This window comes from Ursus arctos, chromosome X (assembly GCF_023065955.2).
Source record: "Ursus arctos isolate Adak ecotype North America chromosome X, UrsArc2.0, whole genome shotgun sequence".
Taxonomy (NCBI): Eukaryota; Metazoa; Chordata; class Mammalia; order Carnivora; family Ursidae; genus Ursus; species Ursus arctos.
In genome coordinates this window covers 9660506-9732594 of record NC_079873.1, presented here as the reverse complement: position 1 = coordinate 9732594, position 72089 = coordinate 9660506, and the positions used below count along the sequence as shown (strand labels likewise).

The following is a 72089-nucleotide window of genomic DNA, read 5'->3' as shown; positions in this document are numbered from 1 at the left end:
TCCAGTAAGTAGATGAGACTAGAAATCATTGACCTGTAGGCTTTGTGGGGCAGCATTTCAAGACTAACTTCCTGGGCCTCATGGAAAAATAGTCTAAAGAGAAGCATTATCTTTGTACTACAAAAATCAATAAAGAGATAAGAGTAATGAGATCTTTAGGATTCCGGTACAGCTGAGGAGCTAGGCCATGGTGGCTACTTTCTCAGATCATAGCGGGGTTCTAGCTCAGCACATTAATACCTTGGACCAGATCATTTTTTGTGGATAATTCTTTGTTGTAGGAAACCTTCCTGTGTGTTGTAAATGTTTAGCAGCGTCTTTGGCCTCTATCCACAAGAGATCAGTAGCACCCACCCCCCACCCCAATCCAGTTATGTCAACTAGAAACGTATCCAGACATTACCAAGTGGCCCCCAGTTGAGAACCAACGGGTTAGAGGAAGAAGAAGAAAAATAAAAAACATGGTGTTTTTTTTACTTTCTCTAAATCATCTGATCAATAAGACTGCGAATGGAAATCTAGAGACAGGTCATAATAGAACAGACTTAATTTAGAAAGATATAGTTATGGATTTAGCCACTTGAATACAAGTTATAATTCTTATCTTTAGTCCACTGCTTAGTCATCCTCAGAAGAGTGTCTTATCAAACAGATCTCTTGGGCTGTTTCAGATTTAAGGGAAAAGAGCTGGAAACTCATAAGGTGGAGTAGAGGTCTGCTTAGAAGCCAGAGAAAGCCTATTCTGCAGCAACTTGAGAGTTAACGGCCATGCACAGAATTTGTAAGAAACCCCTTCTGTCACTGAAAAGGTCACTGGGATTTGATACCGTGGAAATGAAGTCTGGTTCAAACCATAAAACCAAATAGCATTAAAAGATCCTTCTTTTGAAAATCACATTTAGTTTGATTTTAACATTGTATTTGTAGAGTGTAATTTTAGCTGAAAATGTGGTTTTGTGAAGGGGTTGGTGGCTGCTAGTAGCAATCAATACGCCAGGTCCCCCAGGGACCAGAGGCTACTCACACCTGCATTTCAACAGGCCTGCCTCTGGTTGTATACTCATCATGCCTCCCCGTTAGCTCTGACATGAAAAGAGCTGGGAAGTATCACTCCTACCGCCACAACAAGAAAAAAGCTGAACAAACTGAGAATCGATAATTTTCCTTGGATCTAGCAGAGAACTGAGATCACAAGGAAAACGACCATCCTGAAAACTAGAGAGATACGTAAATACAAAGAATCACAGCTCACCAAGAGCCCTCTGGAGCCAGACTAGCTGGAACATTAAAATGGTAGTTGGTGGGGCACCTGGGTGGCTCAGTCGGTTACGCGTCTGCCTTTGGCTCATGTCATGATCCCAGAGTCCCAGGATCGGGCCCCACATCGGGATCCCTGCTCAACGGGAAGTCTGTTTCTTCCTCTCACCCCTGCCACTTGTGCTCTCTCTCCCTCTGCTCTCTCTTTCAAATAAGTAAATAATCTTTTTTAAAAATGGTGAATTACTAAAGGCTGAGTGTAGACTAATTTGAGAGCTAAAAGCTGCTGCTGCCCCAGCCGTAGAGGCCCTCCCATAGTTTTGTGAGTTTTATCTCCAGGAGCACTACCAGGAATGAATATCATGGGGGAGAAAAATGCCCTTTCCTTTAGGCACCAAGAATCAACTGGGTCTAAGTAACGTTTATAGAATACTTCTTCCAACAAAGCAGAATACGAATTCTTCTCAAGCTCACGTGGACCATTCACCAAGTTAGGTTACAATATGGGCCATAAAACACACCTTAATTTAAAAGGATAGAAACCATACAATGTGTGTTCTCAGGTCACAGTGGACTTTAACTAGAATTCAACAACGGAAAGACAGCTGGAAAATCCCCAAATGTTTGGAGATTAAACAACACACTTCTAAATAATACATGTGTTAAAGAATTATCAAGAGAAATTTAATTTTTTTTTGAAGATTTTTTTATTTTAGAGAGAGTGTGTGTGCTTGATGGGGGGAGGAAGGGCAGAGAGAGAGGGAGAGGGACAAGCAGACGCCACACTGAGCAGGGAGCCAGACACAGAGCTTGATCCCAGGACCCCAAGATCATGACCTGAGCCAAAACCAAGAGTCTGATGCTCAACCAACCGAGCCATCCAGGTGTCCCAAAATTTTAAAATATTTTGAACTAAATGAAAATGAAAATACAACTTATCAAAATATGGAAGATGCAGCAAAAGCAGTGCTTAGAGAGAAATATATAGTATTGAATGCATATATTAGAAAGAAAAGATCTAAAATCTGTATTCTAAGTTTCCACTTTAGGAAACTCGAGAAAGAAGAGCAATATAAACCTAAAGCAAGCACGAGAAAAGAAATAGTAAAAATTGTAACAGAAATCAATGAACTTGGAAACAGGAAAACAATTTAAAAATACCCACAAAACCAGAAGTTGTTTCTTTGAAAAAAATCAATAAAATTGATAAACCCTTAGCCAGGCTAATTGAGATGAGAGAAGAAACAAATTAGTAATAAAAGAAAAGAGGGGCCATCACTACTGATCCCATGGACATTAAAAAAGATAATGAAGGAATATTATTTTTTTTTAAGATTTTATTTATTTATGTGACAGAGAGACAGCCAGCAAGAGAGGGAACACAGCAGGGGAGTGGGAGAGGAAGAAGCAGGCTCCCAGCGGAGGAGCCCGATGTGGGGCTCGATCCTGGAACACCGGGATCACGCCCTGAGCCGAAGGCAGACGCCTAACGACTGCGCAACCCAGGCGCCCCATGAAGGAATATTATGAACAATGCTACACCCACAAATTTGATAACTGAGATGAAATGGACCGATTCCTTGAAAGACACAATCTATCAAAATTTGCCCAAGAAGAAATAAGTCATTGAATTGCTAAAAATGGGAGCAACCAAGATATCTTCCAAGAGATGAATGGATAAATAAAATTTAGCACATCCAGACAATGGAATATTACTCACTGATTATAAAATGAGCTGTCAAGCCATGAAAAGACATGGAGGAGCCTTAAACGCATATTGCTAAGTGAAAAGATCCAGTCTGAAAAACGCTACAATACCGTATGACTCCAACTATGACATTTCAGAAAAGGCAACCCTACAGTCAGTCGAAAGATCGGTGATTGTCAGGGGATCCACATGGGGGGAGGGGTCGAAGGGGAAGTGTAAACAGGCGAAATATGGAAATTGCAGGGCAATGAAACTATTTTATATGACACTGTAAGAGTGGATACATGACATTATGCATTTGTCAAAACCCATAGAATGTACAACATGAAGAGTGAACCCTAATGTAAATTAGGGACTTTAGTTTATAATAATGTGTCAATATTGGTTCACTAATTGTTAACAAATGTACCACACCAACACAAGATGTTAATAACAGGGGAACTGTGTATGGGGGGGGGATATGTGGGAACTCTCTGTACTATTGGTTCAATTTTCCTGTAAACCTAAAACTAAATTCTAAAAAATAAAGGCTATAAACTAAAAGAAAAGAAAACAAAAAGCCTGCCAATTTCAGACTCCTTCCAAGCCTACCACCAGTCATAGGAGTCAAAGCCATCAGCTCCATTTTTCCCGCTTGGTGTATATCTCTCTTTCATCTGCCTTCCTTATCTCCCTGGAATCACAGGAAGGGGAGCATGCTGTGACTATTCTAGAGTCCCCTTGCCTCTTGTTCTTTCCTCCCTCCATCCCATGACAGGTGGCTCTGCCTAATTTTTGCATTCAATATTGGCCACCACTGTCCCTCTGTCTGTCCACTGTAGACATTGTTCAACAATTACGGCCCTCTTTTTCACTAAGCTGGAACACAGTTTTGCGTCATCAGCAGCACCACTTTAAATGAGTTGGGGTTTGGCACAATAGACGATTACAATTTTCTCTGTCTGAACTAGGTGTTTGCAATTTACTCCATAGATGAGATGAAGCTGCCTCATGGTTCTCCTTGGATCTTGATATATTTTGGGGGGCAAATGACCAATAGTTGCTCTTACGAAAAAGGTGTTTAAAAATACTGTTTTGCTCCTAACCCACGTCATAAAAATGGGATTTTAATAAATAATAGTTAATATTTCCTTCTTACAAACTTCTTTGTACTGGCAGCTCTCAAAACTCTTGAAAATATGAATTTTTCTCCTAGTTTTATGGTATAGAGCGGGGGTTGACAAACTTTTCTTGTAAAAAGCCAGATCCTAAATACATCTGGCTTTGCAGACCTCTGTTGCAACTGTGTGATTCTGCCATTCTTGCAGCAGGAATGCTGTGTAGACAATGTGCAAACAAATGGGTGTGTTGGTGTTCTAATAAAACTTTATTGAAAAAACAGGTGACAGGAGACCATAGTTTGCTAATCCCTGATATCAGGAGACACCAGCCATGCAATTCAAAAAGCATTGGAGGGGAGCCTGGGTGGCTCAGTTGGTTAAGATTCTGCCTTTGTCTCAGGTCATGATCCCAGGGTCCTGGGATCAAGACTCATATTGGGCTTCCTGCTCAGCAGGGAATCTGTTTCTCCCTCTGCCCCTGGCCCCACTCATGCTCTCTCTCTCAAAAATAAATAAATAAAATCTTCAAAAAAAAAAAAAAGAGTATTGGATTTGGAGTCAAAAGACATACTTTCAAGCCTCTGGTAAGTAGGTCAATTCAGCTGAGTTTTCTAATTATAAATCAGAATATGCCCTTCCTCATAGGATTTAATGGGATATTTGTGAAAATACCATGTAAGCTGCAGTGCAAGACATCCACGGAAACACAGGACACACTTGTAGAAAGGTGTTGTAGCCAAGGTGTTGAGGGCTCTGCCCATATCCTCCCAGCACTCAGAGTTCTAGTACATACCAGTGGTATCCACTGGCCATGGCTTCTACAGCTGAGGACTTCCGCTTGAGCCCAGAGCGGTTCCGGTCGGAAGTGAAGGAAAGCTAGCATCTCTGGAAGCAGCCCTCAGTCAGTAACAGATGGGAGCTGGAGGAAGAGTCACCCCGTATAACTTGCTTCTCAGTAGGCAGCGCTCTGAGACACGTTCTGCAGTGTTTCCCAAAGCTCGCCCACAGAGCCAGCCTCAGTTTTCCTCAACCATGACCAGCGTCCTTCCCCGCCCTGCCTCGCTCCCTTTAGGGGTGCTTGCTGGGCTCACCTCTTGACAGGATCCCTGGCTCAGAGCCGGCTCTCCTGGGATAAGCCAAACTAAAGTAGTCGCTGAAGAGAAAGCTTTCATCAAAGCCACATGTCCATGGTGAATAGAGTTCAGACTAAGATGGATGGTGATAGAAGATGTGAATATAAAATGAGAAGATGGATGGAAGCGGGCTGGGAGAAGATAAAGCACTCCACAAATACAAGGGGAGAGCATTAGTATTACGGGTGTCATGAACATCAGAGCTGGAAAATTGCTCTCTAAACCCTGCCAGCTCACAGCTACCTATAATGATGGAGGCAAGCAGTGGTATGAATAATGTAAAACAGTAGGTGATTGAAAACCTAATAACACATGGCTTCGAAGAACAGTATGTGAAATTTAAACTGTATTTTTTAGTATTTTCTTATAAATTTATAAAAGTACAGTCATGAAGAGAGTAACATAATATCCATATATGCACTAGCTGGAACGAAAAAGTGGCAACATTTTGCGGTTGTCTTAGATCTTTTTTTAAAAATAAGCAAAGCATTGCAGATACGGTTGACTTTTCTTTTGTACTCCTTTCCTGTCCTAATTCCCTCCCTCTTTTCCCAGTGGCGGCCATACTTATTAAACTGGTGTGTATTCTTCATATTCATGGTTTTGTACTTTTACTCCATATGCATATTTCTATGAGCAATACACATTATAAAGCTTTATTTTAAGATTTACATAAATAGTATCATGCCGCGCAAAGCATTCTGCAACTTTCTGTGTTCACTCAGCACCATTACTGAGACTAATTCAGGCTGATACATATCAGTTGGGTTCACTCACTTATCTTTGAAGAGATCCTTTCTTTATTCTGAAAGGAACCATTTGAGAGACTTTTAATAAAATAAACTGGTGGTTCTCAACTAGGGGCGATTGTGCACCCCTAAGTGAAATTTGGCCCTGTCTGGAGATATTTTGGGTTGTCACAATTGGAGGTGGGGTGCTGCTGGCCTCTAGTGAGTAGTAGCCACGGTGTGGCAAAACTTCCTTCAATACATGGGCTAGCCCCACGACAAAGAATTATCCAGTCCAAAATATCAACAGTGCTGAGGTTGACAAACCCTGATATAGATGAAAGCTAAGTACTAAACATTCTTGAAGAATTTCTAGATATGCGGAAATAACCCAAAAGAAGGACCCTTCAAGTTGAGACAGCACATGCTCTGCTTGGTGGAGCACATTAGAAAGTGTATTACATTAGAAAGTATTTTCTTCTTGAATGTGGATTTTAGACTGTTTTGTGGCTAAAAATTATTGCTTATTTTTGGGGAGTTTTGTGTACATTCATGTGTATTGTGTATGTGCAAATATTATGCCAAAGGTGGGGGAGGGGCATCCACAGACTCAATCTCTATTCCTCGTTTTTTTTTAAAGATTGTATTTATTTATTTAAGAGAGAGAGCAAGAGAGATCAGAGGCAGAGGGAGAAGCAGACTCCCCACTGAGCAGGGAGCCCAATGCGGGGCTCTATCCCAGGACCCTGAGATCATGACCTGAGCTGAAGGCAGACGCTTAACCGACTGAGCCACCCAGGCGCCCTCTATTCCTCATTTTGATAGAAAAATATAACAAGGAACTAAACTAGATATGAGTTAGCAAAAACTAACTGTGCTTCAAGGTCCTTATTCATGGTGTTAGAAGATATTTTTTTAAATCATGACTCTCATACAGATATAAAAATGAACATGTATTAAAGATCTTACTTAACTCATTAATGAGGAAAATGCTACGGTATTACAGCCAGTTCAAAGGAGAATCGAAAGAACAGACACAGTCATTGTGATAGTGTGATTTATAATAAACATATATTTGGTCTTCTTCTGTTTCTGGCACAGAGCTCCAAAAACCCTGGGAACGTCCTAAGTGATCAGAGCTATAAAGGTGTCTTGATATTCATCAACGACCCCTTTCAAGCACACCTAAGTTTATGTTAACAAGATGACTCTTGGACAGCATCTACCAGTGGAGAGGGGTGGTTGCCAGGGGAACCAACTAAGTGATTGGAGTGTTGGAACTTTTGGTCCCACCTGCCTGACCTCCCAGCTGGCGGAGGGGCTGGAGGTTGACTCAATCACCAATGGTTGATGAACCACCAGTTTATTTTATTAAAAGTCTCTCAAATGGTTCCTTTCAGAATAAAGAAAGGATCCCTTCAATCATGCCTATGTAATAACGCCTCCATAAAAGAACAAAAAAGGCTGGGATTCAGAGAGCTTCTGAATTGGTGAACACATGGAGATTGCGTAGAGCGGCACCCGGAGGGGACATGGAAGCTCTGTGCCCTTTCCCTACGCCTTGCCCTCCGCATCTCTCCCACCTGGCTGTGCCTTTTATAATCAACCAGTGATCTAGTAAGTAAAATATTGCTGTGAGCTGGTTTCTGCAACCTGCTCTAGCAAATTAATCGAATCCAAGGACGAGGTCTTTGGAACCACCAATCTATGCTTGGTCAGAAGCATAGGTAACAACCTGGACTTGCCATTGGGTCTGAGGTTGGGAAGGGGGGCAGTCATGTACAACGGAGCTCTGAACCTGTGGGATCTGATGCTGTCTCTCCGTAGATAGGGTCAAAATTATGTTGAATTGTAGGACACCAGTTGGTGTTAGAGAATTGCTTAGGGGTGTAAAGAACCTCCCCCAACTTACACAGATCAGAATTGGAATCAAAATCATTAGTTGGTGATTCGAAGTGGAATCAGTGCAGAATATTGGTTATAGATGAGGAATAGTGAAATGAATATGCCCATTGGGGCGCAACTGGTTTCATCCACAGAAGAGAGAAGTCTGTTGAGCCTCTACCCCTCTACCAAACAGGACATAATTTGATGTCTATAAACAACAAGTATCTTGCACTGCTGTCAGTTATCAACAATTTGCAGAGTTGTAAAATAGCTCCCATGAATTGGATAACCCCGAGAGGTGCCCTACACTCAAAAATCCAGTTCCCCACTGAAGAACAAATTTACCCCCCCCAAATGTGGTAATTTTAAGACTGCATAAGCCAGTCTTCAGAAAATACACTGCCTACTATGACACTTATCTTGCTTAAGCTATGAAGCCCAGATCCAACCCTAGAGTGGGTATAGGCTTTCCACCACCTCCCTGCCCCCTCACCCCTGCCAAAGAAAATGGGTATTCTACTTGTCAGTCATTCTGAGAGAAGATATTTCCAGGGCAGGAAAATAAAGCTAGACTAGGGCTTGAGAAATTCTAGAGGATTTCTTCTTTCTCTAAGTTGGCTGGCAATGGGACCTGAACTCCAAGCTAGGGCAACACCCGGAGTTGCTGATTTCTCTTTGAGCCATCTCCCTACCACGTGAGGACTGCTGAGAATTAGGCAAGTGTTTAGGGTGTGAGTTTGGACTTGTTATCTCTAAAGATAGCTACTTCTCCTGGATGTTGTAAGTTATTCTGTTTTACACTTCCTTTTCCCGGAGCCTTCAAGACGTGGCTTTTTATTTTTTAATTTTTAAAATTTATTTATATTGTTAAAGGTTTATTGATTTATTTTTAGAGAGAGAGAATGGAGGGGCAGAGGGAGAGGGAGAGAAGCAGACTCCCCGCTGAGTGCGGAGCCCTACATGGGGCTCGATCTCACTACCCTGACATCCTGCCATGAGCCGAAATCAAGAGTCGGATGCTTAATCTCCTGAGCCCCCCAAGTGTCCCTGATGTGGCTTTTTAAAAGTACAGTTTCATCACAGTTAGATATGAGGAATTTGGAGAAGAACTAACCTTGCTTTGAGACCACAATAGGGGTAGATCAATTGTGGTCACCAAGCGAGGACAGCAGTGTCCAGCAGCATTACTGTCCAGAAGAAAGACAAAGAGGCAGGAATAAAAGATGGTGACCACTCCTGGGTACTTATGAGGCATTATGCTGGGGACTTCAGAAATAGCAGAAAAAACAATTTGAGGAGGGCCAGTTTCCAGCAGTTTTGCTGACTTGAGCCCATGACATACTTTGGGTGTGAGACAGAAATGTGACTTAATATGGTTGCTGCAGACTGATAAAGCCTGAGACGTGGGTTAACAATTGTTGGCACATTTTATCAAATCATGAAATATCGAAAATAACAATGATAAAGTTGCTGGGCTAAAAATATGCCATTCTTCAGATGTAAAGTTTGAGCGCTGATTTGGTTTGGAAAAGTAAGCATAGCATCAGTATTTAATAACAATGAGACTGAATTTACAGCGAGAAAAATTCAAGAGCGTGGTGATTCAGTTCCTCAGACGGCTTTATCACTGACAAATGTGAATTACTGGACTTACGCCGTCTAACTCAGACTTTATTACATAAGCCAGTTCCAGGGAGTGCATGACAGGTGTCTTATAGTTTGCTGCAACGTATTCAGTCATAGCCAATTTTCTTTCACGTTTGGATCTATAATCTTAAATCTAAGGTTCTGAGAATTCACTTTGTTGGCTAATTTATTAAGAATTAGTAATATTTGGGCGCCTGGGTGGCGCAGTCGTTAAGCGTCTGCCTTTGGCTCAGGGCGTGATCCCGGCGCTCTGGGTTCGGGCCCCGCATCAGGCTCATCGGTTGGTAGCCTGCTTCTTCCTCTCCCACTCCCCCTGCTTGTGTTCCCTCTCTCGCTGGCTGTCTCTGTCTCTGTCAAATAAATAAATAAAATCTTAAAAAAAAAAAGAATTAGTAATATTTTAAGCCTAAGTTTTATACTGCCCAGCCTAAATGTCAAGGACTGATAGATTTGTCATTAGCATTCAAATAGAATTTGCACCAGAGAGGCAGTGTGCCTGGTGGAAAGGTCCAGAATTTTGGTCTCAAATTTTAGCCCTGTCACTTCCTAGCTGCAAAGTCTTGAGCAATTTGAATCTCACTGGGTTTTTATCTAATCATATGATAAATTGAGGGGTCTGACCAGATGATCCCTAAGGATTCTAGCTTAAAAACTCTATGATTCTATAAAGAAATCATTGCCTTCTTCCAATTTTGCATATGGCAGCAAAACTGATATAATAACACGGAAAGGGAAGAGCCAAAGAAGCAAGATGGTACCTCTTACTACTAAAAGAGCTAAATATGTTAAAATTAAAATAATAATGAGAAAAAAATTTGCATCTATTTAGACTACAAAAAGTCAACAGAATAGTCAAATCTCATGTGCTGGCAAAGCTGTAGGAAAATAGTACCACACATATATTCCAGATGTTACTGGTAAAATCTTTTTAGAGGATATTTTGTGGGTTTTGTTTTTTTGTTTTTTTAAAAGATTTTATTTATTCATTTGGGAGAGAGAGAGACAGAGAGAGGGAACACAAGCAGGGGGAGTGGGAGAGGAAGAAGCGGGCTACCAACCGAGGAGCCCGATGCGGGGCTCCATCCCAGAACACCGGGATCACGCCCTGAGCCCAAGGCAGACGCTTAACAACTGAGCCACCCAGGCGCCCCCTAGAGGACATTTTGATACACATATCAAGTATCATGAATGTGTTTTGACTCAGTCAAACCTCTACTCTGATTTTTATATTACAGAATTATTACATTTCTCCATTTCTAAGACAGTGTCAATTTTAAGATGCAACATCAGTTTAATTGAGGAAATATGAAAATTCAAAAGGAGAAAAATCCATATGTATGAAGATATTTACAGCAGAGTTATTCATAATTTAAAAAAACCAGCATTTGCAGCCAATAATAAGGAAATGGTTAAATAAAGTATACATATTATATATAACTAAAATGATACGGTATATGGTTATTAAAAATTTTATGGTAAAAATGTAAAACCAAGAGAAAGTGTTTCTAAAATAATGTTAAATAATGTATAAAACTTATAAATATATAACATATATACCGCTTGATGGACATTAGAAACCATATGACCATATGGATAAAAGTTTGAAAGAACTCCAAACAAATGAAGATCATTGTACTGTTGGCATATTGGAATTACGTACGTACTCTAAATGCCCCTCATATATTTTAAAAGCACTTTAATCCCAAATAAATTTTCTGCAAACATTCCTATTGTGATAGCCAATTCTCTTCCTTGGGTCCAGTTTTCTACCCCTCTTGGTGGAGTGGGTAATTTAGATATTCAGCTGGGCGGCCAGGAAGTAGGCACGTTGCGATTTTCGGTAATGACATATAATGTGTTTACACAATCCCTTCCTTCATGGGTAAAGGGTATAATTATGCAGCCATCGACGGGCAAAGCCAATAAAGCAATCACTCTCATCTCTACCCAAGAACCCTGCCGAGGCTTGCAGGAACTAAGTATTTTTGAGGGAGGGAACAGGCTGGTAAGAATTCAGCTCCTCGTCATGGGGAACAAACCTCGGCATCTTAGGGATGCTGGGACTTCTCTTTCCTCACGGGGGCTACGGCTCTGCCAGAATCCCAAGTTCAGTATAGCTTAACTGGACTTTCCTGTTTAAAACAGAGACAGCCCTGGGGTGCCCAGCTGGCTCAGTTGGTAGAGCGCCTGGCTCTTGATCTCGGAGTCATGAGTTGGAGCCCCACGTTGGGTACAGAGATCACTTAAAAACAAAGCCTTAAAAAAAAAAAAAAAAAAAAAAAAGGCAGTGACAGCCGTGAAGAATTTACGTTTTGTTACATTATGGCATAGGATAGAAGTGGGCACATTAATCCCTGAGTTTACACATGTGATCTGCCTATGGAAACTCAGACCATTGATTTGTCTTTCAGGATCAGGAGTTACTTACCAGGGAGACTGGGTGACTCAGTCGGTTAAGCGTCTGACTTGGGCTCAGGTCATGATCCCAGGGATCTAGTCCCGCATTGGGCTCCTTGCTCGGCGAAGAGTCTCCTTCTTCCTCTGCTGCTGCTCCCCGTTTGTGCTCTCTCTCTCTGACAAATAAATAAATAAAATCCTTTAAAAAAATAAAAAGTAAATAAACATTTTCTTTTGAGATGATTCCGAATGTACAGATGTGCCAGGAGAGTACAAAGCACTCCCACACAGCATTTACCCGGCTTCACCAAGTTCACTTTCCGCCTCCCCCTGCTCCCTCCGGCTCTCTTCCCCTTCCTCCTTTCCCCACTTTTGTGTATCCCTTCGCCCAGGGACACTAACGTATTTTCTCAGAACAATGCCATTCTCTAATGTAACCGCAGTGCAATTCTCACATTTAGAGAATGTGATAGTGATATACAGACCACTGTCATCTAGTATGCAGTTCTGATTCAAAATTTCCCAAATGTCAATAATTTTTAATTGAACCAAATTATTTTTATTAAAATATTTTTAGAGAAACAAAATGGGTGAAAAGTTGAATTTTGAAAAACATTTTTGTGTTTTTAAACTGTATTTACAATAATTATTCAGACTTTCTAATTTAATTGGTTTTCCCGCTCACCATCAGGACTAATACCACGTACTTCTACTTCACAAGTCTTTCTCTTGATTAAACACTCAGTCATTTATAGAGTACATCTGTGAGTGAATTTTCTTAGGGTGGCATCTTTTTTCCCATGATTTAAAACAGATTTTTTTTTTTAAGATTTATTTATTTATCTGAGAGAGAGAGCGAGCAGAGGGGAGGGGCAGAGGAAGAAGGATAGAGAAACTCAAGCAGACTCTGTGCTGAGTGCAGAGCCCTATGTGCAGCTCAATCTCAGGACCCTGCGATCAGACCTGAGCCGAAACCAAGAGTCAGACACTTAACCGACGGTGCCACCTAAGTGACTCCCCGCAAAAAAAAGTTTTTTAAAGTAATCTCTACATCCAACATGGGTCTTGAACTCACGACCCCGAGATCAAGAGTTGCATGTTCTACTGACTGAATCAGGTGGGCACACCAAGACTGGGATCTTTCGAGACCATATATAAATGAGAATGATTTTGGCAGCTTTTGCACATGCCTTGATATGGAATTAGCGACTCACATACAGCGTTTCCCTTCAAAATATTACATATTCTGTCTTGTGTATCCTGTTCATGCAGGCTGGTTGGGTCCGAGGACCCAAAGGGGGTCCCGCAGGACCAGCCAAGAGGGTCCCTGGCTGCGTGCAGGATTGGAATCCACTGCGAGCCGAGAGGAAGGGAGAGCAGAGTTTACTGAAGACAGAGAGGGAGGGCACATACAGACCGGGTGGCTGGGAGACTCGGAAAGGAAGGGGAGTCTCGTCTTTGCTCAGGGTCTGGGGTTTTTATTGAAGACAATGGTCTGGTGTCCACGTCCTCTAGGGCACCCAGGAACTGGTCAGAACAAGGACGAGTGCTCAGGTGTCCTCCATAAGCCACTTATGCCCTGGGGCCTGGGGTCTTGGCGTCAAGGCGTCTGGAGTCAGGGGTCTTGGAAAAAGTTCACGATGACCCACCCGGTCACTCCATAGGTGTTTTCTACTGCACTGGAAGTCTCCAAAGAAATCATTGACTCCTTGACCTTTACAAGGAGGACATATGTTAAGGCATGTGTAAGGCCTGGGTGCAGATCCTAGCAAGAATAGAAGCAGGAAAAAGAGCAAAAAAGCAGGTTTTTTTCATGGGGCCCCTTCGGTTTCCCTGTCTCACTGTTACTCTGTGACACTCAGGAGAAGCCCGATTTCGTACTTTGGGGATAATCTTTTTTTTTTTTTTCCTGAAAATCTATGCCATTCTTTATCTTTGAAATTTAAAACATTAGCTGCTCACCTTCAGATACTGAACAATTTCAGTCAATTTTGCTTTGACTGTGATCGGATCTTCCCATCTCGAGATGCAACTTTTTTCTTTAGCTCAAGAAAACTGTATTCTCTTCTCCAAACATCGCTTATCTTCCACTTGTTCTGGAATTTTCTCTTAGACATGTCAACAATCTATGTATTGGCTCTCTAGTCTCGTGTCTCATATCTGATTATCTTAGGCTGCTACTACACCAGTCTCAGGATAAATGTGTTCTTACTTTGAATTTTAAGCTTCCAAGTAGTGTTCATTTCCTGGTCAAAGCTGGAGCACTCTATCTGCAGTTAATACTGAGGTCAGCAGCTATCTATCCCTCCCTCTGTGATGCAGATTTGTCTGCGGTTGAGAGAAGTTTCTAGAGATTTGATCATTCCCTGCTTCCTGGTACAGTGAGGGAGACACACAGATGGAGATTTCCCTCATCAGTGTAAATGTCTCTTACAAAAGGGTAAATTCTCTTTTTTCAGAGCTTCTGTGTCTGTTTTTTAAAAACAACCACTTCAAGATGATCCTTATACCAAAAAGGCCCAATTCTACTTCCCTTCACCTGCTAACACTGGATTTCAATAAAATGCGCAAGGCAGACAGGCAAAGTTTTTGAGGCTCTATTTTACAGAATTGGGTGGGGGCTGGGAGTGCCAACCAAATTCCTTTGGCTATGGAACGCTTGTTTGCTTCTGATACATCTGACCACTAGTGGTCCGTCTCTAGCCACATCCGGGCTGGCAGGTGAGTTTCTGCGGGTGCACAGTAAGAAGCCGGTATCCACCCACAATGAGCCCCGAACTCCAGTGGCGCAGGGGCCAGATGCTGTGCATGTAGTCATGGTGTGTGCAGACGCAGGAAGTGGCACGAGGACCCAACCTGAGTCGTCTGGTGAGGCACGACCCGCAGTCGCACCTCTAACATTTTTTAATAGGAATTCTCCCCTCCCCCAATTCAAGACCCTATCTAGGATCACACATTACATTTTATTGTCCTGTCTTTTTTGTCACCTTTACTCTGGGGGAGTTCTTGCCTTATTTGGTCTTTGATGGCATTGACATTGTTGAAGAATACAGGGCGGCTGTGTTGTCCTGCAGGTGGCATGCAGGGGTGCAAGGCCACCTGGCTAAGGAGTCCCAAACAGACCAGATCTGGCCCCTCGCCGCTGACAAAACCCGAAGGCAGAGAGACAATGGTGGTGAAATGAGAAAGGGATTTATTTCAGTGAGGCCAACACCTAGCGTCTCAGAGACTGTCTCCAAAGTGCCAGACGTGCATCCAATCCAGGCTGATATAAGGAAAATGTGGGGCAAAGGTCGGTGGGTACGTGCAGGTGGGCAGCCAAGGGCAAATCCAGCATGGTCTTGGGGTCAATCACAGGCGGGGTCTCACTGGCTCGGGGCGGTCCTTGTTGCTTGAGGGAGTAGTTTCATTTTCCATCAGGGGATGCTTTGTCCTCAGGGTCTTCTGCCTGAGCCAAGAGACAAGCTGGAAAGAACCCAACTAGAAAGTTCGAGGTCAAAACGGAGGCAGCTGAAGTCTTGTTTCAGTAACATGTTGGGGGGTGTTTGATGTTCTCTCACGATTACAATCAGGTTATGAATTTCTGGCAGGAGAATTTCATAAGTGATGTTGTGTCCTTATCAATGTATTCTATCACGAGACATCATTTTGGTGCTGACTAATCATCGGGTTCAGGTGGTGTCTTCTGGACTTCTCCACCGCAAAGGTACCTTTTTCCCGTTTGCAATTAGTTATGAACTATTACATTTTGAGACTGTAAACCACAGTGTATGCTTTGAGATCTTGTTCACCCTGGATACTCCACAGACACTTTTCTTACCACAAGTCAAGAACCAGCCTCTTTGGCTTCACCCTCTGTACTCGGCTTCTCCTTCCCAATTTCCTCTCTCCGCTGGTAATGTCATCACCCACCCAGACTTCCCAGCTAGAAATCTCAGGCATCTTTAACTTCTTTTTCTCCTTTCCACCTGAAGGGAAGGAAGCATTCTTCTCTACTGGCCAAGCTCTTCCAACGGGACTAAGAATTAAATTGACATGAGAGAGATTAACAGAAGAAAAAAAATCCCAGTTTTTTTACATGTGCACAGAGGTCCAATCATGAAATTGAGCCCCAAGAGAATGACCAAGGCAGGCAGTTTTTAGACTTTTTAGACAAAGAGACAATCTATAAGGAATTGACAGGGCAAAGAGAACGGAATTTGGGGTGCTTCATTTAGTAAGGAATTCTAGACAGAATTTGGACTGGGGTAGTAAATTACTAAAAAGTAACAAGGCTTGTGTAGAGGCCGCTTTTAGGCAGCAGGCTTGAGCAATAGGCGGTGGAGCAAGGCCAAAGGGCGCACAGGGACCACCAAGCTGGATATAAACAGGCCCATCAGGTGACCCACCTCGAAATCTCCATAAGTCCTAGTGGACCAGTGGGTTACTTGCAACTGAGCACTGGTACCGAAAAAGGAAAATTCCATACGTTCCCATACCGCCTCGCCCTCCCCCTTTAAATACAGCCCCCACCCACCGCCTCTTAGCAGACAGTGTCTTTCCTCTGCTGTCCCGCCCGCTGCTCCGTTCAATAAATTTCTATGTCCTTTGCTCTGCCTCGGGTAGAATGCTTTCACTGTCTGTGCTAGCAGCTTCTACCCGATCATCGGGTTGCCCCACGTTCAGGGGCCGCCATCTGATCGAGAGAGACACCACAGGTCGTGTATACAGCCTTCTGGGCTCGAAATTTCCCATCTCTGGTGATAAGGCTGTCTCTTTACCCTGCCACCGGAAGGGTACCTTTCACATGGGAGACTTGTTTCCTGCTTTCGGGAGGACAGAGGAGGGTCGGAGAGTCCCTCTTGTGCAGGCTGCCCCTTAAGTCACTTTTATTTACAATAATCAACATGCCAAGGTGGCACACTTGGGGCAGCCTGCCCTGGGCCCCTACACACCCAAACGGCCAAAGAGTCCTCCTGATTCCGTCTCAGAAACATCTCCCAAATCAAGTGCTGCCTCTACTCCAATACTTCAACAGCCTAAGTGGCCGCTGGGCTTCCAGAATACCACCTCTATTCCAGGCCATCCTGCATGCTATGCCAGAATGATTTCCCCTACACTTGACATGATTGGGTTACTCACTGCTCTGCTGAACCTCTCTTTGTATACACAAAGTAAATGTTCAGGATGTATAGAAGATCATCCAAGATTCCATAACTTGACCCCAGTCTAGCTCCCCGGCCCCCCGTTTCTGCACTCCCCACTTTTCCCCTGAACACCAGCCAAAGTGAACTCCTCATTCCCCACAGGTTTCACATCGTTCAAAATCTCACGTCTTGAATCCTGCTATTCTCTCAACTTGCGATGCCTTTCCTTCGGTTATCCTTATACTCTCGCCCATCCTTTAAAGATTTCTATCAGATAGACTCTTGTCTTTGAAGATTTTCTCAGCCCCTTCCTCACAGGAATTAGCTGCCCTCTGCCCAGACCTCTAAGCTCCTCGATTACAAGACTGTTGCTCACCCGGTGTTGTGCCCCAAGCGCTTAGACAGTTGCCGGTCAGTGCTTCATGAATGTTTGCTGAGGGGGAGAAGGCACAGTGCAGCCGACCACACCTCAAGTTGTCTGACAGAGTGTGACACTGGAGAGAAAGCTGGGCATATCATTGTGTGAACATTTCATATATTTGTGTCCTAGAAACAAGAGTTTAATACATCTAGACCCAACGGCACGAGAATTTCCATTTCCACACGCACTGAAGTATGTTGAGAGAATTTCTAGCAGAGCCTAAGTTGTATCTTAGTTGTGAAGTGGAAATGTCACTGAAATATTGCATCATGTCCTGGGGGCCTGAGAAAGTTACTATTCCCCCAGATCGCTTAGTTCACTGTGAGTTAGTTTAGTTATTAGAATAAACTTTGTCCCTCATTGCTAAAACATTAACTAGAATAATGCATCTTAATTGAGGGGGTCTTTTGGGGGGGGTTGTGGGTTTTTTGTTTTTACCTTCGATGTTCAGGAAAAGGAAAGAATGTTATGACTGACTAACAAACTTATTATCAGACATTTATTTCTAAAAGCATCTTTCAGGTAACATAATGTGTCAGTGTGGAGTATTCTCCAATAGTAGACAATGAAAATATATTACCATTATTAGGGGGAAACATAACACTTTATTTTTAAATGCACAGGATACATCTTTACTACTTAAGGTAAAACTATGCTACGACATATACATCCCAAATCTCAGTGGCTTAGAAAAACTAGAAATTTATTTCTTTTTCATGCAAGGTCCAAGATGGGTGTTCCTGATAGGTGGGTGACATTCCTCCAAGTGCCAGTTCTGGTACATAGTTTTCTTCTATCTTGTGGCTCTGCCATTTTCAACATATGGCCTCCAAGATCATGGGTAATAGGAAAAAATTCAAAGGATGGTACCTGAAGGATTGTAATGGGTCAGGCCTGGAATTCATCCGCTTCACTTCTATGCATTTCATTGGTTAGGATATAGTCACATGGCCACACCAAACTTCAAAGGGCAGCTGGGAATTGTGGGTGCTCAAGAGGCAGAAGAGAGGGCTTTGTTCAACCACTAGCCAATCTATGCCAAGAAGGTCCAAATTTCTGTGTCTCCTTTATCAACTCCCGGAGGCCTAGTCCATGAATAGCTGTGATCATAATTATGAACCCCTACTACAAGACTTAATTGTCAAAACAAACACCTTATTGAATGAATGTATGGTGCTTACTAAAGCATGAAACTGAAGATTGAAAACAGAATGGTTTTCTTAAGTTCATCCTGAGTTGGATAAAAATTAAATAAAAATATACTTGTGAAACCGCTTCAAAACATACAGTTGACCAAAAATCAAAATGGCTGCACTAACGCTTCAGTGAAGCTCAGTTTTAAAGTAAACTTTTTCTTCACTTCTGCAAACCTCCCCTCCTCCCTTCTTAGCCTTCTGTTTCAGGAACCCGGTACCACCCTGAAAACAACTAAGGAACCTGGCAACACATACCCAATCCCTGTTGAAACTGGCTAGATCCTGTATTTCCCTGTAAAATACCCCAGCCTCTTCCTCCTGGAAGGCTCCCAGTTTTTGAAGGCCACTGCCTGCTGCAGCCCCCTTTGCCCAGCAAAGCAAAAAAGCTATCGTTCCTCTTTATCCCAGACTCTGTCTTCGCATTATATTTTGGTTCTGAAGCACGGAGGTTGGTTTTCAACAACACTTGTTTATTGAGATTTGCAGTTAATTCAGGTTTTGCTGTTATTATAACACAGAAAGCTGTCGCTTTAATTCATGCCTGAAAAATCAGAAGAGTTGATTTGCACCATGGATACTAAAATGCTATGACATAGATACGTTGCCTACTGCTTGACAAAGGCAGCCTGCCCCAAGAAAGTCAGCCAGGTGGAGGCAATTAATGTGATTGTGGCTGAGTGATTCAGCTGGGGGCGGGGACTCACAGAACCCAGGAGAGAAGGGGCCGCGTAGGAGTGGAGTTGTGTGATTAAACCTGAGAATTAGCTGGCTAGTCCTGGAACAATCTAAAGGCTTTTGGGGGTACATGTAGAACCAGTGCTTTATGGAAAAAAAAGTACAGAAGCAGGCATTGCACAGCAATAGCCAAATGGAGTGAGCAAAGGTGGGACAGAACTATGTCTTTTTTGGTCTGTGTCATGGGTAGTGTAGGGGCTAAGGGCAGCCTGTCCCAGCATGGGCCACTTTAGCATAAAGATTATTTTGACTTAAAAGCAATCAAAACCAAGCAGATTCAGGAAAAGCTCTTTATATTCCTCTCAACTGCCTAAAAAGAGTTGAGATAGGGGACCTGGTCCAGGAAGGCAGCTGTCGCCATAACTACACTATGACATGAACTAGGCATGATAGGGATGAAGCTAGCAAGACCGGTTTGATCAAAGTCCTCTATGTCCCACTGTTTCTGAGTGGCCCAGCAAACATGTGCTTATCAAACGTTTGCTTTTCATCTTCCTGTAAACTGCATTCCTTCCCTTTGAAGTCCCAGATACCTACTTCCTTCTCCTTAATTCGGATGACATACGTACTTCATTATGTCTGTCTTTGGAATTTCATGGCTGTGTGCATTCCTTGTAAGCATAAAATTAAATTTGATTTTTTCCTGTTGATCTGTCTCATGTCAATTTGCTTCTTAGTCTGGTTAGAAGGACCTAGAAGAGCAGAGGAAATTCTTCCTTCCCGACAGTAGCGTAACCGTTGAGTTCCTAAAGCAGCAAACACCTCTTTGTTTATGATGAATGGTCAGGAAATCTCATGGACTGTACTTAAATGAAAGGAAGCGTTTGGCAAGCCATCTTGTTTCCTCTTGTAGTGTCATCTCCAGATGCCTTTCACAAAAGAGGAAGCACATAACAACAGCCGCCATCACTGAGCACACAGCACAGAGCAGGTACCCTACTAGGCACGTACACATGTTGTCCCCATTGTGGGTGGTGACTGTTTTTGAAAGGAAATCGCTTGCTAATTTTCTTTTTAATTTTTTCTGATTGTGCTGAGTGAGATATGTCAAACCACACCAAACAATAGCAATTTTGGAATGATAGCCCCCTTCCTTCTCTAAAAGTCATGGGATGTGGTTTGCAAAAGACAGATATATTCAGAAATACAAAAATTAAACTTGCTCAGGGGCACCTGGATGGCTCAGTCAGTTAAGCATCTGCCTTTGGCTCAGGTCATGATCTCAAGGTCTTGGGATCGAGCCCTGCGGCAGGCTCCCTTCTCAGCAGGGAGTCTGCTTCTCCCTCTCCCTCTGCCCCCCCCACTCATGCTCTCTCTCTCAAATAAATAAAATCTTTTAAAAAATTAAACTTGTTCATAAGAATATTAAAATTGTTCAATTTGGACTAAGCACTAGAGTTATTTTCTAAAGAATTCCTCCATGACTGAAAAACATATTGAGGAAAGTTACTGCTCAGGCTCTCTGTATTTATTCATTTCGGACTAGGCACTAAGTTTATAAAAGAAGAAGAGCATGGTCATTGCTTATTTGGAGTCTTTGAGGAGGAAACAAACAAACAAACAGTGGTCCACAAACATTGGGATCGCTTGGGGAGTTTTAAAAAAATACTGACATCTGGGTCACACTTCCAGAGATTGTGATGTAATGAGCTTAGGGTGTGCAGGCAAGGCTGAGACCCTTTGCAGATAGACATGTAACAAGTGTCTGGAGCATGGGGGAGAGGATTCATTGGCCTGGGACCATAGGATGTGAAGTCTTCAAGCTTAAGATTTAAAGGATGAATAGGAGTTTCCCAGGCACACAAATCTAGAAGTCATTTTGGGAAATGGTATGTGTGAAGGTCCGAAGAAGGAGAAAGCAGCGTGTTTTGAGGGCATGGCTCCCAGTGAGTACTGCCAGCTCGTCACATGTGTGGGACAAGCTAGGGGACATGAATCAGAAGCCAGTACACAGAAGCTGCTAAGTCCAGATGAAAAAGTTAGGTTTTCCATCGTAAGCAGGGGAAAGGTGTTGAAGAATTTTGAGCAAGATGAAGTCTGAAAAAAATGGGGAAACCACTTGTCTAAATAATCAAATCCCCTGCATGCTTTTATACCAGGCTTCACTCTCAAATGAAGGAGAGAAAGTCGTAGAAAAACTCTGTCTTATACAGAAACAAAGGGCAGTAGAGTGGGTTTTTGTCTATGTTAGTGAATTGTGTTGGTTTGAAAATGTGCCAATTATATGGGCACAAATCTCATGAGAGCCCAGAGATTTGTGGGATGTGTGGAGTACAGGCTATAATAGAGAGGGGCATTCACCCACAAAGCCTTAAATACAACAGGTGGGGGAAGCGGTAGTGAGAAAATTTTTGGTCTGTTCATTGACAAAACTGTTAGAATGTCTACCCTTGAGTCATGAACTTCTCCAGGGGACTCTGCAGGTTTCTTAATCCATAAAGCCCATGTGGCATGAGCCAGGCTCCTGCCTGAGTGTGGAGGTGGAAGAATAAAGAGAACAATTAAGGATGGTCCTGCCTCTAAGGAGGGGTCATGTACTGTCACTGTCACTTTCATAGAGGCAGACAAATGGAGAACATATTTAAGGATGGTCTTGCTTCTAAATTGGAGTCATCCATTGTCATGGTCACTCTTAAGCTGAACAGAGAAGAAAATTACGCCCACAGCATTTGCTAAGTAAGGACAAAGAAAATTGTCATGCAATTCATCTATTCTCTCTGGCTGTCATGCAGCCCCTTTCCAACCCAGCAAATAGATTTCTTATCTATCACACAGGCAGTAGTACCTTGAAGTTAGTAAATCAGAATGCTAAGACTTTTTCTTTTGTCACTTTAACATCTTTAAAAATAATGAATATATCACTCTTCTAATTTTTCTCCCTGAGCCTAGAATTTTAAAATTGAAATCAATGCAAGAAGAAAAAAATCACATTTAAATGAGGGTGGAAAGATTAGAACATGAGAGGAAATTACACCACAGCCAGACATGAGCTCTGGTTGACCCTCGGCCTGCCCTTCGATGACAGGACGTGGGCCCACAGTCCTCCAGCATACCCAACGCTATTCTGCGCTGGAATATTTTTTCAAAGGCAACTGGAGACCACACTCTCTCACATAACAACAAATCCACATTCAACTACACTGCAAATTAGTTCGAAATCTTATGGTTTCTATTTACCAAGGTTTTCAAATATTTGGATATATAACATTGACAAAGAGCTTGTGCTGTTTTGTTGTTGTCATTGTTGTTGTTGTTTTTCCTCCAACCTCAACGTAAACTCTTGTTCCTGACCATGACTTCATTTCAAAATGTTCAGATCCTGGAATAATCCAATTTGTGGTATGTATGTGTGTATTTGAAGGAAGTAGATTGGTAGAAGAAAACAAACTGGGATCAAGGATAGAATTACCCACATGAAATTTTTAATCTCAAGAATGTTCCACAGAGAATAGAGAAACTCACTGGTGCTCTCTTGGGTGGCAGTTGGGGGGGGGGGGCGCGTTAGTCTTTTCCTAAACTAGCCACCTTTCTGATGCATCTAAATTGTCGTGAGTTACCTTCAAAGCCTCATGTGATGGACAGATGAAATAAAAAGCCAAGCTACTGTACCCGAAGACCATTTGCCCTTTCTCTGGCAAGGAGAGCAGAAATGAAACTTTCTTTCCACACCTAAGTAATGTGAGGCTTGATGTACGCGTTATCCTTAGCAGATTCTATCCCTTCTGCCTGCCTTTTGCCGTGTGCTTTTAGCTCTGAACCTCCTTCCTGAAAATATGTCATTTTCATTTGTCCCCAGAAATAAAACCTTCTACCCTTGTTTTTCCAGGCTTAAATATCGAATGTGTTGGTTAGTTTTGTCAGCAAACAATGAAGCGATAAGCAGGTAATGGGGGTTAGGAAAGATCACAGGGTCTGAACACCAAGACCCAGATCCTCACAGAGGTTCGACAGCCCTGGGTGTGATGGAACAATGACTCTTATTTTTGTATTTATGCCACACCTCTAAACACACACACACACACACACACGCAATAGCTTCCAATAAAAACACACATAAAGTTGGGTGCGTACAATAGCAGCAGAGAACAAAAACTGTACAAAGGCAGAGAAGCTGAATATGCAAGCCACATAGGTTAATTCTTGTACTATCAATAAACGGAAAATTTAACCTGGGCGAAAACGTAAGCAGGTCAGTTACTCATGAAGCGCCTTAGTTTACAGAGACGGTTGCTTCTACTGCTAAAATCTAAATCCTTTACTCACGAGAACTTGAATTATATGTTACGCAATGATTTAAATAGTTTTACAAAAAATCGAGAATGGTTTGGTCAAATAGCTATTTGGCATAAATATAGGCCAAGAACAGTTTCTAAAACGGAGATTGTTAACCAATATCACAGATATTTTCTTATCAATGATACAGTTATTGCCAGTATCTCAGAAGTTCATGTTCTCATTCCTACTTTGAAAGCACAATTGCTATTAGAACTCAGCTCTTGGATGCCTCAGTTGGTTAAGCATCCAACTCTTGGTTTTTGGCTCAGGTCATGATCTCAGGGTCTCGAGATGGAGCCCTGCGTCATGCTCTGAGCTCTGCTCAGAGTCTGCTTGAGATTTTCTCTCTCCCTTTGCCCCCCCCCCCCCGCTCACATGTGCTCTCCCTCTCTCTCTCTCTAAAATAAATAAATAAAAATCTTTAAAAAAAAAAAAAAAACCCAGGCAGCTCTTGTTTGTAATGCCTTAAGAAGCATATATGTTGCTATATCGAAATATTTTGCTAACTGCATTTTAGTGTATGTGGTTTTCTTTGTAACTCCGTGCATTTTGGCATTTTGTTTATGCATTTAGATGCTTACTGTGGGCAAGGTCCTATGAGTTTCACCAGACCACCAGTGGGCTCCGTAGCACAGAAAAAAATCAGATGCCGGCTCCAAAGAGGTAAAATTCTAATCTAACATGGTGCAGAACTTTCTGATGATCTAACTTGATACAAGTACAGGCTCGGAAAATCTAGAAGGGAGATAAGATAGGATGTCTGTTAAACTACAAACCTCTTTATGCTAAAAAAAAAAAAATCCCATGATCTTGAGTATTTACTGAAGTTCTGAAGAGCAATCAGAGCAGGAGATTCAAGGGGCCCTGTGCCCTGTTTTTTAAATTGCATCCTATTCACTGAGTGACTAAAACTTGAACATTCTCCTTTGCCCGTATGAGTATGGCCTTTGCCGTCTTTCTCTGAAATAATTTCCTTCTGAATTAAGGTATGAAAGGACAACCAATCAGCTGAATAGTGAGGAAATGGCCCCAGAGTGGGCCAGATCCTGATGTTATCGGTTATATTTTAATATCATACAGGACATGCCATCTCGGGCCTCCTACTGTTGCCGTAATCCTCTTGAGTACCCTTCAGCTACATTCAGGCGCCCCTTTGGAAGGCTGGAATGTCCCATCACTCCTGTTTACGTGGCCTCTTCCCACAGAAGCTCCTTAGACTGCTCTCCCCCAACGTCTGCTGGAGCCAGACTTATAGTACTTATAGTACTTCACTCTGTTATCACTGAGCATTTTTCCAGCATCAAACATTATTTGTCTCTCAAAGTATTGTAATTCTGGCTCTATCCTACTTAATATTTTTTTACCCGTGTAAACAGCACCCAGAGGGAGAAACTGAACATCACCGATACCCCAGGAGCTCTCTTGTGACCCCTTCCTGGCCCTGGGCCCCCCCACCCCACCAACAGTAACCACAAGGCTGATCTCTAACAGCACAGATTAGTTTTTCCTGTTTTGTCATACTTTATAGAAATTAAATCGTCAAGTATCACATTTGTGTCTGGCTTCTTTCGCTCAACACTGTTTGTGGGATTCGGGTTACTGGAAAATTTTAAACTCCAAAGTTTGATTCTTGTTTATCCCTTTTGAAGGTTAGTGTATGGTATGGGGAAAAGAACAAAAATATTTCTTTTAGAAAAGTTGACTCTCAGGGGACCTAAGAATCCAACCCTCATAGTTTAGATAGTACTATTTTTTACTTGTTCTGTGCTTTTTCCTAGAAATTGAGCTCTGATTATCATTCTGTTTCCTGTCCAGAGTTAGCGTTGAGTACAACGAAGCTGTGGGTTGGGATATATTGGACGCTTTGCACAGAAATTGTATCTGAACTCTTGAAAGCAATCATACTTAGAAATTAGACCTTACTGGGGTGTCTGGGTGGCTCAGTCTGTTAAGCGTCTGCCTTCGGCTCAGGTCATGATCCCAGGGTCCTGGGATAGAGCCCCACGTTGGGCTCTCTGCTTAGCGGGGAGTCTGCTTCTCCCTCTCACTCTCCATCTGTGCTCTTTTGCTCTCTCTCTCTCAAATAAATAATCTTTAAAAAAAGAAGAAGAAGTTAGACCTCCTGCCATTCAAAGCCACCCAGAACATCATAGCTGCACATTTAAAGCAAACCAGGGTGTACTGCATTATTACATGTTTAGAAGCCTTTCTCCCGCCGCTTCTCTGTGTTACATGCCTTACGACGTACACGAGCAGAATCAACATGGGACGGTGGGGAGAAAGCTGAGCAATCTATAAAAGACTCCTATTTTGTTCCAAATGTGGGCTCATCCAGCTGGGTCACATGGATTCTTTGAGCCTCAGTTGCCCTCATCTCTTGGGCTTGAAGAAAAGAATGAGACAATGGGTAAGAAAGGCTTCACAGACTGTATCTTCCTGCGCACAGTTGCAAGCTCCCCAAATCCCTATGCTTGCTGTTCTTACTCGCAGATTTGGTTCCTTCTGTCTGCTTACCGCTCCTTTTTCATGACCTTCTCTCTGCTCGATTGCTCATTTTGCTCTCCTACCTGTACTTCAAGACCTAGCTCAAAGTCCGACGTGTTCGTGAAGTTTCTGCCATACGTGCACCCACTACTTTCTCTCTCTTCTTTGGACTCCTTTTATCCTTATGGATAATGTTTCCTCTTTGTTTTCTTTTCTTAAATAGGTTATACATTCCATTAAAAATATATATATATACACACATATATATTTCCCTTTGTGTGTATATATATATATATATTGTTTTTTTGTAATATATATATATATTGTTTTTTATAATATATATATATTATATTGGTTTTTTTGGTGGGTCCACCATCTTAAAAAGGACATGGCAGGCATTTCATGCATAGCGTTCATTGTATTTAAAAAGAAGGGACAAAATCAATGGTGTGCTGTCAAAAGCCCTGGTTTATAGCATTTGCTGATTCCCATGATGTAAATACTTCCACTATGGCTGATTTCAAGTTACCAACATGATGTCAATCAACTCACAAAATCCCTGCATTTTTAAGAATTAGATCTTATGGGCCCATGTGAGCTGGCGCCAGTACCCCGCTTGACAAAATACTACACGTAAGAAGTCCCTTCTAAAGAAACATCATAACCTTCTTCCTGATTCATAAGAAAACTGATATTCGATTTTATAAAAGTCATTCTGTTACTTCCTTAATCTCCCAAGAGAAGGTTGGTTATGAGCATTTTTCAAGACTAGATTAACATGGACAGATGCTACAAGCCAATGCCTAATTTTTCAGAAGCATCTTGCTCTGTCTGTCAAGTGTGGCAAGCACCATAAAGTGATTCATCTGTATCATGTGTGTGACTTGGTGTCACCTTAATTAGAAATGCCATTCTTCTAACCATAGATAGCACTGTGCTGCAATTTTAATTTGAAAAATGAAAATGTTCCCACAGTGGAAAAATTTCCAACGTGCTGAAGCTTTGAGTAGAAGGCTTTCAATTGGTGAGGTGCAGGAGAATGGTCTTGCAGCTGTAGGCAAATGCTCAGAGCTCCAGGGTGGCATGGGAAGGGGGTCAGGGCACCAGGGAGATTTCCTAAAGGAAAAGATACCAGAAAGCAACCAAAGACCCTATGTATTCCTTGAGTGTTTTGAGAGATCTTGTACTAAATTTTCAAGAATATGTTTAAAATCTTACAGTAATCATCTGGCTGGCAGAAAAACACAGTTTCATAAAAAAACCATATGAAGTTCATTTTTAACAATCCATGTCTCTGTAGAGGAAAGCAATCTGGTTTGGTGAGGTCAGAAGATTCTCAAAAGCATCAAATAAGATTCATCCAAGATGTGATAAATTTGGACTTCACCTAGCCTGAGCCGGATCTTTGGAAATGTACTATCTCTGGGTCACAGGAAAGAGCGAGGTGAAATGCACATGAGCATATGTACAAAGACCATATGAAGGAATAATTGAATGCTATGCTAGCTGAGCCCTGGTCCTTTGTTTTCTGAGACAGAACTAGGAACTGACCTACATACCAATCATTTATTTTCTTTTTTTCCTGAATTAAAAATGAGTTCACTGTACAAAAGTGGCTGGTTTCCACAGCAGGGGGGGAGGGTGGGGAAATCAAGAGAATGATACAAATGGTTTGCATTCAAAGGGCCTCTGTAAACAATGAAAAGCAATTCTCTGGAACGGCAGAACTCAAAATAAATAAAGCATGTGGGCATTTTGGGTGGAAATCATAGGGGTCTGAGATGTCGAAGTCCCAGCTCACAGTAGTTCAAAATGCGACCTTATTTAGAAATAGGATCATTGTAGATGTAATTAGTTAAGATGATGTCATACTCAAAAATGTTCAACAAAAAACCAGCAAACCCAACTTAAGAGCCCATCAAAAGGATTATACACCATGACTGAGTGGGATTTATTCCTGCAATGTAAGAGTGGTGCAGCATATGAGAATTCATCAGTGTAATATAACACATTGATAGAATATGGGACAAAAAAACCACATGATCATTTCAATTGATGCAGGAAAAGCATTTGACAAGACCCATGATAAAAAACACTGAACATACCAGGAGTAGAAGGAAACCACCTCCACATAACAAAAACCATATATGAAAACCCCATAGCTAAGGTCACACTCAGTAGTAAAACAAAAAATTTCCTCTAAGACCATGAACAAGATAAGAATGCTCTCTCTTGCCACTTTTATTCAACATAGTATTGGAAGTCCCAGCCAGAGCAATTAGGTAAGAAAAAGAAAGAAAAGGCATTCACATTGGACAGGAAGAAGTAAAATTATCTTTGTTTGCAGGTCACAAGCTTATACGGGAAAACGCTGAAGAACCCCACAAAAAAGTGTTAGAACTAATAAATAATTTAGCAAAGTTGCAAGATTCAAAGTGAATGCGCTAAAACCAATTGTGTTTCGATGCACTGACAACGAACAATCTGAAAAGAAAATCTAAAAATCTTTACAATAGCATCGAAAATAACAAAATACTTAGGAATAAACTTACCCAAGGTGAAAGACTTGCACAATGAAAACCATAAAACATTGCTTAAAGAAATTAAAGACATAAGTAAATGGAAAGACATCCATGTTCATGGACTGAAAAACTTAGTATTAAGTTGTCAATACTATCCAAAGCAATCTGCGAATTCAATGCAAGCCCTATCAAAATCCCAACTGCACTTTTTGCAGACCAAAAAAAAAAAAAAAAAAAAAAAAAAAAATCCATCGTAAAATTCATGTGAAATCTCAACGGACCCCAATTAGTCAAAACAATCTTGAAAAAGAAGAGTACAGTTTGCGGTCTCACCTTGTGATTTCAAAACATATTTGAAAGCTATAGTAATCAAAACAGTGCGGTACTGGCATAAAGACAGACCTGTAGGCCAATGAAATAGGATAGAAAGCCTCCAAATAAACCTTCGCATATGTGGTCAAATGGTCTTTAACATAGATGCCAAAACCATTTGATGGGAAAAGGACAGTCTTTTCAACTAATAATGCTGGGAAAACTGTATATCCACATGCAAAAGATTGATGTTGAGCTTTTCTCTTATACCATATACAAAAATTAACTAAAAGTAGATTAAAGACCTGAACTTAAGACTGAAAACTGTAAAACTCCCAGAAGAAAATGAAGGGGTACAGGATGAGATACCCCAAAATGGGCCATTTGGCATAAAGATTATTTCCAACTAAAAGTAATAAAAACCCAGCGGATGCAGGAAAAGCAGTCTGCCTCCCCCATGACTGCCTACACTTACATTGGAAAGAGAGCCTGCAACAGGAGGGAAGTATGAACAGAGGCCCCCTTTACGGAAGGAACTCATCTGCATTATAGAAAAATCTTGTTTTTCCAAACTTCTCCTTTCACCTCTTGCTAATGAGCTTTCTCCTCTTTGTGTCAGCAGACCCCAACCTTTTCCTTTAGCTCATAGAAGCTTCACATCACCTCATGGTCTTTGGAATCTCATGTCTGTGCAAATTCCCTGCATCTATGTTATTAAATTTTATTTTCTCCTATTAATCTGTCTCATGTCAATTTGATTCTAAGTCCAACTCTAGCTGAAGGACCTTGAAGGGCAGAAGACTCGGTCTTCCTCCCTGACAAAAGCATCAAGGAAGAGCTTCACAACTTTGGATTTGACAATAATTTCTTGGAAATGACACCAAAAGTACAGAAAACAAAAGCAATAATAGAAAAATGGGACTCTACCAAACTTAAAAGCATTTGTGTATCACTCTTTTTTTGTGGTGCCTTGGAGGCAGCAGGCAGCTTTAGGATAAAGCTGAACATCTCTTTCCCAGCTACTGGCTGCCAGAAACTCAGTGAAGTGGACGATGAACGCAAACTTCATACCTTTTATGAGAAGCAGATGAGCACTGGGTGGTATGCAACTAATGAATCATCGAACACTACAGCAAAAACTAATGACGTACTATATGTTGGCTAATTGAACTTAAATTTTAAAAAATTAAAAAAAAAACAAAGCAGCAGCATATGGCTACAGAAGTTGCTGCTGATGCCCTGGGTGAAGAATGGAAGGTCATGTGGTCCGAGTCAGTGGTGGCAAGAGGAGCAAGACTTCTCCAGGAAGCAGGATGTCTTGACCCACGGCCGTGTCTGCCTGCGCCTGAGTAGGGCACTCCCACTACAGACCAAGGAGAACTGGAGAAAGAAAGCACAAATCTGCTCAGGGTTGCACTGTGGATAGCAATCTCAATGTTCTCAGCTTGGTCATCGTAAAAAAAGAGGACAAGGATATTCCTGGACTCACCGATACCACTGTGCCTCGTCGCCCAGGGCCCAAAAGAGCCAGCAGAATCCGTAAACTTTTCAGTCTCTCTAGAGGTGATGTCTGCCTGTGTGTTGTGAGAAAGGCCCTAAACAAAGACAGAAGAGACCTAGAACCAAAGCGCCCACGATTCAGCGTCTTGTTACTCCACGTGTCCTCCAACGCAAATGACGGTGTATCACTCTGAAAACACAGCATACTAAGAAAATAAGAAAGAGGCTGCAGAATATATGAAACTTTTGGCCAAGAGAATGAAGGAGGCCAAAGAAAAACGCCAGGAACAGACTGCTAAGAGACAGAGGCTGTCCTCTCCGAGAGCTTCTACCTCTAAGTCTGAGTCCGGTCAGAAAGGATTTTCTAAGAGCACCAAACCGATAAGATCAGACATCAACAAATCAACCGACCAACCAAGCAAAGCAAAACAAAGTTGGTGCGTCCAAGGGCGTAATTCACAAAGTGCAAAGACAACCTATGGGAGAGAATCTTTACAAATCATCTATCCGATAAGGGGTGAATAATTAGAACACAGAACTTGATAAGAATAACAACAAACAAATAACATGGTTTCAAACTGGCCATGAGATGTGAACAGACATTTCTCCAAATGGCCAACAAGCTCCTGAAAAGATGTTCAGCATCACTCATCCATTAGAGAAATGCACCTCAACACCACGGTGGGATACCACCCCACACCCACTACGATGGCTTAAAAAAGAAAAGAAAAACAAATATTAGTGAGGATGTGGAGTAACTGAAACCTTTGTGCCCTGTTGACAAGAGTGTAAAATGGTACAACCAGTATGAAAGGATACGACGATTCCTCAAAAAAATTAAATCTAGAACGACTATATGATCCAGTAATTCCACTTCTGGGTATATAGCCTAAAGAATTGTAAGCAGGGTCTCTGAGATTGCTTGTTCTAAGGGAAACAAGCTGTTCTGTTTCGCTCAGGCCCACGAAGGACCCGAAGCCTCTGGCTAACAGCCCCGGAGCTGAGGCGAGCCCATAACCACATGGGGGAGTCTGCAAGCCGATCCTCCAGCCCCAGCCCCATGTTCCAGGGAAGGCTGCCCTGGTCAACAGCTTGACCGCAACCTCGTGAGGGTCCGAGAGCCATCACCCAGCTAGGGTGCTCTTGACTTCCTGATCCACAGACATGGTGAGATAATGGACGTTTGCTGGTTTAAACTATGATTTGGGGGAGACTGTTATGTAATGATACAAAACGAACAGATAACCATGGCGCTAACATCGTGAATGGAATGAAGACATTTAAACGTTACTGCAGAGACCCATCCCTGTTTTTCAACTTGAGCTGCTCTCGTACATTCATGGGGAAAAGAAAGAGTTCATTGTCTAAAGTGCTTTTTAAATGTACATAAGCGTGGTTGTTTAATAGTGGTGGGAATGTCATAATCAAAGATCAAAACTAGAACACACAGAAGATTACATGGAATCACATCAGAATGTGACCACCGATGTTTGAAGGACCAAAATATTGTCAACTATTTTGAATAACTGAAGAATGCTGGCCTCATATGCCCTCGCAATATTTGCATTTTATATTCAAGATATTCAGATTATATGCTGTATTCCTCGCTAGGATCGCATGCTCCAGATCACAGAACATTGCCTCCCCTCATCACGATTTGAGAACATTCCATTTCTCTGCAATTACAATTTTCAGGAGCGGCAGCTGCTGAATAATCATAGGGAAATTGCTTGAGTGCTCTTCCATAACATGTTCCCGAACCTGACATTTGTTGAGATTGTGACCCCATGGCTTGAAGATGTAGAGGCCCACGTTAAAGATCAAAATGAAATCTAAATGTATTTTATAAGATTTCCTTTGAATACCTTGGCTGCGTTACAGCAGCGGGCAAAGGGAATATTAGTATTCTGTGAATTATCTATTCAACCAATTTTTTGGTTTTATTTGTCCAAAATTGTCATTAAAAGAAAAAAATATATAGAGAGAATGTATAGATCCTCCTTAAAATGGAAGGTTGGAATAGATGACAGATTATTTTTAAGGTCCATTTTATAGACTGTAAGTGTATCTAAGAAGGAACTCATGGGCCTAAATGAGGAGTCTTAGGGCTTGTCTAGAAGCCCTCTGATCACCTAGTATGTGGCCTTCTGGGGAGGGGCCAACTCTCCTAAATAGTCAGAATGGAAAGCAGACTGACCCTGAATAAGATATAGGCCATCCTGCTAAGGATGGAATCAATGATAGGAATGTTCTGGAATCCGGACAATTTGTCGTGGTTCCCTAGCAGACAGGTTGATTTTTTCTGAGTAAAGATGAAAGAGAACCCTTGGGCAGAACCGTTGGCATGTGGCCAATCCGTGCAGTGGGCACAAAGCTGCAACAGGAATGTGTATGTTATGTGGGGGGGGGGGGCGGCATGGGGATCTGAGAGGGAGGAGCCCCCTTTGGGGACCACTTTATATAAGCACCTAGACCCCAGTGAGGGGATAATCAACTCTGGATAAGTTGGAAGGGAAGTTTCCAGGCTCCCTTTTATTGATGTGTGCCATGTTTGAGGAATCTGAACCTTAGAAGCTTACAGAGAAGAGTGTTTGTCAAGAAGCAACAAAAAGGGGTGCCCAGATGGCCCAGTTGGTAGAGCGTGTGACTTTTTTTTTTTTTTAAAGATTTTATTTATTTATTTGACAGAGATAGAGACAGCCAGTGAGAGAGGGAACACAAGCAGGGGCAGTGGGAGAGGAAGAAGCAGGCTCATAGCGGAGGAGCCTGATGTGGGGCTCGATCCCACAACGCCGGGATCACGCCCTGAGCCGAAGGCAGACGCCCAACCGCTGTGCCACCCAGGCGCCCCAGAGTGTGTGACTCTTGATCTCGGGGTCATGAGTTCAAGCCCCACACTGGGTGTAGAGATTACTAAAAAAAATAAACTTTTAAAAAAGAGAAGCGATTAAACAAGGAGGAAACACACCAGTTATTTTAACAGAGAGAATTTAGTGAAACAGGTATTAGAGGACTGAGAAGTCATGGAGGGAAGACTGTAGTGACACAGAAGTAGTCACTGCTGCTGGAAGCAATGGTCACTCCTGGGCCTACAGGAGCAAACAGAAGTTGGGGCTACCAGAACCCCAAATCTATGAGCAGAGGCCTGCAGAGCCAGGCTCCAGACCTCTGAGGAAGCAGCTGCTAGTTGGCTGGTGTTGGTACCTTTAAGGGGATGGAGAATAATACTGGAAAGTGGAACCAACCATTATTGGAAGCAACAGGTACAGGGCAAGGAAGCATGGCTAAGGTGACACTGGCAGGACCAGCAAGCAAATGGGAAGAAGTCACGTCTTCCGTCCCTCATACTTCTCTCTCCAGCTAGCACCCTTCCCTGGCACAGCCAAACAGGGAGACAGATGGCAAAGGGGCCGTGAGGTTTGCAGAGTTCCGGCCCCAGGATCAGAGGGCAGAGTACAGAAGGCAGGGCTTGAGCTGAGAGACTATGGTTTAATAACTAGTCTAAGAAGGAGAAAATGCACAAAAGAGGGGCTATGGCCTGGCGAGATGTCAGAGCAAAGCGCAGTGGGATTGACCTGCTGGGAGAGAGTGGCAGGGAGTCAGGGAATGGATTCTCCTGTGAAGGATACTGAAGCCAGGGATTAGACCCGGCGGGGGGCGGGGGGGAGCAGTGAAAGGCACAGGGGGCCAGGGAGAGTTGGGCCATTTGGCTCCGGCCTCAAAGTTGGATTTGGATGGGGCTCAATGTCAGCCATCGTTCAGTGGAGGAGTTTGTAAGGGAGCAGAGTAAGTCCTCATCTAGTTACATAGGCCATTAAGAAAAAGCAGTTCCTGTATTTAGGTGTATCTCAGAAACCAATCTTGAAACAGTTAACTTGCATTCATCCAGTGGTGCTGGAAATTAGGTATTAAAATGCAATGAAACATGATTAAGAGTTTCCTGCTTGGTCACCAGGTAAAATAGGAAATGGATGTCCACTCGTTTTCCAGAGTTGAGTGAATGGCGGTGGGTGAGTAAGAGAGCCTCTGACCACGTGTCACATTTTGTATTGTAAAATGCACTTACATGCTTTGGCAGAGAGCTGGAGAAGCACACTTTAAAGATTTATTTATTCATTATTATGAGAGGGGGAGAGAGAGTGAGCGAACACAGGGTGGGGTGTGGGCAGAGGGAGAGGGAGAGAATCTCAAGCAGACTCCCCACTGAGTGTAGAGCCACATGAGGGGCTTGACACGGGGCTCAACCCACGACCCTGACATCATGACCTGAGCCGAAATCGAGTCAGACGCTTCACCCACTGAGTCAGCCAGGCACCCCAGTGAAGCTCTACTTTAATACTTCCTTCAAATTCTATCACTCAGACCCCACATGGCCATGCTCAGTGTGCCCGAGTGGCCCCTGGTCTCTTTGTTTGCTTACCCATGATCCCTTGCACCACTCTGAACTTTCCTAGTTTGTGGCCCTAACGCCCCACCCCTCTCCCCTTACAACGAAGCAAAGTTTCCACTCAGGGAAAGACACTTGTTGCTGGGTTTCTTGTAGAATCAAGATATCAAGCCACTACCTAAATGGGTCTTCCCTCTTTCCCCTGGATTTAATACTCTGGAAGGGGTAGGACGATCCATTTACAGAAATGTGTGATTATCTTCCAGCACCACTGATTCTGCTAAAGTAGATTTTAAAGAGAACTACCCATAGCCACAGCTTCAAAAGATGTAAGAGGTTTTGATGCCAAGAAAAAAAGATGCTTTGATGCCCCAAATAGGATGAGTCGTAAAGACACAACCACAGCTCCCAACAGGATCAGAACTGGAACAAATTGATGACAGGGAAACAATATTGCAAAAGATTCTAAATTACCTCCTTGATTTTGTTTTACACAATGACGTCCTCTTTTAAGCTATCAGATCTGTTTTTTAATATTGATGTCTTAACAAGGGTTCCTGTTTTTATGAAGTACAAAAGGAAAGCCATGTGGTCATAACAAAGCTCCCCTGGGGACGGTGTACCTAATTTCAAGGCAAGTTCCTAAGAGAAAAATAGCCTTTTGAGGCTTGAGTTTGCAGTCTTCAAGATTCAAATTAATGACAATAAAGCACGCAATAAAAGCATGTTGATAGTATTGTTCTCTCTTGTACTCCTGGCTGTTCCCAAAGCGGTCCCAACTAGTAATTTTTTGTATTCATCGTTGGGCTCACAGTGAGGTCCATGCCACGTGTCTGCTTCATTCAGACTCACCCAGGAAGTAATTATAAACTCCGTCACCTTTGAGTAATAAGGTTGGGCTGTGTTTCATCCGAACATCTAGCATTTATCATCTCCAGAGGATGTATAAACTTGTTCTCAAAACCACCCGCCACGCCTGTGAATAAGCCTTCTCCTCACCTGCAACCTGTTGGGTTGGGACTTGTAACCGGAAGGCAGATTTAGGCTCAATCAAGCTGAATCCAAAAAAGGACTATGAAATAGTCTCTTGTAATTTTTCCTTTAAAGCCTTCCAGCTGGGGTGTTGGCCTGCTATTTATGTGTCAAACTCCCGAAAGCATTTCCATTTCAAGCTTTTTACCTTTCAATCTGGTCCCAGATTTCCCATGAAAGAAACCTGTCCAAGAGTCTTCCATGGATGGTGACCAACCATGCTGTGTTCCTGGGACTCGGGACTTCGGGGCAAAAACTGGGCAAGTTGGTCACAGCCGGGCAATGGGTGGTTGGCCCCAGTAGGCATTAGGGATCAACTTCAGCAGGTTTCTTTTTTGTCTAAACTCAGTCTCCATGTAACAACATGTAACAAGAACTTCTAGTAGGTTTTGTGGTTGTTGTTATAAAGCAAGCAATTTTGGTTTTACACAAATGTAAATTTTACTGTTTAAAACAAGGGTCGGCAAATCCTGCCCATCACCTGTTCTCCATATGTTTAAATGACTAAAAAGAAAAGATTACACGACAGAAATGTTTTGGAGCCTGCTCCTCAAAGCCTAAGATAGTCACTACCTGCTCCTTTATGGAAAAATTTGCTAATCTCCGGTCTAAGATATAGTAAACTATAGAAACGCCATAGAGCCAAAACACTAGGCCCATTTTTCTGATAGGATGAATATATTTCTGACAGATTGCCCAATTCCTTTATAAATTGTACATTTTGTCATATACTGCTTTATAAATTTATAAAAAATATCAAATGCTAAATTGGTTAATCTTTTTCTAAATTCGGAAATATCACTCAGTTATTTTTCCTTCTAAATTAAATGTGGCAGTAGAAATCACATAACCAAGCCCTCTCATTCTATAGGCAAGTAAACCGAGGCCAGGCAGGATGAAGGGGCTTGACAGAGGTCACCCACGGCTAGTCGGAGAAAGAGCCAGAATTAAGAACCCTGCCTGGATTCTAGCGATTTTTTTTTTTTTTTTGAAGTTTATTTTTAAGCATCTGTACACCGGGTGTGGGGCTGTAACCCACAAACCCAAGATCAAGAATTGCACGCTCTACCAACTGAGCTAGCCAGGCGCCCCTAGCATTCTTTACATTATGCGAAGGTGCTCTTCTCATTCAAGATGGCAATTTAAGGAATGAATCACCGTGGGCGCCTGGGTAGTTCAGTCGGTTAGCATCTGCCTTCGGCTCAGGTCATGATCGTGGGGTCCTGGGATCGAGCCCCACACTGGGCTCCCTGCTCACTGGGGAGTCTGCTTCTCCTTGCTCTGCTGCTCTGCCTGCCTGTGCTCTTTTTCCCAAATGAATAAGTACAATCTTAAAAAAACGAAAAAAAAAAAGAATGACTCATCGCTAAGTCGTTAACATACCAAATGTATTCTCCTGGACGATTCCCACTCCCTGCCCCCACTAGACTAAGACAGAGCAATGTCCTTACCACCTCTATGGGGCAATATTTGCCCAGTTTACCTGCTGGTTCAGTGGTCTCTTGTAGTCTGTGCTTTAGACCTGGGTTTCCAGCCAGCCTTCCTGCTCTGGAGGCATGGTAGAATGGCCTGATGTATGCACTGTGTGTGTGTGTGTGATTTTGTTTTAATGTCATCCTCAGTTATTCTAATCCAATCAGTCTGAGTAGAGCCTAATGAGCCTAAGGCTCAATTGATTCTAATATGAACCACAAAGTTTTACAGAAAGCAAAACTGTTTTTTACAAATGGTGAAATATGAAATATCTTCACCAGAGCACATACTCTGATTTGGGCGGTGTCTCAGGCCTGAGTGATTTTTAAACACTAGAATAATTTTAATTAGGAACTTTTAAGGAAAAAAACATATATTCTGCAGACTATAATTGACAGTGGATTAAGGCAATTCATTTTGGTCTCCATTTTATGTTCCTCTTTATAAAGTTCATTATAATTGTCTATCGTTTTTCCCCCCTGGCATCTAAAATCCACTTGACATACAAAGAAGGCACTTAGCTAACTTGTAAAGCATTGTATATAATAACTAGTGATCGATAGTCCTTAGGGTTTGGGATCTGGAGTGGTTTAGTCAACATGTAGCTACTTGGGTAGAACAATTGGTATCCAAGGAAAACAACACAGTTGGCCCTTGACCAACTCAGGTTCAAACTGCGTGGGTCTACTTATATGCAGATTTTTTTCTCAGTAAACACAGTACACTACTCTAAATGTATTTTCTCATCCTTATGATTTTCTTAATCATGCTTTCTTTCCTCTAGCTTGCTTTCTTTCGGGAATACAGTATACAATATAGACACAAAATACCTGTTAACCAACTGTTTATGATATCAGCAAGGCTTCTGGTCAACAGTAGGCTATTAGTAGTAAGGTTTGGGGAGAGTCAAAAATTATATACAGATTTTTGACTGCACAGGGGTGAGCACCCCTAATAGCCACATTGTTCAAGGGTCAGCTGTGTTTTTCTATGCATCTCTATTTATATAGGTGGATGTATATGTGTATATATGAGATTACTGATACTCTGATTTCTAAATATTGAACTGAAAAAATTTTGATCCGGGAAAACATGATATTAAATACCATAAACCTACTACAACATGTGATTTTAGATATAGATTTAATTATATATACGTGTGTATATATATATATTATATGCATGCATATTCGAACAATGTGTATTTTATCCCAATGTGTCATATTCTAAGAGGTTATAAATATTTCCAAGTGAGGAGGAAGAATTCTTTAATCACATTTCATGCCATTTGGAGTATATTTAAGACTCAGCTGAGCGTGAAGTAAAGACATGCTGTTGGCTGTAAGCAAGCAAAATTACCGCGCGTAGGAAAATTTTCACCCCTCTGTGCTCAATATACAATTTTCTAAAATTTTACACCCACAGCTTAGATCAAATCCTCCAGTGATGCAGCCGAAGATGAGAAATTGTCATGTAGGTCCTGTGTCTTTGTCCAAAACGGTTCCATATTCTCAATTAATATAGCGAACATGGGAACCTAAGTCCCTCGAGGGGCCCGGTCGGCAGCAGCAATCTGTCTTGACAGGAATTTGTATGTTCTATTGACAAAGAAGGCCACAGAGCAGAGCTGCCCAGCCGCAGCACTCCTGACATGTTGAGCCGAAGAAGTCTCTGTCACGCGGGGCGTCTTGTGCGTTGTTGGCCGTGGCGTCCCTTGCCTTGACCCACTACATGCCAGCAGCACACACACCCCTTATTTGTGACAACCAGAAATGTCTCCAGACACTGCCCAGTGTCCACTTCGGGCAGAATCCCCCCACCCCCCGCCCCGGTTGAGAACCACTGCTAGAGAGTACAGATCACGGAAGCGAAATCACTTAACAACAAGAATGGGAAATTACTTTGTCACTAAATGCCTTTCCTCCCTTCCAGTATGAAATGATAAGATGGCAGGTTCCTGACGAGAGTTACGGTGACACAAACAGTGATTCAGTCTCTGTGACGGTATTAGCAACTGGCAACAGATTCCTCTATTTATCATCACATCGTGTTTCCGCTCAGGCTTTCAAGTCTGAAAAAAAGGGCAAGCCCCTTGCAGTCACAATGAAGTTAAAGCTGAAACTCCGTCTTCATTTTAGCTAGAGGGAGGTTTTGTTTGGGACACGGCTCTTCCTCATGTACTGGTCCCAGAACTGTGCTCTTGGAGGGGGATGGGCAACCTTGAGTACAGATCAAGTGGAGGGAGGGGTACTGGGCAGACATTGGTCACCCAAGAAAATATGTCAACATCTGTCCATCAAGGCAGTCCTGGCCCGAAGATCATTTTTTCTGCTTCTGCAAGCACCAATGAGGTAATGCCACCGAGCTGTGTCCTTTGTTGCCCGTGGCATTTCCCACCAGTGCGCCACCTCTGATATGCTAATGAAGAAACCCAGGGTTTTGTGTGGCTGAAAAGGCTTTCAGGCACCATCCGTGGGTCCACAATCCCGTGACTCAGCGGGCTGTGTGAGAGGCTCCCCTTCCCAGGGCCCTTCCTCACACCTTTTCTATGAATGTGCATGTGCTTGAGGAAGGCTGATTAACCATCTGGCTGCTGGAGGAAGGGACAGAACATTAAACAGCAAGAACGTGCACCTTGAAAACTGCCAAGCAGCACGTGATTGTCTAGCCTGCTCTGGGGAGAAGCCGTAAACTGATGGCCTCAATCTGAAAATGACCTGTTGGCACCAGTTCGTAGTGAAACTTGGATGAGAAAAATCCATGCACGCTCTGACTTCAGCATGCCTGGTTCTTCATGTAAATGTACCCCACGTGACTGACAAGGTTTAAAAATACCTTCTGTAGGCGTTCAGAATCATAAGGTCACAGAATTATGAAATGTTAAGTGGCAGAAGTATTTTCTTTTTTCTCTCTTGGCAGAGTTATTTGCTCATCCTAAGTCTTCAATTCATTAGATCGAAATCAACAGGTTTAAAGGGAATCTTGCATGGATTCTTTTTCCAGAATTGTCTCTACTTTCTAGAATTATTTAATGATCGTTGTGTCTTTATCCAGACCAAGTAACACCAAAGGTTTTTTTGTTTTTGTTTTTAACAAATTTATTTATTTTTTTAAGTAGGCTCCATGCCCAGCATGGAGCTCAACAGAGGGCCTGAACGCAAGACCCTGAGATCAAGTGTCAGACTCTTAACCGACTGAGGCACCCAGTTGCCCCCAAAGGTTTTTTAATCCAAATAAATTCATACTCATAAAGTTTCCCCCACTCCTCCTTTCAAATTCTAAAAATTCCTACTAAGACTGTTAACTATTGCAAAGAAATACTGTTGTTCTCCTTTAAAACCTGGATTGTCGGCTGCCAAGGTTTATTCATTTATCAAAGATTTATTGTGGTGTCAGACACTGTAATAAGCCATGAAAACTCAAAGAAGAATAAGATATAGTTTTGACCTGAGGAAAAACATAGTGACATTAAAGAGATAGTATGTAAAACAAGGGGTCAGTACATGATGAAGCAGTGTACTTGGTGTTTCCGGATCATAGAAGAGGGGTAGTCAGGGGAAGTCAAGGAAGGCTTCCTGGAGGAGGTGAAGCTGTGTGCTGGGGGGAAAAGAAAGGAAGTGTAAGATACAACTCTGGGGACTGTAATAGAGACAAACTATCCTTTAGATAGAGTCAAGAATAGGCCAGGGAAGAAACACCGTGCAGCTGTTTAATATTAAGCTAGTCTTCTCTGTTGTTGTTGACTTTGTTTTGGTTTGGTTTTTTACTATTTAAATGTTCTTTCTCTTGAGATATTTCTGTTTCACTGATAGAAGAGTTGAAATCCTCATAGGAGAATGCTAAATTTCCCCTTTATTTTCTTTCTTACTGTTTGCGACTATCAACCCATCAGGTATCAGCTTTAACTGCATTTCTTTAACTGCATTTAACTGCATCTTCTAACCCAGCCAGGAGCCCAGAGTCACTGGATCTGCTCATTTTGCTCAGAAAATAAAAGACAGGTGTTCTTCTCGCAAGGAGGCACCTTGAGTTTCATCGAAGTGTGGGTTGTTGGACTTCCGTGGTGTTCAATGTGTCTATTGTGCCGCCTTCATTCATTAGCTAGTTGAATAATTCTTTCGCTTGAGATGTGGGTGCCCACACAGGGCTAGCCTTCGGTGATGTGAAGAGGACGGGAGCCACTCCTTGACCTTGAGGAGCTCTGCCCTGTGCATTAGGAGACATGTATGCAAACGACTTTGAACTGAATCTGAAGATCAAGAGTGAGTTTTCCCAGTGAAGAAGTTGGAGAAATAGCATTCGTAGCCAAGGAAACAGCACAGAGAAAGCCGTGGAGCTGGAGGAGCTCAGAGGTCTCTGATGTCACGTGGTGGGCTGGACACAGGAGGTGGAGGGGCAGAGGGGGGCTCTGGGAGGGACAGCTGGGGTTACAGCGTGAACTATCCTAAATGCCAAGCTAATCTAGTCTGAGAAGCAGTGGGGCACTAGCAGGGACACGTAAGCATGAGAATGTCACCAGAAGCTCTACGGTTAAACGGGGCTGTCCGACAGAACTCCTCACCATGACAAGAGTATTCTCTAGCCGCATTAAGATATTGTAGCCACTAGCCATGGCTGACTACTGAGCAACTGAAATGTGGCTCATGTGACCGAGAAACTGAATTTTTACTTTTATCTCCTTTATACTAATTGAAGCTGAAATCTACCAGGCCACACGTGACTGGTGGCTGGTAACAGCCATGTTGGAGTCTCCAAAGCGGGAAAGTTATCCCAGGAGCAGCAGGAAATGGAGGGAAGGTGGCCGCCTATGGGAACAAATGACTGGATTAGAGAGGGAATGAGTTGTCTTCTTTTTCTCTCCGAGACAAATATTTAATGTTATATAAACAATTTTGACTATGGATTTGTATATTCAATATATAGACCATAACTTATTACAGGGCCAATGTAGTCTGTATGTCTGTAATCCAGAGGAAAGGTATTTCCGTGTAGAGTTATGGAAGGCACCACTGATCCCACCTCAAGGCTGAGGATGGGACAGTGAACAGTTCTTTCATGCCTTAGATTTTTATTTCAGAGAGCTGAACTTCCACCCCCACTCCCCCAACCATACTATGGGTGTGGTCACCAGTGAACTACGTTCTGCACACAGTGGCCAAGACAGTGATTGTCAATGTGGGGAATGGGGGGTTGCAATTTTGTCCCTCAGGGGACTTTTGACCTTTAGCAATATCTGGAGGCATTTTTGGTTGTCACAACAGGAGGAGGGGATGTCACTGGCCCCCCATCCGCAGAGCCCAGAGACGCTGCTGAACCTCCCGCAGCGCACAGCACAGCTTCCCCAACAGCACAGAATGATCTGGCCCAAAATACCGCCAGCACTGTGGTGGAGAAATCCTGGTCTAGGGTGGTACTTCTCAACCCTCAGTGTCCTCGAGAGTCACTTGGGAAACTTTAAAAGTATCCCAGTGGCCTGGGCCTTCCCCAGGCCAGCTGAATCTGAAACTCTGAGGGTGGGGCCCAGCCTAGGCAGTGGTGCTTTTAAAAAGCTTTCCAGGTGATTCTAACATGCAGCCAGAGTTGAAAACTCCTTCAACATCCTAAACCCCTAACTATCTGATTCCTAAAAGCACCATTTTGTGTCTCTCACGAAGTCCTCCACATCCCCACCTTCCCCCTGGACTGCCGCCATGTTTCTTCATCTATTTATCACTGTGGGGCTCCTGAGACCTGTCAGACAAAGATAGGTTTGGGTTTGCCTATCAAGTGAAAGGGGATTAGAGGGGCTTCTCTGGTAAACCACGCCATAGACTGCTTCCTGCCCAGCGGGGGAAACCCAGAGTTAAAAATGGCTAACAGGAAAGCCAGTGGAGGGAGATCATTAGCAAATATTAGTTCTTTGGTGGCTTTATTCGTACTCCATGGGATCACTCTGCAGCAGGAAAGGCCAGCCTTACCTCAAGTCTGTTTAGCTTAATGAAGTGGAAAAGAACAGCAGTTGTTTTCACATTTTTTTAAGGAGGAAGAAACACACATTTTGATGTTGCCCTTGTTAATTTGTTGAAATGTCATTGGAAAGATGCTTCAATGAAAGGAAAAAAATTTCCTGGTTTTTGTGAGAGTTCAAAACACTTTCCCTACATCATCCTTTAATTGTCAAGAGACACCAAAGGGAAATTTCTTACCCTTGTTTCACTTAAATCTAAGAGCTTAGCGGAAAAAATCAGAGGCCTTCGTTCTCTGCAAATTCTCTGGGCAGCCTGTACAGCCCCGCGGCTCAAGGCCTTCATCGGCCGTCCCCCGGGACCTTTGGAAATACAGCCCTTCCACACACGGGGCTCTGGTTTTCGGTTGTTTTATGCTTTACTAGAGGTTTCATTTGTTCGATGTTATAGCAACTCTAAGCATTCCAGTTATGCTTGCTTACCTGGTGGGAGCTCACCAGGCTCTCAGCATGGTGTCTTTTGCTGCATGTGTCCAGCCAGGAGCTGGTCCCCCTCGGGGCAGCTGCGGGAAGCCAGCGAATGCAGGTGTTTATTAATGCAGCGCTGTGTGTCAGCATAAAACTCTCCTTCACTCTTCCACCCTCAGCGCTGGGATCCCACTCACCTCAAGCTGCTGCTTCTCGGCCTCCCCATGACTGACATTTGGGACCAGACATTATTTGGTATCAGTGGGCTGTCCCAGCAGCATCCTTGGTCTCTACCCACTAGATGCCAATAATGCCCCCAGTGATGACAGCCCAAACTGTCTCCAAACATTGCCCCCAGTGGGGGGGGGGCAAAATCACCCCCAGTTCGGAATCTCTGTTGTGGACTTACCAGCTTCTAGTCAATAATTTCAACTGGGGCTTTGGGTGTGCCAACTGGCAAGGGAGGAGGTAAGGGATCTACCTGATTGTTGCTCTGTGGGGACTGGGAGGAAAGGGGGCAAGAAGAGATTCTAGACCCAATAAGTCCATGTGCTAGTCCAGGCAAGAGGGGGTGATGGCTTAGATAGGGATTTTAGCAGTGGGAATGAGAGGTGGTCAAAGGGAGATAGCAGGCCCAAAATGGAGTCACTTGTACAAAGCCCACATCACCAAACCAAGACGTATTGCTTGGCTTACTTGCAGTTTCAGCCTGTCCCGGGAGCGGAATCTTAAGGCAGTTTATCTGGAATAATGTGGTCAGCACTAAGGAAGTAACTGGCCTGATGGACCCCTGCCATCCCCCACAGGCAGGTGACTGCCTGAAATAATCCATTCGTCCCCAGGAACTTCCTTGTCCTGCCCCCTTCCACCTACAAGAGTCTTTCATATTGTATAGCTCTTGGAGCTCTATTTGCTAGAACGGATGCTGCTTATTCAATGAGTCATGAATATCAGTGAATAAAGTCAATAAGATCTTTAAAATTTACTCAGCTGGATTTCATTTTTTAACAGAGGGACAGATGGATTGGAGAAATGTTCCGGGAGAGCTACCAGGGCCAGTTGATGGCCTGGAAAGGGGGTGTGTGGAAAAGTTCACCCTAAATGGCTCTCAGGTTGCTGGCGCTCAGTGCCACACACGGGGAAGCAGGCTATGGGAGGAGAAACTGGTGGAACCCATGCCGAGCCGGGGAGGGGGTGGGTCAAGAAGTCCTGCTTTGAGCATGTTCATTTTGAAACCCTGCTAGACAGTCTGGCAGAGACTGTGAGGAGGCAATTGGGTGTCAGAGTCTCAGAACTCGGGAGTGAGGAGTTGGGGAAACAGATTTGGTCAGAATAGAGATAGTGCGAGACGCTATGGGGAAGCAAGTGTAGACGGGAAAAAATCGAGGGCTTCTTATACTTGGCAGCTCTCATTTTAAGTTCTGTTTTCTTTTCTCTCTCTCTTTTTTTAAATTATGTTCAGTTAGCCACTGTATAGTACATCATTAGTTCTTGACGTAGTGTTCAGTGATTCATTAGTTACACATAACTCTGTTTTCAACTCCCACTGCCCCAATAGATTAGAGGCAGATTACAAGTGGGAAGAGGCTAGTGGGGTTTAGCGTAGCCAGATTTAGCCAGAAGCCCCGTTATGTTTGAATTTCAGACAAGCGAGGAGTAACTTCCCCTAAGTATGTTTGGGACACGTTTCATCTGGCACCCCTAAACGGAGGCCAGTACACCAGAGAAAGACGGCAATGGGCAATGTTTGACAACCGTAATGTGAGCCTTGAGACGGAGCATGTGGAACAATGCTTGATACCTTCTTTAGAAAGGAGCCTCAGCATCAGAGATGTGGAAAAAACAGAAATGCAGACTCTCAGGCCCCACCCAGAACACTGAGTCAGAATCTACATTTTAAGAGGAGCCCTGGGTGACTGGCATGCACATTAAAGTTTGAGGAATGGTATATCGCGCTATCTGGAAAATGGCCCCAGAAAATCCCAACACGGAGCAATGTTAAGGATCTGTAGGAATATGGTATGCGTGAAAACGTAGGAGACTCACAATAATTCCATCTTCCTTTGTATAATGCTGTGATTATTGAAGTGTCCCTGCATATATATACCTGCTCAGTTATGAGGAAGGTTTTTACTCTGTCATATTACAATTCCATAGGAACCTTCATAAACGGAGGGGTCTGGGCTTCCCTAACGCTCTCGCTTAGTCCAAGTTGCGGGTCCCTCTCCAGCGTCCCGCACAGCCATGCTAGAACGCCCCAGGCAGCGGGGCTTCACACCCTTGCTACCGTTCTGATTCTGCAAGTTTTCGCCACCGACTGCTGCTCCAACAGCGCCCCTACCGGTTCATTAACTACGTCCCTGCAGGACCATGACAAAAATCGTCACTACCGATCCCTGAATGCCCGCCCCATCAAATAGGGACTCTTCTCACTTCCAGGATGATAAAACAAAAGCACAGAGAAGAAGTTAAAACATTAATTCCCCCTTCAAGTGCCAGCAGGGGAAACAAAACAGAGAGGCATGTCACGAAGACCAGACCACAGTTCCCTCTGCGGATCAGAGGGGAAAATCTGGCCCAACACCTAGGTGGCTTACTGGGAAAACAAACTGGTCATTTACTAGATCCAACTCATAAGTGGCAAAACTCCATCCAAGTGGCTGCAAAAGTCCTGCCATCCCTCAGATCAGTGATTCCCCACCCTGGGCTGTGCATGGCAATCATCGGGGGAGATTTTAATCTCATTGCCAGGCCACACCGCAGATCGATTACCAAAATCTTTGCAGGGTGACTCTAGGGTCAAGAAGCACTTCCTCATATTCCACTGTCAGTGGTGTCCTCCAGCCTAAGGCCAAATATACGGCTTTCTTCCTCAAATCGGCACTCAGCGTAAATGAACCAGCCAGGCTGGAGGAGGGCGACTCTACGACTACTTTAAATTTACACCATGGTCTTGTGATTTTACATGAGACGAAGAGACCAGCTTTTCCCTCAACAGCCAAATCCCACCCCCACCCCTTTTCACGAGACAAGACGGTAGCTCGAGTTTCTCTTTCTAGAGGGATCTCCAACCAGAACTCACTGTGCCAGGGTAGCTTTCAGAATCCCATGTGTGTGCTTCTATTTAAAAGTTGTCTGTCTACAAATGCTCGAGGGAACAGACAATCTGGTTTCTCCTTCACTTTTAGTCAGTTTGTGCTGGAAATAAACGTCCAGGTTTTATGTGATAAGCTATGTCCCTGCAGGACAGCGACAAACGGAGAAACTCAGAAAGGAGGCCCGGGCGCAGACTCGCCAGGAGCAAAGTTGCTCTTGGCCCAGCCACGCCGCTACCTCTGATGGGATGCTTAAGTACCAAAGGACGAGACTCAGGACCAGTTAGTATATAAACATACACTCGATCAACAGCGACCTCAGCAACCGCGGGGTCCCCTCCGTCCCCAGTCACTGCGCTAGCCTCCCCGGCATGGCCCAGCAAGGGTCCGCAGGATGGCTCAGCTCAAGGGCCATCTGTTCAGATTGCTCGTACCTTGTGCTGTGCGGTTGTTACAGCTACGGATAGCACCCGTGGGTAAAGGTCACGCTTCGGAATCAAGTGACCTGGGTTTCCGCTGGTTCCACCAGTTACACACCTTGTCGTGAGGGCTTAGTTTCCTCAGCTGCAAAACATGAAGTTTCAAGAAACTGTAAACCGTTTTGAGCCGAGGTCAGTAAATAGCACTATTATTGTCTTTGTTTCTGTCCAGTTACAAAGAATGGACTCTCACATCCCTGACTCTCCTTCCAGCAGCTACAGCTCGCTCTTGTCCGTTGGGCCTATGGAATTGTCCAGAAACCCCAGTACAGTGTAGTCACCTAGAGGGCTGGGAGGCTGAGGCTTCTTCTTTTGTGGGGCTTGTGGTTGTGGGTGTTAGGGATGTTTCATTTCTTATCACGCATCACATTTTAGAAATTTATTTTTAAACATGCTCCACATTTCCCCTGAAACTGCCATCGTCATTTTCTTCCAGGACTCCTTGGTGCTCCTCAAAGCCTGGATCTGCTTCCTTCTGGTGCCCCCTCCCCACTGCACGATGCAGACTTCACCTGGTAGTCACGGCGCTGCTCGCTTTTCTGTTTCCTCCCGCCTCCCTGTGTTGGGCAGATTAGATACACTCGGGTGTGCTTGTCTTATGGCTACAAATGGTGGACTTCCTGTTTTCACATCCCGGGTAGATTCTCTTGCATTTCTCAGCGGCCTCAAACTCTGTGTGTCACGGTCAGTTGCCATCCTCCTACCTCAGGGCCCCCTCTCTACCCGTCAGGAGCTGGAGTTCAAGTTCCATTGTTTTGTCTTCATAGCTGTGTGTTGCCACATTGGATGATACAAGAATAGGCCAGTGATCTAAATGCAGAATGACCTTAGTGTATGTGTTGGTCATCTATTGCTGCGTAACAAATCACCCTAAAAATGTAACAAGTTAAGGTAACAACAGTTCTAATTTTACACTCTCTGCAGGTCAAGAATCTGGGAATGGTTCAGCTGAGTCTCTTGCAGGCTATAGTCAAGGTGCTGGCTGGGAGCTATAGTCATCTCAGGCTCAAGTCCTTGTGGACAGTATTCAGTTCCTTATGTGCTGTGAGACTGAAGGCCTCAATTCCTTGCTGGGTTTTGGCCAGAGGTCTTTCTTTGTTCTTTGTCTCATAGGTCTCTCCATAAGCCAGCTTGCAACATGGCATCTGGCTCCATCAGAGAGAGCAAGCAAGAAGAGCCAGAGAAAAAGAGAAGTTGCGGTGATGATCTTCAGAACTTAATCTTGGACGCCATATCCTATCACTTGCACCATATTCTACTTGCCAACAGCAGGTCACTAGGTCCGGCCCTCACGCAAAGGGAGGGACTACACAAGGTGTGACTACTGATGTAGAAGAGACGTTAGGGTTCAGAGCCCACGGCCAAGAAAGAATTCTTGAGACGTCTTTGGTGCAAAAAGGTGGTTTTATTAAAGCACGGGGACAGGACCTGTGGGCAGAAAAGGGCTGCACTGGGGTCATGAGGAGTGACCCATTATATACTTTCAAGTTGGGAGGGGGTTAGGGAGAGCGTGAACCTCCCAGATATTTTGGAAACAAGGTTTCCAGGATCTTGAGGAGGGTAGCTGTTGTTGGGAAAAGGTCATTTATTACTGTTTAGTTTCCCAAACATCAGTACCACACAAAAAATCAGAGAAATCTAGGCTAGAACTATATATAAGTGGTAACAAATCCACCAAAATGCTTCAGTGACCACTATTTTCTGGGATAAAAAAGTTTTACGCAACCCCTTTATAAGACTCAACTGAAAAAAACTTAAGAGTGCAAAAGGGCATTATTCAGTAAAATATGTCCCACGTTGGGCAAAGGTATTTTAATGCTAGGACGGCTTTCACGGTATGAGAACACAAAGGCAAATTTCATTTCTTCTGGCTTTATGTGTCAGACATTGCTTTCAGCACAACTCAATTTCATTTGACCCATTAAGTCAGTGACTACGTACCCACTTCTACCATATACATCGTGTATACAGAGCAAGGCAATTTATGGGCCTAGACTCCCGCCACCGAAGACCACTATTTTCTAACACCTGCCTGTGCAGTGGCTCCCTGCGAAGGAGCCACTGCCTCCACACTGCCTTACTAGGTGGATCACTTCCCTTAGTGCCCATTCTGGGTTGTAATAACTGGCCTGCTTTTCTTCCCCCAGACATTTTTCTATTACAACTGAGGCCATTTAATGCCTCTTACCGGGTCAGCTTCATTTTAGAGCAGTGGTTCTCAACAGGAGTGATTCTGTCCCCCAGGGATGTTTGGCAATATTTGGAGACATTTTGGATCATCACAGCTTGGCAGGGGCTGGAGGTGCTGTAGGCATCCAGTGTGTCAAGGCTAGGGATGCTGCTAAACATTCTACGAAGTCACAGGACAGCCCCCGCATCAAAGAGCTATCCGGTCCCCAATCTCATTGGCGCCAAGATTGAAACTCTGAGTTGGGGTTAGTGATGACTTTTTTTTCCTATTCACGGGGAATTTAGTATCTTTTGTTTGGTGGGGAAGTTAATACAATCTCAGGTTAATCTGGGTTCTGACCTTGTTCTTACCTTGCCCTAATTCTAATGCTGGGGTTCCTGTGCACACCTCTCTACCTTGGTATCCCAGGTATCTTGCTTCTGGGTAGTCCCTACATGCCCGGACCCTGCCAGACATACCACTCAGAACCGAAGCTCTGAGATCTCAAACCAGGATCCTGCCTCTGATTCACAGGCAGCATGAGCCCAGGCTGATGTCCTTCCTGCTCCTTCTGGCCAACCTCCTGCTCATAGCTGACTGGCCCCTGCACATCACCTAACCCTGTCTGGCACTCACTGCTAGCCCACCTGCCTGCCCACCTTTCCCAACCTCTTGCCCCCACGCTCCTGCTATTTGCTTCAATTTCTGATGCTACCTTTCTGGGGTCTCCCAGATGTTCAGCTCTCTGAACTTCTCCTCATATAGTTAGGCATGGTCTGGTCCAAACTTCTGTCCTTTCCCAGTCCAGAAGTCTAGTTTCTAATAACTTGCTTGCCTAGTCTAGTCCTTCCAATTGCCTGATGACTGCTTGTTCTGATCCGTGAGAAAGATCCAGCTATATGCTGAGTAATGCCACAATAGGCACTAAAATTGTAGAAAAGAAATTCCTTAACTGGATGATGACTGATTTTATGTAGGTACAACGGCAGCCAGGCGAGCCCTTTGGCTGCATTTTTAAATGTTCCCATTTTTTTGATTGGGTTTTTAAACTTGTTTGTCATTTCTGTTTTTGGTTTGTTTTTTGAATTATGGTGCAGGGGATCAGAATATGCCACCTCCAAATAAATTACTTTGGCATAACACTTTGCGCTGAAGAAAATTGAGAAACAGCAGATGCCAAAAAAGTCTCTCTGCCTTCCGCCCATTTGCCTCAAAGCAGAACATAAAATTCCATTTGTAAAGGTGTCTCTCTTGTACCAGGAAGAAGAGGATAATTCTTAGATTCCTAAGCACCAGGGACAACCCTAGCCTCCTATCCACCCAGAGATGAGAGGAATCTATCCATAACAAACTTCACTAACTAACTATTATCTTCCAGTAGTTTTCCCCCATGTATTTACTTTACCATGGCTTGTCACCCCTAAAAGCCTAAGCCTTTTTTCCTTTTGTCTTGTTACCTCTCTGCAAATTTATTGCTCTTGTTAAGATGCCATAACCACCACTTTGAGTTATCACTGAATTTCTTCCACATATATGCACTACAGACTCAGTTTTTATCTTGTTAACTTATCTTTTGTCAGTTTAATTTCCAGGGACCCAACTTCAGAACTTAGAAGGTAGAAGAAAAGTTTTTTTTTTCCTTCCCTTACAATAGACACAATTGAAAAGTTGGCCCTGGTATGTTTAGGACTTTTTAAGAGCCCATTTTGAAGCTTATAGTCTCAAGCAAAAGAAGAGAGGGTCATCAAAAGCCAAGAAGGAAAAGTAGGGGAAATAATGACTAAATGCAATGTAGTGTCCTAGATGGGATCCTGGAACAGAAAGAGAACATTATGGAAAAACTGGTGACATTCAAATAAAGTCTGAGGCTTGGTTAAATTATAATGCACCAATTTCAGCTTCTTCATTTGGACAAATATGCCACAGTTATGAAAGATACTGTGGGGAAACTGTGTAAGGGGTTAAAAAAATAAACACAAAGAGGATATTTGGGGAATTTTTATGCTGTGAAGAAACCCTTCAAAAAAGCACAAGGACATGGTTTTTGTTTTGTTTTTAAAAGGATGTGATTCCAAGGCCACTTCTGTTTCCTCCCCTGTCCAGACACCATCCCTTAGGTCAAGAGGGTGAGGTAAGCGTTTTCCAGGCAAAACATACGGTTGGTCCCCACATTCTTCCTAGTTCAGAATGGTTTGAAACAGATGTTTCCATGCAACCATTTGAGGACAGAATCCGCTTCCCTGCTGAGAAACTCACACCTACCCTCGTGTGTATTTGTTAATTTCTTTCGAATACATCACTTCCTATTGTAGCCATAGTCTTCCAATCACAAACATATGAAGTCCTGGCCTCAGCTGCCTCACAGACGTGTGCACTGTTATTAGAACGGGTTGGCCAGACCCCTAGATGAAGAAAAATGTGAATCTGACTCCCTGGCATTTTCAGTATGAGTGAATTCACTCACATAAGCAAGTGCTCCCTATACTCAAACATGATTTTTCCATTTATTCTCGATGGATGGCCACCTTTGGAAAGTTTACCACTGCAGGGGCAGGTACAGATACATTTGGCAAACCCATTAGAGAGAAACTATAGTGAAGCCCCTCCCCCGTGTGACCTCCAAATTGTCAAACAATGTGTTCAACATGATATCTCCTAGTTGTGACATTTTTTTGGCAGCTAGGGAGAGACCAAGCATAATTTTTCAGAGAGTAAATCTTCCAGCAAGTAAATAATTACTGAAGGTTTTCCCTAAGGTATTTTCTAAAGTAATGTGAGTAAGTGTAGTTAAGGGTGTTTTGAACATGTCGTCTCTCTGCAGAATAATAAGGAGAATATTTAAGAATCTGTTGCTGTTTTGTGCAGTATGGGTTTGCTCCCTTCAAGAAAGACAGTGACGAGGCTTTTAAAATGGAGGATCTGATTTTCATTCAAGATTATGCCTGTTTTAAAAGCATTTGTTTTTGCCAATATTCAAATAATATTAAAGAAATGAAACTAATCCATATAGCCAGTGTTTCCCTTATAAGAAAAAAGGGCCAACCTTCTATAAGTAGATTAATAAATAAATAAATACATAAATAAACCTTGGTTCGGAATGAAATCACTGACGATGCAATTATTAGTGAGAACCGAAATGATAAAGAAAAATAATAATAATATGCTAATTTGCCTCCTTTATAGATCATGTTGTTCTTATGCTGTGAAAAACATTCTTATTCTTTATCCACTCGTCTTCGCCAGGCTGCTAGCATGCAGATACCATGCAGCCAGACATGGAAGGTTAACTTCCATTTTCTAGTTCCATGATGTCCCCAGGACCTTATGGGATATAGCGTTTGTGGGATGTGTAAGTAACAAGGCTGAGGTCTTTGATTTCCCTATAGAGTTCCAGAACCCTCTCCTTGGGGCTATTTCAGCATTTGGCATCACAAGCCCTAGGGACCAAGGGAATGGGAGCTGTCTCCATAAGAACGCCCATAATAAGTAGTTATTGGCATTTTCAATTATACAGTATCAATACTACACTCCTGAGTTTCTCAGCCTTAGCACTATTGACATTTGGCGTCAGAGTATTCTTTGCTATGAGGGCTGTCTGGTGCATTGTAGGATATTTAACATCCCTGGCCTCTACCTACTAGATAGCGTTAGGTCGCGGCAACCAAACTGTCTCCAGACATTGCTCAATGTCCCTTGGGAGTCCCACCAATCCACTCCCCCTTCCCCGCCCCCACCTTTGAGAATCACTGCTGTAGTCAACAAGGCAGGAACTGCTGACCCAGAGCAGCTCAGGAAAGAGGACAAAATGATAAAATACAAAGAACGGTGCTTCGGGTTTAAAGTCTTTAAAAGGCCCATCTATTACTGTCTACTCTGTGGCTTTTGGTACATTTACAATGTTGTGCAACCATCACCTCTATCTAATTCCAGAGCATTTTCATCACCACAAAAACCCTGTACCCATGAAGCAGCCATTCACTTTGCCCCCTCCCCAGTCCCCGACAACCACCATCTTCTTTCTGCCTGTCTATGGATTTACTTATTCCGGACATGTCATATCAATGGAATCATACAATGTGTGGCCTTTTGTATCTGGCTTCTCTCAATATAATCTTTTCAAGGTTCATCCATGTTGTAGCACGCAGCAGGACCTCATTCCCTTTTACTGCCAAATACTTTCATTGTATGACTAGGACCACAATTCGTTTATCCGTTCATCCACTGAAGGACACTTGGGTGGTTTCCACCGTTTGGCTAATGTGAATAGTGCCACTATGAACATGCACGTACAAGTTTCTGTTTAAAAACCTGTTTTCAATTCTTTTGAACACATACCTAGGGGTGGAATTGCTGGGTTACATGGTGATTCTATGAAGACTAACCCATTTTTAATCCGGAAATCTAAAGTGGTTAGTGTTTTCAATGATTATTTAAAAAATCCACCAGCGACCAGACTTAACACCAGTGATAGCTTTGAAAGGCTTTAGACTAAGCCTTGTTAACCTTGGGTTTCAAATGGTCTTGAGCAATCTCTGGCTGGGTTTCAGAAGACCTGAAAACCTCTAGAAATGTATCAATTTTGTGTGTCCAAACATGAATTTTGCTAGGGAGAAGGTTATTAGTTGTCAGTAGAATCCCAGAGGTGTCCATGACCCTCCCAACCTAGAAGCCTCTATATCAGAAAGATCATTCAGTTGCTTGAAGAAAGAAACAGTGTAGTTAAATATATTATGATTTCATTTGTCAATTATACTTCAATGAAGCTGAAAAATAAAAAACAGCATGGAACTCCTAGTTTCAAGATTGGGAGTGGTGTGATTCTTGGCAAACATCAACATTTCTGAGCCTTCCCATCTGAAAAATGGTTCCCTGCATTCATCTGCCCAACCCCCCAACATCATCCATTGATTCTCAAAACTGCTGCCTAGGTGATCTTTTCATACTGCCAATTTGGTCAAGCCACCCTTTCCAGAAACACTTCAATGGCACCTCTTTGTTCTCTGCATAAAAGCCAAAATGTTAGTGGAGACTACAATATATTCTCACCTCTTCTTTCCATTCTGTCATTATCTCCCATCAGCCTCCCTCCTTTTCAGAGCTGTTTCCCATTTCTGCAACATGTCAAGCTCCCTCCTGCCTCAGGACCTTTGCACATGCTGGTCCTGCTGCCTGGAACACTCTCTATTACCACTTCCTCCACCTGCTCACACCTATTGACCCTTGAGGTTCTAAGACAAACATTAGGTCCTCAGGAACACTGTATCTTAACCTCCCACCCACAGATTAAGCCACCTGCCCCTACTGTGGCTCTCACGGCACTTACAATTGTATATTTACAGTTACCTGATGAGTGGATTATAGTTTGTCTCATTCAGAACAGAAATTCCAAAAGGGCAAAGACCTTGTTTCTGCTCACCATTGTACTGCCGGCACATTACAGGGTACGGACCCATGTAGTTCCCGAGTAAAACAATGCTAAATTCATCTGTAATGCTAAATATGCAAAATTCTGACACTAAATTTACCTAAAGGAGATTAAAAAAAAATTGAGAACCTTTACAAGTAGATCTCAAAGTGTGGTCCCCAGATACCTGGGTGTCTCCAAGACCCTTTCAAGGGTTCTGTGAAGTCAAAACTCTTCTCATAATGCCTCAAAGATGTTATTTGTCTTTCTCACCATGCTGATATTTGCATTAGTGCTACAAAGCAGTAGGGAGTAGAAGTCCGGGTACCTGCAAGTGAACCCAAAGGCGCTGGCGCCATGCTGTACTCGTGGGCACTGTGTCCTTCACCCCCGCGTGCTTGCAGAAAACACAGATGTCGGTAACATTAATACTTCCACTACCTTTCAACCCTTGAGTACACATCTTCTCAAATTCTGTGTGACAAAGTGAGAAGTATGTCTAAAGCCTTTCTGCTGCCTACCAGTGTTCATATGTTGTCTCAAGGAAAAGCACTCGGTGACTGTTTGGGGCGTCTGGGTGGCTCAGTCAGTGAAGCGTCTGCCTTCAGCTCGGGTCATGATCCCAGAGTGCTGGAATCGAGCCCCACGTCGGTCAGTCGGGCTCCCTGCTCAGCGGGGAGTCTGCTTTTCCCTTTGCCCCTCACCCCACTTGTACTCTCTCTTGCTCTCTTTCTCTCAAATAAATAAAATCTTAAAAGAAGAGGGAAGGAAAGGAAAGGAAAGAGAAAAGAACAGAACTCAGTGACTGTTTGAAGTGCCAATATTTGAGTTGCCAGGTAAACTAGCTGCTGTTTTCACGTGATACCATTTTAACTTGAAAGGCTAACTGACAACCAGGGATTTTAGAGTTGAGTATTAGGCAGACATTTTCTCAAAAATGAACAAAATGGGCTTATCAGTTTGAGGAAAACAATTGACAGTATTTGCTGCCAATAATAAAATTTGAGTTTGAGTTTTCAAGTGACAATTACAATTTTAGAAAACTTGAATATGCACCCATGGGCTTGACAGCGTCACATCACTTAAAGACTTCTCTGAGGGGATTGGTGGTATTAATGAGTGTGATTTTACTTTACATCATATAAGGAAGATCTGCATAACTCAATGAAACAATATTCCCTCATAATCAACACATGACATTATAAAATCATGCATGGGTAAAATATTCATTCAAAATGTAAGATAAACCAATGAATTTTAATGTAACTGAGTATGAAAACATCATTATTATGGTTTCAAATCTCATAATACATATTTTTTAAAAGATTTTATTTATTTATTTGAGAGAGCTTGCGTGAGAGAGAGACCGTGCACAAGCAAGAGGAAGGGCAGAGGGAGAAGCACACTCCTCGCTGCGCAGGGAGCCCAATATGGGGCTTGATCCCAGGACTCTGGAATCATGACCTGAGCTGAGGGCAGATGCTTAACTGACTGAGCCACCCTGGCATCCCTCATAATACATATTTTCTTCAAAAAACTACTACTTTTCACAATTTGGTGTAGTACCAAAGAAGAGTATCCACAACTACCTGAAAAAGCTGTTAATACAGTCCTCCTATTTCCAAATACATGTCTGTGGGAGGCTGGGTTTTCTCCATATTTTCCAAACAAAACAATGTTTCCGAATCTATTGAATACAGGGGCACCTGGGTGGCTCTGTTGGTTAAGTGTCTGCCTTCGGGTCCCGCATCAGGTTCCTCACTCAGCAGGGAGTCTGCTTCTCCCTTTGACCCTCCCCGCCTCGGGCTCTCTCTTCTCTCTCTCAAATAAATAAAATCTTTAAAAAAAAAAATCTATTGAATAAGAAGCAAATATGAAAATCCAGCTGCTTCTGTGAAGGCAGACATTAAAGAGATTGCTAAAATGTATAATAATGCCATTTTCCCAATACATTTTTTATTTAAGAAAACAGTTATTTTCTGAACTGAACACATGAAAATGTGCTATGTTAACATATATTGGGTTTGTTATTGTGATTTTAAATAAATTAATAAATAAGTATTTAGAAAATTTTCTCCACTTTTATTTCTAACCCAGTAACACCAATTGATAAAATCCATACAAACACGAGGTCTCTGGAGTCCTCAATGATTCTCAAGACTAAATGACTCCCAAGACCAAAAACGTTGGAGAATTGACTTATGTTACAAATAAAGATTTCCATTTTAAAATTTTCAAATTGCTGATATGGGGCGCCTGGGTGGCTCAGTCGTTAAGCGTCTGCCTTCGGCTCAGGGCGTGATCCCAGGGTCCTGGGATTGAGCCCCACATCGGGCTCCCTGCTCGGCAGGAAGCCTGCTCCTCCCTCTCCCACTCCCTCTGCTTGTGTTCCCTCTCTTGCTGCCTGTCAAATAAATAAATAAAATCTTAAAAAAAAATTGCTGATAGTGCTATAACATGAGGTTAATATTCAAAATATACAAGGAACTTACACAACTCAATAGCAAAAACCCAACAATCCAATTTAAAAAAATGAAGAGAGGACCTGAATAGATGTGTTTCCAAAGAAGACATCCAGATGGCCGACAGACACGTGAAAAGATGCTCAAAGCCACTCACTCGTCATCAGGGAAATTTAAATCAAAACCACAACGAGCTATCAGCTCACACCTGTTAGAATGGCTAGTATCAAAAAGACAAGAGAGAACACGTGTTGGAGAGGATGTGGAGGAAAGGGAACCTAGTGCACTGTTGGTGGGAGTGTCACTTGGTGCAGCCACTGCGGAAAACAGTACGGAGGTTTCTCACAAAATTAAAAATAGAAATACCCTATGATCCAGCAATTCCACTTCTGGGTACATATCCAAAGGAAATGAAATCAGGATCTCAAAGAGATATCTGAACTTCTATGTTCATTGCAGCATTATTCACAATAGCCAAGGTACAGAAACAACTGAAGTGTCCCTGGATGGATGAATGGATCAGGAAGATGTTTCTATATGGATATTATATTATGTGTATATATCCATATGGATATATAATACATATATAAATGGACTATTATTCGGCCATGAGAAAGAAGGAAGTCCTGCCACTTGCGACAATGTGGATGGACCTTGAGGTCATTATGGTAAGTGAAATATGTCAGAGCCAAACAAATACTGTATGATGTCACTTACACGTGGAATCTAAAAAAGCCAAACTCAGAAACAGAATAGATTGGTGGGGTGCCTGCGTGGCTCAGTCGTTAAACATCTGCCTTCAGCTCAGGTCATGATCCCAAGGTCCTGGAATGGAGCCCCACATTGGGCTCCCTGCTCAGCAGGGTGTCTGCTTCTCCCTACCCCCCCCCCAGGCACGTGTGCTGTCTCTGCTCTCTCTCTTTCAAATCAATAAATTTTAAAAATCTTAAAAAAGAGAGTAGACTGGTGGTTGCTAGGGGGTGCAGAAAATGAGGAGATGTTGGTCAAAGGGTACAAACTTACAGTAATAAGATGGGTAACTTCTAGGGATCTAATGTATAGCATGGTGACTAGAGTTAACAATACTGCATTGTATACTTGGAAGTTGCTGAGAAAGTAGATATTAAGTGTTCTCACAACAACAAAAAGTAATTATGTGAGGTGATGGAAATGATACTAACATTATTGTGGTAATCATTTCACAATATATACGTGTATTAAATCATCATGTTGTACACCTTAACCTCCTACAGTGTTATATGTCAATTATATCTCCTGAAAAAAGCTGAAAAAAATGTAATTATAAAGCACCCAGACTATAGAGTCTGTAGAGATAGAAAAGCAGATATGCCTCAATTATTTTAATGTCTATTAAGCAAAAAAAAAAATCTATAAATTATAAATCACAAAAGCTAAGAGCAATCACTCATACAGATATATGTACTTGTTTAGGAAAACAGGAGTAGTATCCAATTACCAGCTATCATGTCCAAATGCCTATTTCCAAGTACATATAACATAAAGGTGAGGAAAAAGTCAAGAGCGTAAGTATTTATAGAAGGACAACTGATTCATTTGAACTATTTAGTTATTAATAATCGCTGATCACAAAGTAAAACACATTTGCAATCTCGAAAAAGAAGTAATCTGGGGCGCCTGGCTGGCTCAGTCAGTGGAGCATGTGACCCTTGATCTCGGGGGTGGTAGTTTCAAGCCTCACGTTGGGTGTAGAGATTACTTAAAAATAAAATCTTAAAAAAAGAAAAAACAGTAATCTGACAAGACTGGATCATGGAAATATACTTTTTTTAAGTAGACTCCCCAACATGGGGCTCGAACTCACTACCCTAAGATCAAGAGTAGCATGTTCCATGGACCAAGCCAGCCAGTGCTCCAGACTGGATCATGGATGTACTACTCTCTGAGTATTCTCTATGCTTGAAATTTGCATAACAATAACAGAAGCACACCACATTGGTAAGCTGTGGAATTGGAGTGATATTCAAAGTGGGAACAGGAGGGTAAAGACCCTCCAACAACACAATCTTAATAACATTTATTCTTTATCCACATGCTTTTTTTTTTTTTTAAAGATTTTATTTATTTGACAGAGACAGCCAGCTAGAGAGGGAACACAAGCAGGGGGAGTGGGAGAGGAAGAAGCAGGCTCATAGCAGAGGAGCCTGATGTGGGGCTTGATCCCATAACGCCGGGATCACGCCCTGACCAGAAGGCAGACGCTTAACCGCTGTGCCACCCAGGCGCCCCATATCCACATGCTTTTTTAATTTTGCCCAAACCCATAACGCAATGGATTTTATCCTGAAGCAGGGCCTCTCCTCCCTGCCAGTTTTTGACCCATTTCTACATTTACTTAGCAAAAAACGTCGGAGAACTGGAGATGCTCAATTCCCACCACCCTGAGCAGGGTCTCCTCCAGGGGATTCACGACAGAGTTCCCACCGGTCTTCAGCTTCCCCGCCCTCCACACACCCCCACAACCCTAGCAATTATTTTTATCTAAGGACTGGCTGCTAAAGGAAGCCTGCTCAGTTCAGGGCAAAGGTCTGGTTTCCTGGCAGCGCTGGCAGAAAGACAATCTCCCCGGAACACGCACCGTCCACCCACCCTCCCTCTACACACGTGGTCTAAAGACTTTTGTATTTTGTGGTTGGTGAGGATGATGACAGAGCTGATAAAAACGCAAATTTAATACTTCTAGCTCTTAACCCTGTCACCATCCCAAATATTTTCCCTGGGAGTTTGTTTCATTACCCGAGGTTTTATGATCGCTAAAATTTACATATAATGAAACATACAAATCTTCAGTGTATCGATCGTTCTGTGAGTTTTGACAAATGCGCGCCACACCACCTAATCCAAACCCTGGTGAAAATCGTCATTACTTTCACTCCAGAAAACTCCCTCTTGCTCCTTCCTTCCCAGCCAAAAATCATTATCCTCTGTTGCTTAGAGGCAGTCACTGTTTGATTTTCCCATCGCACTGAATCTCTAAGTGTATTTGGGGCTTGGAGCGGGAAGGAGGCAAATTTCTGAGATCCCTCATTCATTAAATGAGTTGAGTTGTGGATTCATCCAAAGGGGCTCTGCCCAGTCTTGAACTGGAGGCCAAATTTTCACAAGTGGGCTTTTGATAAGGCCTAGCCGAAATCCATTTTCCCCAAAGTTGTTTCTGTTTTCATGGACAGAACCCTGGAGCTGTATCCAGGAGATGTCAGTGCTTAAGGGCCAGGGAGGAGAAAATATAGCTAGGTAAAGAAATAAGACTCGAAGTTTAAAATCTAGCTCTTACTTGGAACTCATCGTTTTTATGTCTATGCTTTATATGAAGAGGCTTCAGACTAGGGATCGAAATGTTGAGCATATCCCCAACCTGGACTGGCTATGACTTTGGATAAATTACTTCCCATCTCTGAACTTCCTCCAGCTATAAAGCAAGTATGCTGTATTGATTTGCACTATAATGGGCAGTGTAAATCTTGTAGCCCCGGTATTTGGGATGATGGCTTGTTTATGTGCATCTAGCCTTCTTCAGCTTCCAGGACAGAACAAGGAGTCCTGGTCCATGAGGTCTAATGAAAGCAAACTCCTTCAGTCACAGCACAAGAGGTGTCGAAGAGAAAGTTCAACGACAAAATCAGCCAAAAACTTATGGGGGAAGGACAGTTTCCAGAGTTTTATTCATTATCAAAGAAATGTGGTTACTTTTTATTTCCTGTCAGATTATTTTTCAGGTATCATTACTCATAAGTATGCAAAAAAGCAGTGCTGCCTTTCCAACTCTGCTAAAGTCACTTCTGTATTGTTGTGTTCATTAGAATGTTCAGGAAGGATTCATTTGGTTCGTACAATAAAAGAGCTACAAATGGTAATGATTCCCAAACAGTACTTTGTTCGCAAAGAATCCCACACCAGAACATTGAGGGGGCTGACTTCTGTGGTGGGAACTCGGCTGCACCATGTGTTCTAACAGAACCCAGTTTCTCCCTGTGAGCAAGTCATTCTCCTTGGCAGCCCAGAGTCTTTCTTTCCCCGCGGGACTCTTTATACCCCGCGTGGCTTTTGCTTTCATCCCTCCTCTTTCCCACTCCTCTCCTGCCCACGAGGGTTCAAGTAGGACTTCAGTGTGAAGATCCAAAACAAACAATCACAGAGTCAAATAAGCAAACCGTCGGGTCCAGAAACCCCTTCTGTCCTCTTAGGCTGTCCCTACTTCCTGGCGAAGCCCCGGCGAGCAGGCAAGTTCACGGTGGCTGTGCTTCCGAGCCCCGGCGGCCTCCCAGGACGCCACAAACCTGCGCCCGGGGTCATGGTGAGCGTTCCTGCCCGAGCTGGGCAATCAAACCCTCGGGGTGCGGCTGAGAGAGTGGGAACACTGGGGGAGAGCTAGAGAGTTAGGGGTTCAAGCTTCCGATGCCTGGTCTGGGGCTAGTACCCCAGCTGCAACCGGGAAATGAGGCCCACGTGCCTGCAGAACTTTGCTCAGACTAACACTCATAATTCTCACCTGAGGGTGTCGTGACGCGGCAGATTCTGCTGCCACAGGCCTGGGGTGGGGCCAGACACCGCAGGTCTTCCGAGCTCCCGGGGGACGCTGCTGCTGCCGGTCTGCGGACCCCAATTTGAAGAGCACATTCTGTAGCCGGGCATGGGTGAGGTGCTGCGCGTTTCAAAATGTCTTCACATTCTCACGATGAACTTGGCATCGCTCCCTGTAACATGAAAAGAAACTTGGGCTTGGAGGGGTCAGGAGAGCGTCGGGCATCGCGCGGCTGGTGAGCGGCAGAGAGGAACTCCGGTCCCCCAGTCAGTGGGGAGAATGAGGTACAGCCGTGCTAGTCAGAGGGCGGGCCCCTGGTTAGCAGCACCAGCAGCACCTGGGAATGGGCCGGAACCGCCCCTTCTTGGGCCCCATCTCAGACCTACTCAATCAGAAAGGCGGGGGGGGGGGGGTGCTCCCTGCGATCTGCCGTCTAACAGGTCAGCCTTCGTTTTTCTGGTTCCGTTAACATTCGACTTTGAGGACCAGTGAGTCAGAAGGCTGCTTCTCAGACCCGACTGTGCGCACGAACGCCCCGGGGATGCGGTCCGCAAGGCCGGAGAATGGCGTCAAGCCGTGTGTTCCCGCAGGCCCCCACGTGCCGCCGGTGCTGCTGGGCCAAGGACCACACTCCCAGCAGCTAGGAGCTGGGTGGTATTCCCCTCCAGTCAGAAGACTTTTGAGTTATCTGTGGGTTTTATTCTTCACATGCAGATGGAGGTGGAGAAAGAGGCAGAGAGTACATCCCTGAACGTAAGTGCAGAAATGGCTCAAACCAGAAAGCTTAGAATTCAAGCTCAAAATTCTAGGGTAAGCAAAAATACAGCAAAACACCAAAAGAAGGGCGCCTGGGTGGCTCAGCCGGTGAAGCGTCTGCCTTCGGCTCAGGTCACGATCCCGGGGTCCTGGGATCGAGGCCTGCGTGGGGCTCCCTGCTCAATGGGGAGCCTGCTTCTCCCTCTGCCTCTGCCCCTCCCCCCAGCTCGTGAGTGTGCACGCGCTCTCGCTCGCTCTCTCAAATAAATAAATACACCAAAAGACAAGATGGGTAGTTGCTTCAAAGAAAACATTCTGGTGTTGGGCTCAGCGCTGCCCTCAGAGAAGAGAGAGATTTCTCCTGCAAAGACGGGGTGCACAGCCTCGCTCCACCTTTTCTCTGGGAGGAACCCTACCAGTCCATTTTCTCTGTGAAACAGCATCTCCGACCAGCCAATTCACTCTAATGAAATAACACCTGGGCCCCGAAGAACATGCAGTTTCCTCGAGCTCCAAGCCCAGGTTCGTTCCTCGCGTCAGCACAGACAAGTCACCAGCTGCCAGTGCGGTTCCCAGCTGCACTGCCGAGCACGTCAGGTCCGTGTCCGCTCATCGGACTGGTTCCCCTCACCGCCGCGGGAACCAACAGCGCCAGAATCCGTGTGCTCTTTTCCTTTAAGAAAGACCTTTCTCGGGACCCTTGGGTGGCTCCATCAGTTAAGCGTCAGCTAAAGGTCTACCTTCAGCTCAGGTCGTGATCCCGAGGTCCTGGGACCAAGTCCCGCATGGGGCTCCTTGCTCAGTGGGGAGCCTGCTTCTCCCTCTCCCTGCCGCTCCCCCTGCTTGTGCGCTCTCTCTCTCTCTCTCAATCTGACAAATAAATAAAATCTTTAAAAAAGAAGAAGAAAGAAAGACCTTTCTCCATCACAGGACGAAGGGTGCCTTGTTCTATCCGCCCCAGCTGAGGCTCTAGTCTCTTTCTGGCCAACACTGGATTTTCCTTCTGAACTCACCATGTCTCTAAACACTGCTTCTTTGCAACCCCAAGCCCCAAACTTTGCAAAATCGGGTACATCGAATGAGGAAAACTGCTTTGCTATGACCGCCCTCTCTCAAACATTAATCACTGCTTCCCTTGAATTTTCTCTTTGCGCTTATGGCTGCCCAATGGCTTGTGTCTCCTGAAAATTCTGAGAGGTCACAGAGAAGGGAAGAAATCCTTCATTTTATATTTGCGTAGATTTACTATGCAAAAACATGGCTAATCCAGTGTGCTTCCCTGCTGGGGAGGGCATCAGCTGAACGCAATTAGTAGGGAACATTCCCAACAGCTGGGGCAGCAATGCCCCTTCCTGCCAAGGGGTCCGGAGAGCCTCTGCACACCCAGAGGAGGGTCTCCTGTGTGGTATTGATCGCCCACGTTGCTCATTCACATCACGTTGTTTACCTTCTTTAGAGCGTACCATGAGGCTAGGATGTGTATCTTTCTGGTTTTGAATGCATGCCTAGCACAGTATCTGGTATGGGGAAGAGCCATGCATTTTTGTTGAAGAAATTTTTTAAAATTGGAAAAATATTCCATAGGTTCTATGATTAGATGCAGCCTTTATTTCCTTATTGATTTTTCCCTTAGTCACCAAAACATTTGATGTTTCATATCTACGATGCTGTATAATTTAAAGCATCTAAAGCTTGCATGTTGTCTCAAGAAATCTTTCTAAAGCCAACCCACGAATCTTGATTAATTTTCATCGCTTGCTCTGCATTTAGAACAGAACTTTTGGCTAGGATGAAAATATCCTAGTAAACGCCATCCAGGGTGTGCCTTGATCTGCTGTGATTTTCATCACGGTTGGGTGCCCACGGTTGGGTGTACCAAGAGCACAGTCCTTCGTTTAATAGACCAAGTAGGAATGCAGAACCCGTTTCATCAGGAGCTTGACTGACGTGACTCCTCATGAGGAAAGTCAGCCGTTAGTTGCGTAGGCGGAGGGCGATTTTTCTCTGACGACGCTGCGTACCCATTCCAGAAACTCAACAGCGGCCCGACTGGGAATTGCTGTGGCCAAGTTCCATTCTCTACGGCCTCGAGTTGGGGTGTTTTCTTAATGAGGCCTCTGAGCAGCTGGAGTTTGCTTACGGTATTTGAATGGAAGCAAAATAAACTGGATGACATTCTCCCCTCCATCTTATCTTACTTTCTGGTTCAAGGACATTTTAATTCGTCCAGCCTTTACTTTTATTTCCATTTCCAAAGTTTATAAATACGATCCTAGGGCTGTTCAGCTATTAAAAGAAAAATCTTTCCTTCCTCTCAAGCTGTATTCTAACGAGATTGTCCAGCTGATTGCAATGGCCCTTCCATGAAAAAAATAATAAGGCAAGGATGTTGTAACCAGCAGATTATCTCCAACATTGAAAATGCAGATTTAAAACTCCAAATCTTTGAGTTCTTTACAAATTCTTAGCAATATAATCTAGTCTTGGCAATGAGTATTATAATAATATTAATGTTGAAAACAGCTGTTAAGCTTGCATCTAAGAAATGTTTGCAAAAACTCCCATCAGGTCAGCAATGTACTCTACAACAGGGTTTTCCTGTGTCCTACTTCCATCCGTTATGATATTTTCGGTTATATAATCTTTTCCCTAGAAAAAGAATAATGTTGTGAATTAAATGTGTCAGATAAATGGCTGTGGGTCTTTCTCTTGATATGAACGCTTAATACAAAATTCTTTCCAGGAGGCATCCTTGGTAGTTCCTGAATTAGGTTATTGAAAGTTTTTTTTTTTTAAATCAGTTTTAGTGCTCTGTATCTAACTATAATCTACAGCCTTCTCCACATTATTTGAATGCCAGCAATTTAATAATAAGTGTGTCTCATCCAAGCAGCAATAAGAAGTAGCTAGTGGCTGCTCCGAGAGGAGCAACCAGTCTTCATTGAAGAAGCCTCTGACTTTACCATATGAATCCAACAGAGCAGCTCGAGAATTTCAACATTGATCTGTTCCTGGTGGAATAGAAGCAAAAGTGTCACCCCTCATTTGAAATCTCCCCACATCATCTCTCTCAGCAGTTTGGAATCTAAAGACTAATTCTGCTTCTATCAGGAACAGTGATGTAGATAAGCTTCACAGAAGATCGCCAAGGGCAATCCCTCCCCCTTGTTTCTTTGAAAGAAAGTATAATGGTTTGAAATGTATTCGATTCCTTTGATGGGGAATCGCTATTACAGTCATAGAAGCCAGTTCTAAATCTCAGAGTGGGAGATGATGGATTTGTGATTTTTAAAGCCCCAATAAATGTTTCATGTTGGATTGCTACATGAAACCATGAAAAAAGGACTTGGGAAAAATATGAAAAATGTATGCTTTGTGCTTCTAGTACATTTCAATACCAGATTTCAGTGCGATATACAGTGGTGGTTGCCATAACAACAGAGCCGATCCAGGGGCTGCGATAATGCATATAAGAAAATGGCAGCCAGGGAGAGCTGCTCTCCGGTCAGAGGCCACTGTCTTGTTCATCGCCATCTAGTTCTTTCACCTCATGCCTCAATTATCTAGATTTGGGCTCTTGAAATTGCTGATCGTGTACCTAAACTTTAGGTTCTGAGCTTTTTCTCTTGATAATTCCCAGAATATTAGAGCAGAGGAGGATAAAGCGAGTACGTGTCAGATCCCCTTGTCTCAACAGCTTAGGAAATCAATATAATTGATGAAATGGAGTTGAAGCTACAATATAATTAAGGAAAGGAGAAACCCATGCGATTTTGGATTAAATAATGTGATGGCGGATAAGTACTTTTCTAAATGATGAAAGGATTGCTTTGGAATAAAATATCACACACATGGTCCAGCATAAGAAGTACTCCTCTACCTTTCAACAAAACGGCTGATGGCATTTAGTATGTTGACACATCAGAGTGAAAACTTTGCTTATTTACTATTCGAATGATTTGTAATGAGAAGATATATTTACAACCAGCTTATGAGAGGTACTGAGTCAAATCTAAACCACGGTGCGGTCATTTCCCTGAGAGGGTTTCAAACCGACAGTTTTGAGAAAGACAGTGGAGACATTTTCCTAGTAAATTTGCTAACTTTTCAAAACTAGCAGTGACAGTGCTGCCTTCCACACTCATGCAGTTATCAGACATTTTTGGCATCATGCAGGGGCTCTAACTGGAAGTCTGAAAAAAAAAAGTTGGTGGTGAAAATCCACCTCTATAATAGTAATAGTAAGCACTTATGAGTGACAGCTCGAGCTCGGTACTTTAATATCATTTCTCAACCTCACAACGACACAAAGTAAATATTATTCTCTATTTCATAAATCAAGGGCAAGTGACATTAAGTAACTTCCTCAACGTCACAAACGTTTGGCTCCTTTTCTTTCACTCCATGTTCGTGGAATTCAAAGATAAGCTGCCCCAAAGCAGATTCCGGGTTTTTGCTTTTTTTTTTTTTTTTTTTTTTAAGATTTTATTTATTTATTTGACAGAGAGAGCAAGAGAGCACATGCAGGAGGAGGAGGAGAAGGCAAAGCAGGCTCCCCGCCGAGCAGGGAGCCCGATGTGGGGCTCGATCCTAGGACCCTGGGATCATGACCTGAGCCAAAGGCAGACGCTTAACCATCTGAGCCACCCAGGCATCCCCTGGGTTTGTTTTCCTCACCACTATGAACTTACCATGAAGTTCAGACCCTACTTATGGTAGGCACTACATGGTATGGATATAAAATCTTTCGAGAGAGGTTTCCATCAGTAAAGTTATGGGGTAAGCTGTGTTATTTATCTATTGCTGCTAACAAATTACTCCAGAACAGTGGCTCAAAGCAATTGGCATTTAGCACCTCACAGTTTCTGTGGAATAGGAATTTGGGAGCAGCTTACCTGGGTGATTCTGACTCAGGGTGTCTTGAGATTTTGTAGTTAGGACATCAGCAAGGCTGTGGTTATCTGAAGGCTTGACTGAGGCCGATGGATCTGCTTCCAAGATGGTGTGCTCACACGGCTGTCGGCAGGAGGCCTCTGTGCCTTGCCAAGTGGGCCTCCCCGTAGGGCTAATTGAGTGTTCTCACAACATGGCAGCTGGCTTCCCTGAGAATGAGCGATCAAAGAAAGAGCAAAGAGAGGCCACACTTCTAGCTCCTAGTCTTGGAAGTCACATACCATCACTTTAGTCACATTCTATTTGTTAGAAGTGAGTCGTAAGTAGAGCCCACACCCAAGGGGAGAGGAATTAGACTCAACCTCTTAAGGAAACAATACCAAAGAATTTGTAGACATCTTTTCAAGCTACCACATAAGCAGACTTTGGATTTCAGAAAATACTGAAGGTCTGGAAATCCAAAAACATAAAAAACACAATCGGATTTAATTTATCTACTGGAGCTAAAAATATGCCCACAGCCAACCTATCCTGCACTAAAAGTAATGAGTAATGTCAGGAAAGTTTGCATTCGTCAAAGATCTTACTCCCAGACATAATACAATATGTCTGAATAGTATCGAGGTGACTTTTCAAATAATATTGTATCCCTAAAGTATAATTACAGTAGTGTAGCATTTTTCTGAAAGGGTCAGGCTCACAGTCAGTACCATTATTCATGAAGACTCAAGGAAAAGACAAATAATGTAAAGATAACTTATTAATATTTATAGATATCCCCCCAGCACTTACCAGGTATTTGGATGAATGGTGTTATTACCCGAAGTGCCATCTCCTTGCATTCTTAAGCTTACAGCAGCCCCAACCTCTGCTGTGTATTTTTCCAATCACGGAGAACACCTCATTTAACCTTTGAAATAGTCCAAAGCCAGATGTAAAAGGAAAGGAACTGGATATTTGAAAAACCGAACAATCAAGCTAATAGTATTGGTCTGTAATGAAAAGATGAAAGGCATAGAGCTCAAAAATTACCCCAAAACACAAAACAAAGAATTAATGACTGGGATCAGATGCTTATATGGTGGCTCAAACCCTAGGTCTCTTTGTTTTTATTTATCTTATGTATTTTATTTATCTTATTTTATTTTTAAAGGTTTTATTTATTTATTTATTTTAGCGAGAGTGAGAGAGAGAGAACGTGCAAGGGGGGAAAGGAAGAGGGAGAAGGGCAGGAAGAGGAAGAGGGAAAGAATCCCAAGTAGACTGCGCTGAGCACAGAGCCCCATGTGAGTTTGATCTCAAGACCCTGAGATCACAACCTGAGCTGAAACCAAGACTTGGAAGCTTAACCAACTGAGCCACCCAGGCACCCCCTCTTTCTATTTTTAACAATGTTTTTCAAACTTACTGTTATTAGAGAAAAATACATGTTATTACAGAAAATTGGAAGATAAAGCGGTGCCTGGGTGGCTCAGTCAGTTAAGCATCTGCCTTCGGATCAGGTCATGATCCCAGAGTCCTGGGATTGAGTCCCACTTCAGGCTCCTTGCTCAGCGGGGAGCCTGCTTCTCCTTCTCCCTCTGCCATTCCTCCCTGCTTGTGCTCTCCGGCTCTCTCTCTCTCTCTGTCAAATAAATAAATAAAGTCTTAAAAAAAAAAAAAAAGAAAAGAAAATTGGGAAATATAGAAAAATAGAAAGAAGAAAACAATCACCACCCAGAATCAGCCAATTCAATGATTGGTGTATTTCCTGTAAATCTTTGATTCATACAGATTTTTTATATTGTTGGGATGACATTATCCACATATTTTTGTACATCCCACTTTTCTCACTTACTGTTAAAGCAGAGGCATTTCCCCAAATTATTGTATCTCTTCTGAGCTGTTTATGATGACTGCATAATGGTTGAAGGTATGGGTATTCATAAGAATTAACTTTTCCTCTTATTGGATAATTGGGACATGACAACAACAATATTATCTTTAACTTTTTTGGCTGGGTGGAGCCCCTGGGTGGTGCAGTTCGTTGAGCGTCCGTCTCTTGGTTTTGGCTCAGGTCATGATCTCAGGGTCATGAGATTGAGCCCCGTGTGGGGCCCCACACGGGGCATGGTGGAGTCTGCTTAAGACTCTCTCTCTCCCCCTCTGCCCCTCTCTTCTTCCCCAACCTCTCTAAAATAAATAAATAAATAAATATTTAAAGTTTTTGTTTTTTTAAATGTGTGTGCCAGGCACTGTTCTAAGTACTTGAATACTTACAACTGCAGGAGGTAGAGTTTTTCATTTTTGTTGTCTTTTGTTTTATTTTACAAACGGGAAAATCAAGTCACAGAGAGAAAATGAGGGTCAGCGGTCACTGTCTTTAATTCTTTCCTCTCCCCTGTGCCACGTGACCTAGCATTGCAATAGGGGAGGCTGAGTCTGCGTCCCTACCCCCTGAGTTTGGGCTTAGCCAGTGGAAAGCTGGCAAACTTGACTGGAGCTTTCAAGTTTTAAGGGCACACGTATGGTTGGGCTTGACCTCTTAGGCCACTGTGATTCACCATGAGAAAAACGTGCCTCAACTAGCTCTGGTTCAAGGAAAGTGAAGAAACACATGGAGCAGACCTAAAACCAGCCTGCAGCCTGGAGCCAAGCCCTCCTACCCCAGATGAGCGCCACCAAGCTGTAGCTGATCCACAGACCAATGCATGAAAACACAGATAATTGTTGCACACTCCTGAACCGCTGTTATGCAGCCGTAACTAACGTACGCTATCAGTTACCACAAAGGTCCTTAACCTGGGGTCTGTGAATATCTAGAATTACCAATGGATTTTACTTTCCTTGGGTAATCTCCACGAATAGTAATTTTTACCACCAAGCTTTTTTTTTTTTTTAAGATTTTATTTATCTATTCGACAGAGAAAGAGACAGCCAGCGAGAGAGGGAACACAAGCAGGGGGAGTGGGAGAGGAAGAAGCAGACTCATAGCGGAGGAGCCTGATGTGGGGCTCGATCCCATAACGCCGGGATCACGCCCTGAGCCGAAGGCAGACGCTTAACCGCTGTGCCACCCAGGCGCCCCTACCACCAAGCTTTTTATAAGAATTGAGCAATTTTTAGACTTTAGTAACTAGTCTTCTTTGTGATATTTATAAGCAAAATGAATCACATTGAAAAAGTTAATTTTGCATGGTTGAAGGGGATAATAAAACAAATTGTTTATCTCTATCCTGGAATGTATACAAGTGAGGGAGGAAATGTTCATCCAGTTGTACAAAAATCTAAAATCAACAGCAGATGACTTGGGAAGAAATCAAGAAGGAAATCACTTGCCTTAAGGTGGACATTTTGCCTAGAGCCTTCCTGGCTCCTTACTCCCAGGCTGAGGATTTCTGATGAAGGCCGGCAGACAAGGGGTTAAGCATGGGGCTGAAACCAGTCCTGGCTGCTGTTAAAGTACAGAAAAAAAAGAGGACAGTGAGAAAGGAAGCAAACAGAAGATGAGGAAGAGAGAAAGGAAACAGGTTTTTATGAGGCCTTGGAGGTCAACCATTACACTAGGATTTTATCCTTTCGCTGGTATAGAAGTTGATTTTAATCGGGCCTAGTTATCCTAATTTTCAAAGCATTGTTCGTATTTTTGTCATCTTCTGAGTCTTTAATAGCATTTCAGAATGGATCTGATGTGAAACCCCACTGTTTGCGCAGCAGTAACTAAAAACATTCGGACTCCATAGAATAGAAATTATTTTTAGAATGCTGAAAATTCCCCTGGTGCAACAGAGATAATGATAATCATAATATTTGCAAAAGGAAGTGTTTGGTTGGGTTGTGTGTAAGAGAAACACACACTCACACACATACACACACACGGACCGGAAAGAATTCACTAAGAACCAGGAGGACACAGATTGATTCCCCCCCCCCCAATATGAATCTACACAAAGAGTCTTTCTTCCTGCAATGGATCTTCTAATGTCAGTAGAGTCTTTATTAAGATTTTTTGGGCTACCGATGAAAGATACAGGGATGATTAATAAATCTAGATTCATTTTATAAAGCTTTGCAGATGAGATTTAGAAAGAAAACAATCTTATTCAAATGGCAAGCATTTTTAGTCAAAAGAATAAAGCCTTTTGAACAACTTTCTGGTGGCTTGTTTTACTCTTTATTCAAAGTTTTGTTTTCATAATAGGCAGAAACTTTTATCACTGTGGTAGTGTAGAAATAATTTTATTTCTTTTAAAGTCTCCTATATTCCTGAGCAAAGTATTGGCTTTATTGAAATCACTACATAAAAATTTCTTTCTCAAATTGAAAGTACAATTCTTGCTTCATTCGGGTAAAATAACTGTTAAAAATTGTTTCTGTTTGTAATAGATTGCTTTAAACATTTTTTTAAAGATTTTATTTGTTTATTTATTTATTTATTAGAGAGAGAGAGCACGAGCAGGAGGGAGGGTCAGAGGAAGAGGGAGAAGCAGGCTCTCCACTGAACAGGGAGCCCACGGACGCGGAACTGGATCCCAGGACTCTGAGATCACGACGTGAG

At 43.1% G+C, this 72089-nt stretch overlaps 1 pseudogene; it reads left to right on the top strand.

Annotated features, from left to right (window-relative positions):
* Positions 1–21211: 21211 nt before the first annotated feature.
* Positions 21212–30953, top strand: LOC113240801 (40S ribosomal protein S6-like; annotated as a pseudogene).
* Positions 30954–72089: the final 41136 nt, after the last annotated feature.